The sequence below is a fragment of the Trachurus trachurus genome (genome assembly GCF_905171665.1).
Source record: "Trachurus trachurus genome assembly, chromosome: 15".
NCBI lineage: Eukaryota > Metazoa > Chordata > Actinopteri > Carangiformes > Carangidae > Trachurus > Trachurus trachurus.
This window is the reverse complement of record NC_139906.1, coordinates 23,832,789-23,904,877: the sequence shown is the minus strand read 5'-3', so window position 1 is coordinate 23,904,877 and position 72,089 is coordinate 23,832,789. Positions and strand designations below refer to the sequence as shown.

At 44.0% G+C, this 72,089-nt stretch overlaps 1 protein-coding gene across 1 annotated transcript; it reads left to right on the top strand.

The window, feature by feature from the left end:
• The first annotated feature begins 43,184 nt into the window (after positions 1–43,184).
• Positions 43,185–71,455, top strand: LOC310998403 (protein jagged-1b-like). The gene is made up of 26 exons (XM_083988436.1): positions 43,185–43,507; positions 43,763–44,068; positions 50,690–50,741; positions 53,651–53,908; positions 54,334–54,394; positions 56,669–56,799; positions 56,896–57,015; positions 58,660–58,773; positions 58,872–58,985; positions 59,091–59,204; positions 59,653–59,699; positions 60,255–60,428; positions 60,899–61,049; positions 61,968–62,132; positions 62,228–62,341; positions 62,454–62,567; positions 62,726–62,839; positions 63,282–63,398; positions 64,158–64,185; positions 64,622–64,707; positions 65,315–65,428; positions 65,519–65,628; positions 67,596–67,835; positions 68,419–68,550; positions 68,832–68,973; positions 69,556–71,455. The coding sequence occupies exons 1-26, from the start codon at positions 43,451–43,453 to the stop codon at positions 70,029–70,031; spliced, it is 3,651 nt and encodes a 1,216-aa protein (XP_083844562.1). The 5' UTR covers positions 43,185–43,450; the 3' UTR covers positions 70,032–71,455.
• The last annotated feature ends 634 nt before the right edge of the window (positions 71,456–72,089 follow it).

Here is a 72,089-nt window from a genome sequence, read left to right as displayed (position 1 = left end):
GATTTACAACAATCTGCTTTGATTTCTGGAAATCTAGACCACCACCTTGTCTTGGCTTGCTGTGACTTATAAACTGGCAAGATGAGAGTCTGTGGCTTGAAGCTAATAGGCTAAAGCGCAGCCAAGCCCACCCACACCTGACAATCCAGAGAAATATCCAATAAAAAAAAATGCAGGCATTAAGTGAACAGGGATTTGCTTTTTGATTTTTACACAATCTTGAAAAGTCAGGATACCTATTTAACAACTCACCACAGAGTATGAGGGATATTTTTGTTCTAACAATAGTAAACAATATATGGCGGTCTGGCTCAAGGGGAAAGAAAAAATGCTGATCGACAGATAGTTTCCAAGAGAATAAATCCAACAAGGGCTCAGGGATGATTAATGTGGTTAAGCAAATAGAATAATCTTCTTCTTGCATAGTTTTTCTGGTGGAACAAGACCTTGAATAAACCCTCTTCGACACTGATTTTCTGTTCTGCCATGGTACAGCAGTACAATTACTTTAGTTGCTGCTTAGTTTTTTATCTGGCACAGACTTTCCAGTAGATTCAGGCAATTTCAAATGTATATTGTTACATAATCTCCAACTAATGTTTGTCGTTTCACTTGTATTCAGAGTCGAGTATGAATCCAATCAAACCCGAGGGGTCCAGGTCAAAGTTTAAGATTAAACAACAGATGAGACTTTACCGGCACAGCGATTAACAATAAACTTCACCGCCAGCATTTTTATTTGCAAATAGTTTATCTTGTGTTAAACCAAATAGGGCTATGAAAGAGAGGAGCATGTCCTTCTCCCACTCTAAAGTCCACACATTTGCCGCTGTAGATGATAATATCTTTGTCTCTGTGGGAATATTCCTCTGTCTGAAGTGATGAGTCAAAACTCAAATGCAAACTCTCTCCAAATGTATTTTGGTTAAGCAGATAAATATTTTTAGGTCTCTCATTGTTGATGTTTTATTTTTCATTGTGATCCACACAAGAGATAATTTGATGTGCAGACCGCATCATGGGAGACTTGTAAGACTGACATATTATTATTGAAACATGTTTTAACAAAGACAAATGTAAATTCAAATTGAAATGCTTACTAATGTCTGAAATCCCTTTGGAGCCTGATCTGTGCGCTATAAAAGAGAATCATTGTGTAACTATCTCTTACAACACGACTTGAGAAATAACCAGTACTGAAAGCCATATGACAACCATTGACGGGAAGCGCATTAAAGCTTTGCATCATGGGATGTGTCATCAGTTGAGCAGTTGGCATGGCACTGTGTTGATGTAATATGGCTGCCATTATCTTCCACAGTCCCTGCCAAAAGAGGAATACCCCTCAAATGTCAAGTCAGATCAGCTCTGTGGAAAACCGCACTGACTACGAGACCCAATTTGTCACATTTGTAGCGCGTGGCACCACACCAGCTCCAGTAAGAATCATTATTGCCCTGATTGGCCCTCATTAGTAGAGCAATAACATAAACTGATTTCCTACAATTCCACCAATCATACAGATATTGCATTTTCTTTTCACTGTCAGATTCGATTGTTGGCCGGAGGATTCATTCCATTTTTGGACCACGCTACAATGACTTCCACTTTCTGAATAAAGGAGCAAAGGGGCTTTAATTGCCAAGACAAATAAATGTACAGGAATTTGTCTTGGCTCTATTAGTGCAGAGGCAGATGGACAATATACAGAGTTTAACAGAACATACTGACAGACATAACAGTAGAACAAGGACAACAGGACCTCACATAGTGTGCAGGGACATGGACAACTAACCATTCAGTACCATTCAGTACAGTATATATACAGTTCAGTGCTTTAAAAAATAATATTACAGAGAATAAACGGCCTCCACCAAAGTTTTCTTTTAGTTTGTAGCTTCCTTTGAATGCAAACGGCGTGACCTCCTTCCATGTGTGCAGCTTTCAACCCCCCTGTAAGGCAAATCATTCTGTACATTGTTTTCTTTAGCACAAAGACAGCATCCATGTACCATATGGATACTTTGCAAACCCTTTCTGCTCTCATTTCAAGTGCAAAGAGTTGATAACTGTGTGTGTGCGTGTGTTCTGGCACAGGGTGCTGATGATTATGCTGTGCCACACTGAGCAACGCTATTTATTGCATAGGCATGTGAGAATATAGTTAGTCCTCTATATCCAGAGGGCAGGGATGGGATCACTCTAAGAAGCATCCGGAACATACCTCTCTGTTGTGATTGGGCTGAGATTAAACTACTGAGGCTACAAACACAAATGTGGACCACATATGAATTAATGCAAACTACAACCATATGACGCTGATGGCAGACGAATGAAAGAGAGAGCGCATAGACAATGACTGCAAGGTCTATTGTAATTAGAAGCAGTGGACTCGCTGGAAATACCCCACTGAATTGATGAGATTGATTTTGTCTCCGTCTGCACACACACACACACACGCACACACTTATGCATGTGCACAGATACATGCACGCATTTGTATGTGCATGCACACGGCATTGGAGGATTTACTTTTCCTGGCACGAGCGCCCTACTAATACTTTCATACACTGAAGTGAAAAAAGAGCTTGTAGTCGGACTCCTTTGCCAATAGCTGTTGCAATACTTCTCTCATGCAGAGTGAAAATTTGGGGTTGGGAATATGAATCCACAGTGTTACAGATATACACTAAGGAGGCAAGCCAGAAACTTTTCTGCAAAACCACCTCTGCATTTCTGCTCCTATTTAACTCACTGAACAGCTTTAAGTGTTAATACATGCTCTGTGGAAAAGTAGAACACAGTTGGAGCATTTCTAAAACAAGGGGCCAAGCTGTTTGGATTAATTGACATTTCAATTCATTTATGTCACTCCTGTGAATACTTTGAAAGCAGCCTGGGTTAGGTTTCATGCAGTCAGAGCAAACTTGCTGTGATCCATTTTGTAGGATACATATCACAACATTTCTTTTCCCAGATAAGAAAAGTGGCAGCATGGGAACACAGTGCAGGGGTTCGTCAGAGAGGTATGTTTCTGAGGGAGAGCCCAGCCTGGATTTTCCCTCAAAATAATAAACCATTCCATTTTTGTGAAGGACACTCTCTTCTTGCTCAGGTTTGTACATACAGCTAAGCTTTTGGTCTGCTTTCAAAAATTGTTCCACAGCAGCTGGCCAGCTACAACACACACCTGGGTAAACACACGCTCTTGTCCTGTTCGCTCTCTGTCTCTCAGTGTAACCAGTGAAGATCACTGTGCTGTTGCAGGGGCCTGTATTTGTCTTCATTCTCCATTCTGCTCACTGTCAGGCTCGCAGGGCTCAGCTCCAACCGCAGATCAATCTGACTTCACCAGCACTGTCCATCTAGACAGCAGAGGGGAGCCACAACGAAAGGCCCACCCAAAATCCCTCCAAATCCTCCTCGTGCAGAGCAAGCAGGACTCTACAGCGCTGTGTATTACCTCAGGAGGCTGACATAGCCCAGCCCCTCCGCTCTGGACTGGAGGGCTCGTTTACAACCAGAACTTTGATTGTATCAGCTCTGGTGATGTCAGCCCGCTCTGGTGCTAACAGCTTTCTGCCACTTTCTCCCAATTCTTCCCTCTCGCTTTGAATGGAAGCCCCTGCCAGCAGATTAATCCATGGCTCCCCACCACACACTCATCACTTTCCCAACAACAGGCGCAAACTCGCACTGCCAAGAGCAGGATATAGCCTATTAATGTCACACCTGACGGAAATTTACATTGTGTAAGCTGCCCTCGCTCACTCCAACCTTACCCTTTGATTCCAGCAATTTATTTCACAGTATTGAAAAAGCCTGCTCCTGCGTTGACCTTCCCTCAATTGCAGCATGGGCCTCCAGATGCTGGTGACTTAACCCCTCGCCTGTAAAACAAGAGTAAGAAAAACACCCTGGTTATGATGACTATATTGGTGGCCTGGTTCTCCCGGGGAGCAGAGGCTTGGCTGAGGCTCTGTGCGACTGCAGAGGGCCAGTGGGTATTAGTGGTTAGTATAAAGTTTTTTTTGAGGCTCATTTAGTTTGGTATTAGACCAGCGTGCCTCCACTGACCCTTCCTTCTCTCTTGTACCCCTTGCGTTCCCCCCTTGCTAGTCCCCCTCAGAGTGGGAAACTCCATGTTAGGGGTTTGTAGATCTCACCGTTATTTATTTATGAGTGTTTAAATGCCACAGCACCCTGGCAAGGACTTTAATGGAGGTGAGACACTCCCATGTCGCACTACTCCCCTCAGTAAAGTTTTACAGCGTCCCACCACACTCTCCAGAGAGGCCAGGGGAAAGTGACGCCATAGCCTAGGAAAATACTCTGTACTCATGCCTGGGCTGACACTCTGGTGTGGTAGAGTCGGGGGGCTGTGAGGTATCTCGGAGCTGTGAAAGTGTGGTTTTCGATGTCGCTTTTCCTTTCATTCAACTCCAAATGTAACTGTTTTCAAATGTCACACCTTAAAAGCTGCTAAAATCCAGTCAAAAACAAATGGCCGTGACCCCCTCGATCAGAATAACCGCAACATAACGTCCCTCATGTAATGCCACCCTCTTGACTTACTAATCAACCCACAAGCCAGTTGTATCTGTCAGGCCTCACCACCACTGCGGCTAATGGATCCGCACTTTATCACATTGATTCCCCTTGTAAAGCCAGCCCCCCTGTCAACCCACCCACCTTTCTCCCTTCCCTCATATGGCCTTGATGAGATCCAGACCCTGTGTGGAAGCATATTAAAGTGGCCCAACAGTGTCAGCAGGAGAGCTAAATGGAAGGTAGTGAAATCTTTTGAACCTCTGCTACATTATAACAGTTCTAAACACATCCAGCTGGGTCCAAAGTTCATGGAAGACATAAAAGCACCGTTGCATGTTACCTTGGAGGATGATAATAGCCGAGCGCCACTAAAACTACTAAGACAGTCCACAATCAAAGGGCCCAGAGGAAGGACTCCCCGCACTTCTTACTGGCTGCTAATGGCCTGTGTGTGTCAGATACAACCAATCTGACAGTCGTTATATCTCCTGTAACACACACTACATACACTGTAAAGAGAGGGTACTTTTTTCGGTGTTAGTGATTAAACTCCATTAACTTTGGGTTAATTAAAACACAAAAGACTTAGAAGGGCAGTAATTACCCTGTACCAGCCGGGTAGGTCACCCTTTAAGAGAGTTCCAGCGCACTGATCTTGATGGGAGACTGCTCATATCGTGACTTCATGGCTGCCAGACGTCTTTGCAGGCTTGTTTTACAGGGGCTGGACTGCTGACACTGACAATATTGCTGATTCTGTCTACAATATGTTATAGAGGAGAGGAGCTGGACAGACATTGCAGAGCGAGGCCAGACAGTATACGGCATGTGTGTGTGAGTGTGTGTGTGTGTGTGTGTTCCTTGAGCTATGTGTTGGCTGTGGGCTCCTCTGTGGTGTTTCAACCACACACGATAAATATGAGCTTGTGGTGAGGCCGTGGTGCCCCAGGAATGCTCACATGTGGTGGAGCGGCTCTCACCACCATTGACAAGAGAGTTAGATGGCTTTTGGTCATCAAGATTCCTGGTGGGGAGAGCTACATAGGAGGCCGTTCGACTTGAAGAACTGAGGCCGTGGTTGCTGATGCCAGTTTCCTTTATGGCTCAAGTCTCTTACTAAAGCGTGTTATTTGTTTACTCCAAACTCTGACGAAGCAACCAATTACACTATTGTTTACTGGCTGACTGATCTCGGTTGGGGCCAAAAATGCACTTAATCACCAGTTACCAGCATCTGAAACAAACATGGAATGACATGGCTGACAGCAACATTTTCCAGATCAAGTGTAATTCTATGAATGTCTTTCCATATTTATTTATACAACTCAGAAATGCTCTCAGAGCCTCCATGAGGCCGGGGTTAACTCAGACGTAACTGTCTTTGCCTGAAGTGTAGGATTTGGCCAAAAAATGAACAAGTAAGGAAGTTCAGGGATCAGACTGGAGATCCAACTAAAACACGAGCCACGATGATATCAGTCTTAGCTGTAAAGACATTAATCAATAAGACATTTAAACCCAGAACCAGCTACACCCATACACACACACACAAGCTCACCAGCTATCTGCACACAGTCCTCAGTGGTCTCCTCTCCTCTTCTCATACTTTGATGTGAGTGGACAGGACGTGACCTGTCCTTCCTAAGCCATAACAGACTTAAACATGTCCAAACTCATCCACTCCATCAAGCAAGTTAGACAATATCTGCAATATCTATGATGTGTTAATTGATGCATAGCAGAACAGTTTTATAGCAGCCACTCTACCAAAAAGAAAAACATTCATCCTGACTGTAGTGTAGTGATGGGGCCGTGTGTTATTTTAATATCAATAGACTACAGAGATATGGAGCCAAGATAATTTGTTATCCTCGACAATTGCCAAAATGACTATATTGATCTGTCATTCAAAGTGAAAGCGAACATTTTCAAATTCCTTAAACAGCTATTTGAAACAGAGCTCATTAAACACTGACGTACACAATACACAAGCTGGAATGTAAAAAATGTTTCACAAGCAACAACAAGAAAAGAATTTATCAGAGTTATTCAACTGGGTCAAATATTCTGTGGTCAAACTGTTGAATCACGTTTCCATCAAACATCAATAATTTTCAGAGCAAGTCTACGTAAATCACGGGACTGTGAAATGCCCTCTCCTTCCACACATCCGTCATCAGAGACCAATCTGTTGTCTCCCATAACTTCATGGCTGACAAGGGTCATTCGCCTGAGGCCCCGACGGAGACTATATCCCCTCTCTGGACAGATGCAGTGGCATAAGGGGGGCCCGGATGCGCCCCTCTCCTCCTGCTGACCTCTCTCTCTCTTCCAGACTCTGAGAAAGGGTTCCGAGGTTGAGAAGGTCCTGGGGACTGGACACATTGCGGCATTAATTACACACTCAGTTACCATTGAGCCTAATGTTTGGCCTCCCCCCCCCCCCCATGGGGTTAACTCCTTCCTGACAAGCAGGGAAAGTAATGGGGCCTCTGTGGCTCGTTTGCCAGCAGTCAGCCAAGACAGCTCCTCTATGTCCTCTTCCACAGCCCTGTTCTCGCTGACTGACAGCAGCTAAATGCTTCAGCCCGCTGCGTCGCTGTGCACGGGGATCACACGCAGGGAGGAGGAGACGGAGATAATGGGAGGTGTGAGGCGGTGGGTGACAGGCGGGGCACTTCATCCCATCAAAGGCTTTTTTGCGCCGGTCGCCTTGTGCAAACAAAGAGGCTTTTTCGGAGCGTTATCTATCAGAGGCTTCTCCTGCTGACATCCTCGGTGCACCCGTGACTGTGATTGGCTGAGGAGACAGAGAAAGAAGAAAGACAGTGTGCACCGACAGGATATCCCCTGTGGTTAACAGCAAAGTAAACACAGTGGAAATAGAGAGAAAGGAAGTCTACCTCTGTCACACAGACTCGAGGTGAGGTGCTCGCAGATGTCCCACAATGTATAAAAGATTAGTTCCTGAACTTTGGCAGGGCTGGTGTTCTCCTCCATGTCGCTGCTGGCTACAACTACAATCACAAGTGTCTCTGCCTATTGCTGAAGTAATCCGATTTCTGTTGACAGGGGCTGTAGTTGGTAATCTGATAGGAGAGTACTTACAATATCAAGGCTAGTGTTTCGTTTGATTAATTCATAGCCTACAGGGTCTGTGAGATAGAGGGAGAGCGCAGCATGAGATCATGACCCTGGAATTCTAAACAATAACCATCTGTGGTGAACCGTGTTGAGCTTGATCTGACTCTGGCTTTTCCTCTCTCACTTCCTTTTTCTCGTCCTCCTTTCTCCTCCCCTGCACGACAACACGTTTAAAACACAGACACACCTGCAACAGCCGTTCTGCATGTAAAACCAACCAGCCTCGTACCGCAAATATGTCACAACATGCATGCTGCTGAAAATAAAATACTTGTTGGCCCGAGGCACATATCAACACAACACCTGAGCAGAAACAGAGCCTCTGTGAAACTCCTGTGAACACCCACATACAGAAACGCGGAAACACACACACACCCTGATTGAAATAGCTTACAAGCCAAGTCCAGCACTAAAATGTTCCTGATTCACTTTCCCTCTTAGAGTATCATGTAATTTAACAGTTACTTAAATATAATCGTCTTGGCAGCGGTGCTTTATCCTAAAAGCTGTCAGTGTTAACAGCAAAGAAGAATTATCCTGGCTTCATGTTGGATGTAATGATTAAGTCCACGGCACTGCACTGCACCGAGAAAATGCTTCTGTGTCTGACATTTTAAAAGAGGAATGGTCTGAATTAAATTAAATTTCTTTTGCTTTTCCTCCACAAAAAAGAAAACAACATCTCAGTAAATGCCACAGCTCTTGCAGCATCTACTTCATTGTTGAGAAAAAGTGACGGTTTGTTCTCTTTCAGCTGGTTGCCACAGGGCTGAGAATGATAGATGAAGTGTTACTTTGCGGACTATTTTTAACTTTTCCAAACCGATGTTCAGACATCCCATCTGGACAGGGTTAGGGGCAAAGGCAGAGTGAGTTCTTTGCCATTAGTTACAGTAACAGACACCGAGAGCTCTCCTCAGAGGTCAGAAAACAAACATTATACTTGTTTATGTGCCATGGCACAACGAGTACTTCTCAGTTAACAATTTTCAAGAGGTGATGCGTGACTGTTTAATAAGCTGGGACAAAGTTGTACTAAGTGTATGGGATGGTTTGAAAAGCTACAAACAGCCCTTTCTGCTCATAAAAATACTGCCGAGCTTCCAAAAAGCAAGATAGTCTATTAGATTATCTAGTGAGAATTCACTGCCTTGCATTGTTTTGTTTGGAAATACAATATAATACTGTCGACTGAGCATGGGTCTGTTTAAACATTTTATAGTAGAGCCAAAGAAGTCCTTTATAAACTAAAAGTATACACCAATTTGTCTGAAAGACTGTGATACCTGTCACATCTAACAAGCTCGGTGGCAGGTGGAGGTTTTGGCCTCTTGATAAGAGTTTCACCCACTGTTTACAAGGCAACAGGTTGTGAGACGCCCTCAGAACAGCACCATGTCTCCAGGGCAGACTGGACCGGCCTAGCTGGTTATTGTGCTGGTGGAAAATTAAGGAGTAAACACTGATGTCTTTCCACCTGAGTAAAGGAATGAAGTGTGATGCTGAAAAGAAGGATTAGTGACAGTCTGTATTTACACTGTTAGGGGATTCACAAGAAACGTTCAACTGTTACACATCTGCTGATCAGCCCATGTGCTCTTCAGCGGCTGCAGAACATTGACAGGTCAATGATGTGTCATCACAGCACAGGTGACATTATTTAACATTGTATAGAGCTGTGGCAGACTGCTATGCGTGCCTGGAGGGCACACTCTGGGTGGCCTCATGGCGACAAAACACTGAGTGACTGTGCCTTTAAGTCAGTGTCAGTCAGATTACTAGATCCTAATACCTATTTAGATTGTATTTTATCATATAATGAATTTATAGACTTTACAAAAGCAAGATTTTCTATGCATCATTCCATCTCTAAATTTCCAGTTGAATCTACTGTATATACATAGATGTGTGACAAGAACACAGTTTTTTCATATTTATATTGTTATTTGCATATATATTGTATATAGGTCAGTAATTACTGTATATAAAATGTCATTTTTGATAATATTCCATAGGGTTAGGGTGCCTCACAAAAATAAAATCACTGGTGTTCAGACACTGAAAGAGAGATTGTACTTGCTCAAAAGTTGCTGTGTGTGTGTGTGATCTATTGTACAGGTAGAGTAGCAAATAATATTCACACAAAAGAAAGGATTAAATGAGTTAATAAGTGCCTTTTGTCTGCCAGCCACCTCGCATAGACATTTCTAAAATTACATGACCTACAAGCGGCCTCCAAAGGCTTAGCGGTGACCTTTGACTGAACAGGATGAACGAACTGTGAAGGATGGCCGTTCCTGAGAAGGACTGTCTAGCTATCAGCCAGGAATCTCCTAATGTTTATGCTTTAAGGGGTGTGTCAGGATGAGAGTGTTCGCCTGAGATTCTTTGAGAGAAAGGGAGGTACACCCTGCCTCGCGGCTAGAGTTGAATGTCAAGTGTAGATACGCTGCAGAACAATGCAGCAACAACACCGTCTCTAATGAAAAATGTCCTCCTGTCTGCAGCTGGGGCACAAGCGGCCCCACAGAGCTGCTGCAATACACTATAGGTTTCCATTCCTTTTTGTTATGTTTTTACCAACTAACCACAAGGTCCACAAATAACTCTATATTCCATGTAATGCATGTTTTACCAGCAGAGGACTCTCACTTTATTCCACTATTTTTGACTTTATAGTGAGAAAGGGTGTTCCCGTGATTATGGTTATACAGCGAACAATAACTGGAGTTAAGTTTCCCTCTGTGCCCTGTGAGTCTCAAATAGCGTGTCCACCACAGAGAGAGCCTTAGGTTTTCAATTACACTCTCAAAGTGGTCCCCGGTCACTCCCCCTTGTCACAGGTGGTGGGATGTATGTGGAGGGGCAAAACCTGGTGTTCCATTTAAGAAATATGTGGGAAAAACTTACTCTGAGCCCTATTTGTTTGGAATGTTTTATGGTTATGATGTGACTACTACTGCACCAGCGTCACTCCGAACAATGTCTCTGCTCTTCCAACCACTAATTACAGCAGTAGTGGGACTAATTAAAACATAACATAACCAAAGTAGTAATAAAGTTGGCTTCTATTACTGCACTTCACACATTACAGTGTATTATAAATATAGAGCTTTGTTAGTTATGTTATGACGAGCTTTGCAAATTTAAATATATATAGTATATTAAAAATATTCTTGAATAATAAACAGGTTTGACTTCTTCTGGAGCTTAAACACTGTTAGTTTCTGTCACCTTGCGGTTGGTATTTTCCCGGGTGGCCCCATATTGCTTTGGGGGGTCTAGGGTACGTACATTAATATTGTACAATCCCACCCACTTTCTCTCTCTTTCCACACTCATCTGTATTGCATGTGTTATTCGGTGAGGGGGTGCAACAAGCCACCAAAGTAGAATTCGAACTTCCCTCTCAAGAAGCTTTGTGTTCAGAACAAGAGAAAAAACAAGTATGAGACAGAGAGAGAGAGCATTGTGTCTCCTAAACTCTTAAACCAGAGAACCACGGTGCTCCACCAGAGGACTCTGAAAGGGGAAGCCCACACAGCAGGAATAACAGCACAGTACAGCGTGATGGGAAAACATCCACGGATTGATTTTCATCAGTTATAACAGAAACCCAGGGAGAAAAAAAGGAAAGCACTGACATGCATATCATGCTTAAATCTGGCTGGCTTCCTTTACGATATGTCATGTGTAAAGCTATATCCTGTGGTTGTGCATGGTGGTCAGGCAGAGTGTCTGCGGGGGCCTGAGTCCCTCACGAAGACTTGGAGACAAACTGCAAGCTTTACCTTGGACAAGCAAAGGTCAGCGGACAGAGAGGAGATCGTTCCTTTGGCTGAGATATCGTTTCCACTCTGCTGCTTGATCTACTTTTAACCACATGAGGGAATGTGTGAAGAGATATGAATGTGGCATGAAAGATCATGCACTCAGCAGTGACAATCTACTGTATCATATGCATGCCGGCCAAAACAAAAATGCTAAATTATCTTACATGTTCTTGACTCTTGTGTCTGGGAAAATGATGTAAAGACATGAGATTGGTATCGTCTGGCTCATCTCACTTGACTGTAACAAACAAGCCCAAAGGTTGACTATGTTTTGTTGCTAGGTGTCATCTAGGGCTGCAGTAGAAAAGGGAGGAGTCTGAGGATGCAGCAGCATAAAGCAACAAGCTCTGGGTTAGGTTTTGTGGGTGACTCGATTGATTGATGTCACAACAAAACAGGAATTTCACACAGAAGCCCAGCGTTCGATTCCCGTGTGAATTCAGTTTCTTTTTCCTCTCTCATGCATGACTATTCCACAAACATAACCACATTGTTATTACTGTACTGTAACTAGAACAACAAAAAATGTCAACAGAACAAATGCTCAAGAAGTAACTCAAAGATCCTCTTCACATGCACATTCACCACGCTATGAAATAATAATGGGAGGTAAATTAATCCAAAACCGCTGATTTGCGTTCCTGTCAGGGGAAGTTTTTCAGCAAGCAGTCTTTGCAGTTGCCTCGCAAACAACTCGTTCTCGTAACGTTCCGCTATTATCTCATAGTGTGGTGAATGTGTAGGTCACAGCTTGTCCACAAAAGCGTTTTGGAGTTGTTTGATTGTGTATTTGATGAGTTTGATGAGGGAAACCAAGAAATCCCATGTGCCTCCATAGCATAGCTCTGAGCAGCTTGCCGCTCTGCTTCGCTGTTCTAAAAATAGCTTGCAGCGACAATTAAATTAAATTAAACGAACCTACTCTTAATACTATAGGTATTATTTGCCAAAATGTTGAACTATCCCTTTAACCTAGAACTGTGTGAGTCAAAACCCAACCAATCCATGACCATGTGTCACTGTAACCTATCAGACAAAGGTCTGCTAAGTCACTGTAGGTACACTCTGCATGTTTATCATTGTAACCATGACCACCAAGGTCCAGCCACTGTGTTTCAGGAGACATAGGCTACGTATGGGTCTGTATGTGGTAGTTCAGGTTGGAGGACTTGCTGGTATTAATAAAGAAACCTTGAACCTTGACTTGTTGCTTGAGAGAAAAGCGAACAATCAATCCAAAAATTTGGAATTATTCTTTTTTTTGAGTACATTGTTTAGGATGCAGTGAGTTACGATTCACCTCCAACGTTCTGGTCAAATGCTTCTTTTTACACATCATTTAAATAGTCTCCCCCACTTGCAGTCATGAATTAAATCCAGAGATATATGTGCTCAGGAATAACCCCACAAATCAAACCTCAGTATTTTACCAGATGAACAGTAGAGAGTACGAAATCAGAGAAAGCACTGTCTCTGAAACTGACCCTTTAGAGGCAGCGGTGCCCTTTGACCCCTTCCATCCCTACTCACAGGAACACACGTTGAGACACGCACAGAGCACACACTCCTTACACTCATTAGCAATTAGGATTAATTTGAACATGTAAATTAGATTATTGGTTTCAGTGTGTCATCGGGTGGCATTTCCTCTGTGAGAAAGCCAACCACACAGGCGGTATGGTTTCTAACGCCTGTTAGCAACGAGGAGTTTGAAATGGAAATGCTGTTGTGGCTGACCTCCACACCCTTCTATCATTTGTCTTAACCAAACCCGCCCAGAAATAAAAATTACTCAAATGCAAAGGGGATTTTCAATTATTTTTGTTCCTCCTCTCTGTCTTACACTCGCACTTCTTTTTTTTGCAAGTGGAAAAGCAGCACGCTTTGCGGAATTCAGTCGCCCACGCACTCTGTCAGGACACTTGATTCCAATTAGATATTTTTCTTTGCTTTCTTGTTCTAGCCTGTCTGGGCCTCCTGCTTTTATCCCTCCCTCTGCCTTCCCCACTAACTCCCTCACTGTTGAACTCTCCCCTCCTCTCTCCCGTTTCCTCGATCGTGTCCTCATTCTCTCAATCTCTATCACAATATGTAGTTTTGTCAACCACAGTGCCCAACTTTGTTTTCATGTATTCTCCAAATAGGCAGATTTCTCACAGCCTGACATTCTGTGACCGATTTTAAACTCTGACACTGTCATACAACACATCAGTGCTGTGGCAAAATTATGACAGCAGACAAAGCCAAACAGTTTCCATAATAATAAAGCAGGGATTCAGTGGTATACTATTATATGGTTGCGAACTGCCTTTTTCTTTGCTCCCAGGCAGTGAATATTTATTAACCTATGGATTCATTTGATTACAGTATGAGGTCAGCTCCATGCTCAGAAGCTTCTCCCACGCATTCACTAATGATAGCCTTGTCATGGAGTGAATACAGTACATTTCACCCAGAGCACAGTAGCCGCATGAAATTCCTCATCCAAATAACTGTAATTAAAACATTCTACAATCCTTATGTTATGTTTTCCCTTCATGAGCTGTTGTTTCTTGTCTCTGACCTTTTGTAATTCATCCGCGGGTATTAGTCCCATCATACTGTAGATGGGAACTGCATTCAGTGTTTGGCAATCCCGACACCGTCTAGTGACATGAATAATTATATTGACTCAGAGACTACACACAGCCCCATGCATGACACATAAAGTCTGAATTCGGGGAATAAAGAAATCTCTCTGCGTCACTATTAGCTTAAGAAAGAAAGTCAGTAACATTAACAGCAGAGATGAGAGAGTTAGTTCACTGAAAGGCTGCCGCTGCTACAGTAAGCCCATGCATTCTGCCTTTGTTGCAGGCCACAGACAGATGACTTGGAGTGCATCTCTTTAGCCTAAATTGCTTCCAAGCAGGGGGTTCCTCTGCAGCGTCCAGCCCATCGCCTCACAACTGAGGCATCAAGTTTCTGCTCCATGCTGCAAGTTTCCAAGATCCAAGCTATTGTATGTGTCAGCCACATTTATCTTGTAGTTATACAACCCTGGAAAATTCTGTGTTACAGTTAGCAATTTCATGCCTAACCATAATAATAGAATAAAAAGAATATCTAGTATATTTGATATTTCCAGAGTTGTATCATTAGTGTTTTGAGATAGGAAGCTTGCAATTCAATTTGTTACTGAACTGGAAAGGTTGTGTTTCTCATTATGCAATTGCCTTAATGGTGTCCTAAATTAATTTGTATTGGAGAAGCTCAGCTTCAGATTCACCTCTGGTCACCCAACTTCAATTAGCCCTGATCCTGGATGGGATTATTTTACTCATTTGCCACCTGAGGCAGTGGACTGATGGGAGAGATCAGTACTGATAAAGCACGGGGGCAGGGGGGGTGTATATGCATGTTTGTATCCGTGTGCGTGCGTATCCTTCACCTTCAGATGACAGGCTAGAATAGCTGGTGTTTGGCAATAACAGCTACACTGGGCTCTGCTGTATGTACCGTGCATCTCCTTTGGTAATGACAAGAACTTACAGCACACTTGAGGCCAGACCACTCATCACACAGAAAAGAGGGACGGATGAAAACATACCCCCTGGTCAAGGAGAGAATACATTCAATAAGTCAAAAAATCATCAGATTGCCTCCAAAACCAAAAACACATCCACCTCATCCGGAAGATAGTATCTAATGTCGTGCATGGGATGGATGTAGATAGCAGATGGACCTACAGATGGACTTCTATTATGTACTTTCCAGATGACAAGACTTACCCACAGATTCAAAACTTTCAATTGCACAGCGAAGCAACCCATGTTTAGTAAAATTACATTTGGGAGATGGCAGGCTGAATTATATAAAACATATCTATTCATGCCAGTGGCTGAAAACCTAACCTGCATGACAAATATGTGCAGGGGAAGCTGAAATCAAATCAAATCAAATTACAGTAATTTATGCAATATATAAACCATTTTGCTTTCCTTTCAGCTTGCTAAAAGAAAATGAAATACAACACAAACCAAAACTAGGGATAAGTAACTGTTTACTATTTAACATAAATGTCCTCCTGCAGCCCTGTAAGTAACTGAAACTAAAAAGGAAATAAAATTGTTTCCAAAGCGGTCGGAGAAGTCTTTGAGGATTTCGGAAGTGCCAGAAGGTGAGAGTCTGACTATCACTGAATATCATCTGATCTAAACGAGGAACATGCTCTTTTATCCAGCCATTAGGTTAAATAGTTTTCAAATTTTGCCCCCAGAGCCGTGTCTAGATGAACTTGAAGGAACTTACAGATTAAGGTTGCATCGACAGGCTTGTCATCAGGGAAGGGTTAGACCACACAGAATAATCCTTCATGGCTCTTCAAGGCCAGAGCCATGCATGCATAAAAGATCTACAACTGGAAGAGAAGGCTAGCCTTGCTCCCGGTCTTTTAAAAAGCACTCGTTCTCCTTGAGTGTCTCCAGAGTGGGACAGATGCAACAAGGCAAGGCGACCTCTTGAAAGGGTCAAGGAAAAACACAGGGACGGTTTGGGGGCGGGGGAGTGTTGACTTTACTGGAGGTATCTATCATTCACTGAAGATGTTGGCACTTCACCAGACACACACAAACATAGTATATATACAGATGCCCCGAACACGCACAAAGAAATAACCCACACACACACACTTGTCTATCCTCTTTTCATGACAGGAGGTCTCTAATGAATGTGACTCTCAGAAGACCCTTGAGAGGAAGCAAGGCCACTCTCACTCCTACCACTGACTCTGCAGGGCACAGAGAGGCCCTCGCACGTCTGCGTTTCACTAGATAACCAGATTGAAAAGCTGTCCCCAGACAAGTGCGCTCTGTCAAGGGCTGAGGGCCGTTTTTATGTCTCCCTGATGCTGTCTCACGGAGACGTGGAAGGTCGGCTCTGAAGGAGTGCTTGTTCATGGCTATTACAGTCGCTGGTACAGTGATGAGGCCCTCCGACTTGACAATACCCACATTATCCGTCTTTCTCCGTCTCTGCCTCCACTGATGTGCACCAGGCACTCCGTCTTGATATCCAACACACACTGTCAGCATGTTATGGCCCCACTCAAGTAACTGTATAAATTCAGATTATGGAAGAATTATTCTGGTCTGTCTGGCAATTAAATACACTCATGTGTGGCTTTCCAGGGCAGCCAGCCAAGCTCTCATCGGCACCAGTCCCAGTCCGATCTAATGCTACCAAGCACCTCCCTTTGTCTGTGGTAATACATTTTTTATCAGACGGGAATGTGTCTCATAGGATTGAAATATCCCTTTCTACTCACGCTTCCTAAAACCTTCAGTGCAACAGCAAAGGCATCAAGGATTTCTTTTTGGTCTGCGGCTCCACTGGTAAATTCAAACAAGATGAGACTGTCTCACTGTCATTTGAAGTTTGTGTGACAAAAAGGGATGTCTGACTCATTTAATTGTTATTTAATACTCATGGTGGCTTATTCCCCTGAGTGATAAAACATGAAGTTCTTCATCTTGACTCCTCTGTTGCAGTACACTGTCTGGAGAGTGTAATGAGCAGTTGGCGGTAGATAAAGCACAGTAAAAATATATTAAAGGGCCATGTGGATATTTTGAGACGTGGTGCAGGTTACCCGTGGTCTCTGGGTGTACAGAAGATACTCTACATGTTTATTTCGGAGTTGAGTGACAGTGAACGCTGTAAAAGGGCCCCGACTTCTGAGACAGGAGACATCACGTCAGAGCGCTCCTCACCACAATGGGAGCCACTAACGAATGGTCGGCCCTCAGCAACATGCTCGTAATGCGCCCACACTCTCACACCATCACCTTCAGAGGGGACCCACCAGCAGAGTCGCAGAGTCTGACTCTTTGCCAGTCAAGATGGAAGAGAGGGGGAGGGTTAAGTGTGGAGCCTCGCCTCGCCTCATCCAAAACCCATAGACCACTTAAAACACATTCCTTCAGATATTTAACACAGCGGCTCAACACAGCTCAACAGCTGAGGTCTTCCAAACTGCAAGTTGAACCAGTAGGGGTCGGGGTGCAGGGGCCTGACACAGTGCGGAGGACGGTGGGATTAAGCTATTACCTTAACCACAGGAAGTAGATGAAATATGAAACCTTGTAATTTCTCCAAGCCTTCTGTTCTGTTCCATAGATACTCTGGAAAACTCTTTAAATTTAAGTTCTATAGACACCATTAGTTATCACCTTCAGCTCCTTACAAATGCTTGAAAAAAAAAAAAACATTGTGTGGGGAAAATTCAGTGGTGCAGTGACTTGACAGTGATTGAAGCTATATATGATTACCAGAAGCTGCCCCTCTACATAGTTTCTTCTTCTTTAAAATTGCAGAGGTAGGCAGTAATTTTTGACTGGTGGCATAAAAGTTCTTATGACTATAACAAGTAGAAACTTGTCACATCTGAAAGCATGTCTACTCATCTTGCAGCTATGCACAGTATACCGACACACCTATAGAAAACACATTTTGATTCACTCTTTTGTGTTTGATCTTTTTTTAGAGCCTAACGTCCTGAACGCCACAGACAAACAGGTGCCTAGTAAGGCTTTATAACCCCAACCTCAACCCTTCTTATAATAGTGACAGAGACAGGAAAGTCAGGAAAAGGTGAAAAGGTATCAATGTTACCATCCTCACCATGTCACGTTAAAGGCTTAATCCCATTTCCCATTCATACCCTCCACCTACCCCTTGCCTCTTGAAACAGAGTAGCAAAGAATAGGGGTAGAAATGTTCCCCTATGAAATGAGACACCACCACCGTGGCTTAATACATGATAATGCATTGATATCAGACAAGCAGTATAAATTACCTTGCTGCTGGGATTCAGGTTAATTGTGGACATCACATGCTGCATCAGATGCCAAATATGTGCAAATGCAGAAGTTTGTCAGCAAAAAACAAAGAAAAAAAAACACTGCATACCCCTGCTTTTATGTATTGTCCTGAAAAAGTAGAGGTAGGGCAACAGGGTAGAAATGGGATTGGCCCATTTTCTAATTGTCACTAACCACAAGTACAACTGAGGCTGATGATATTACGTTATTACAGTTCATCCTCAATCGCATGCCAGTCTGTCTAATTTATGGCGGTGACTTATAGCTGTGACAAAAGAAAAAAAAATCTGACCTCATGGTGGTGAGGAAATGTCTGGGATTGTTATGATTTATCCTCTGGAGACCAGATTGTCTCAAGATCTCATGACAGTCCATCAAAAAGATAAGCAGACCAATACAGAGCTCAGCTGTGCCACTAACATGGGTTCTCAAACATAAGACTTAAAATATCTGCAATGAGATGGTGCTTCGCTTTTAGATTCATGGCTTTTGCTGTGATGATGATGTATGTCTGGAGACAGGACAATTTTAGGTTCAACACTTAAAGAGCTATTACTTTTGGCCAGTTTTCCTTGAAGACTAAATCATTCTCCTGCACTGTTTATGCAGAAAAGACACCAATACTTCATTTCTCTCAGGAACACTTTGGATAAAACTCTGCATTATTCACGGCTTGATGGACTCGAGAAATGTTTTTATTCCTCTACAGATGCATGTAGACTTCAGAGTAAAGGATTCCAACGTACACACAGTTACAGCAAGTTTAGACCGCAAATGATTCTAAATGAAAGTGTACAACACTCATGAAAACTCATGTGAAAAACATTCCAGTGAAACACCTCAACAGGCACTGTTATTGTACTTCCTTATAAAACATCTGGTCTCACTTTGCAGTTGATTATTATAGAGCCTTACTTGCACTGTCATATCACATTAAGTCACATGTGGACACACAGAGAGGACATCTTGTAAGGGAACCAATCTAGTGATCTGGCATTTCCACAGGGTATTAATAGTCTTGATGGATTCTGATGTAAGTTCAAAGTACTCTGAGTGTGTGAAAGAATCTTTTAAAAGGAAGCATTAGAAGCAAAGAAAAAAAGGAAAAAAGAAAAGAAAAAAAGGAGTAACTAAGGTCACTAGAGGAAAAAAGGAGAGAAAGTCCCTCTGGTTAATCTGACAGAGGTGGTAGTTATTACGTGGAGGGCAGATAACACATGAGAGCATGTGGAAAGAATCACAATCACAGACTCAAACACGCAAATGCAGGCACACAAACTTCCTGTCACAAACACTTCTTCCACACAACCAGCGCAATACATACAACATGAAATTCAAACCACCCAAACATAACCATATACACCAGCAAATCTGTTCTACCACACAACTCGCCTCCTTAACAAGTCATGTCAAGTCTTTTTTTGTGTGTGTGTAGAGTGATGAATTGAAACTGACATAAACTTTTTATATAGAGCAGGCATTCTGAACTCTTTGCAGTGTTGTTTACCAAAACCCTTCGTTCCCCCATGAGCAAGCACTTGGTGACAGTAGCAAGAAAAAACTTCCTTTCAATTGGAAGAAACCTCGAGCAGAACTGGGCTCGGGCCGGGGTGGTTGGTCTGAGAGAGAGAGCGAGAGTGGAGGAAAGAAAACATTGCACAATCCAAGTTCCATGTAGAAATGTGTAGAAATAATCATCAGAATAATAATTTTAGCTGTGGGTGTGGCCACAGGTGGCCTGCAGTCACAGATCAAGATGCTACGTCCCCAGAGACAGAAATACCTGCAGAGCGTGACAAAAAAGGACAAAAGCATACCATTACAGACAGAAGAAACCACGTTTGTAAAATGTATCATTGGGGTATGAATGTGTAGAGACAGAGGAGGGAGGGACTAGGAAGTCAGCCGACAGTCTAAATAAAACTATAGCAGCATAACTAAGTGATGTTTCAAGGCAGGCATTAGCCAGCCCTAATGATAAGCTTTATCAAAAATGCTAGACTTTAAACCCAATCTAAGACGATAGCCTACTTATTTGACTCTGTGAACCTCAGGTCAGCCTGCATCTGGAGCACATTGTAATAGTGGCGTCATACTGTAGCTGATATGATGATGTCCAGCCATTAAAGGCTTTGTGAGTGAGGTGAGGAACTTTGAATTCAGGGAACAGGGAAGCTAACATGGGAGAAAGATTATATCTTTTTCTGTTTCCTTTGGGTACACGTGTAGTGGCATTCTGGATCAGCTGGAGAGTCCTGAGAGACTTGATACGGCAACCTGACGGTAATTAATTACAATAATCCATTCTAGAAGTAACAAATGCTTTTGTTTTCTGTATTTTGGGACGGGATGTTCCTAATTATCACAGCATTACGGTGAAAAACAGCAGTCTAATTTGGAATTTGTGCTGGAGTCCAAGCCATGTTAAGAAATTACATCGTAAATACTTTTGCGGGTGCTCTAGGCGGCAGGTGACCCTGACGTTTGGGAAGGCTATCTGCCGGGGGGGGGGGGGGGTTGGCAATTCAGTGAGTTCACTTTTGCATTGGTTTGATAATTGTGAATTGTGGGTAATCCAGGTCTTTATTTCTAGGCTACTTGAAGTCAAGTTAACTGATTGGTTTCATCTTAATTCACCATAATCTGCATAAGAATAGTATCTTACAACATGCTGAAAGGAAGCATGTATAAGGTTAATGGGACTGGTTCATGTACAGAACCCTGCAGAACTCTGTTACTTACTTTTGTGTGTATGGTGGATTCACAGTTTATGTGTACAAACTGAAAACGATCTGATAAATAGGATTTTAAGTATCTTAGGGGAGTTCCTTTAATGCCAATTAAATGTCCCAGTCTCTGTAATAGGATGTGATGGCCACTGGTATCAAATGCAGCACTAAGGTGCAAGAAGACAAGTCAAGACAAGTTGTTTGTCTGGTGCAATTAGGGAGTGATTTGTAACTTTCACTGCCTCTGTGCTCTGATAGATCCTAAATCCCAACTAGCCTAATTGTTCTGTAGAAAGTCACACATCTGATTGGACTGTTTTCTCAGGGATCTTGGAGAGAAAGGGAAGGATAGATATAGGTCTATAGTTGGCTTAATCACCTGGATCAATAGGCTTATTGATCAACAGGTCTAATTACTGGTAGTTCAAAGGACTGTTGTCCACAGCTTGTTAATAAAGACAGATTGATCAGTCTCATAAAGAAGTGCTAACTAAAGGTAAATCCTCCTAAAGCAGCCTCGTTAGGATGGGCTCAAAGAGACAGGTTTAGGGTTTAAATTAGGAAATCGTTCACGTCAGTGGAAGAAAAACATCCAACTATACATCTGGTGTTCTCGCTGTTCTGAAGTTTCCCATATTTGAGGATAAAACGGTGTCAATTCAGGACAGCAGATGATGAATTTTGTGCGTAATAGAATTTCTTCATTTAAGAACTTCATTAAGTTATTACTACGCACAACTTTTTTCAGCTGGGCCGGTGCTGATAAGAAACGAGGACAATTTATATTTTTCGCTATTGAAGATGAGAAAACGCCTCCTCCAACATTACAGAGGGGCTTCTTGTAAGACCATCTTGCCGCCTTAAGTGAGATTCTTTCACAATTAGGTTTTGATTTAACTCTCCCTATAAGATGACTTTTTACAGTCTACGGTCATTTGCACACATATTTTAGATGCAATGGCCACTTTTTGCCCGACTGCATTGGACCATGCACGGACCCAAGCTCACTTTTCAAGAGGGGATGCTTTGAGTTCCAGAGGGGTTCACATGAAAGAGCAGCAGAATATAAAGGAGTGCCCAAGGATACACTGCAGTGCTCAATGTGAGGACAATTTAGCCCTGATGGAAAACCTGGATCAAAGGCCTGGCCTCCATAATTGCACATTCCCCAACAAACACTGTGCCATTTGAAGAGTGGGCCAGACCTCCGGACTCCTGAGACCTGTTCCTGTGCACAGACACAAGCAGCCCCATTCCTTTCACCTTGCTATGTTCTCTATCTCAATGTCTTGCTAAAAGATTAGAGAAATGCTTTCATTCCAAAAGTGCTCACGATTTCTCTTTGAATGTCAAGATATGGGCTGAGGCTGCTGTTCAAGGTCACAAAGTCATGGTTATCGCCGTGGTGATTCAAAATTCCAAGACTCAAATGCACAGACTCATCAAATGTAATTTATTTGTTGTTGCTATAATCTCTTTTCTCGTTTGTACAGTGAACTTCAGGTTGGAGTGTGCCAGCATCACCAGAGGGCAACTAAGTGTTTACATTACATAAGAAGCTCATAAATCAATGACTACAGCCTCTGCTGAGACTCCGAAATAAGTCCCTCCTTTCTGGACTAATTCTAATGATATTAGGATGATCTGTTTAAACTCTGAGAGGATCTATTGTGAGGAGGATACAGCTCTTCATACCCTTACCTGTAGGAGATGATAGGACAGGAAATATTTTCAAACTGAAGGTTTCTCTCTCCCTTGAGCTCTGCCTGCAGGTTTATCTTCTTCTGCATGAAGCTTCAGCCATGAAAATGCAGTTTCAGAGCTTGTAAATCTAACTTGGACATCTTCACTGTGCTGCAGGTGGGAGACCTCTGGATATTGTGGAATGTCTTGGCTCTGCAGTGAAGGAAGCCATCAGTAAAAAGCTATGCATTAAGCGTTGTAAATAGCACAAGTCGATGTGGGTAATCTTCAAGAAAAGTTGTTTTATGCCTTTAAAGCAACAGAAAACCAGCGTGGTTTAGCAGACACTGACAGCCCTGTCCACGAGCGCCTGTGAGTGCTTACTCCAAGACTTCTGATGGTTTTATGTTGCGTCTAGACTTTAATAAGTGGTTGTGTTTTCCTGTAAGCACACCCCAAATCTCCCCTTAAAGTCCTATGGCGATGCTTTAGTAATAAAATACTACATGTATGTGTTGTTGAGCTGAACTCAAATAAACATGCTCCTAATACAGCTGAATGTGGGAAGCCTAGTGCCTTGTCATCAGAAATATCACTCAGTGTGTGTGTTTTTCTGTGGTCCTTCATCCTTGTGCATACCTCGACAAGGTTTCTCATGAAGCAGACATCACATATGGAAATACTGCAATGCAGACAACATAAAAAACATGACTTCTTTCTTCAGAGATGTGTGTTTTTAACTTTTGAAGTCACTCTGGTTGCATGGGGCTGCATAAACAAACCTGTAATTAATAATGAGCCACTGAAATCAGACCATAGCAGCTCTCATCTATTGTTTCTCAGCTTTTGAGCAAAACCATGTAAAATTTGAAAGAGGAAACAAAATAGTCCTCCTCTTACAGATGAAAGTTAAATTCATAAGGAATAAAAAGCACCTTTGATCAAGTTTATGAACTCAAGGCTGCATCTACAGCCTTACTCATTCTGGTATGACTGCTAGCTATTGGTAGCTACAAACTGGAGACAGATATTGCAGTGTAACTGCTCTTCATTTGTGCCACCATAGGTTTTAGCATTTAACATCATTGTGTAATTGTCATTTTCTATTTAGCAAAAGTTACATTCTTGCTTAAAACCCACTGTGGTGCAGCTTTTTAAGACAGTTACACAGATTTTTTGTTGACTGGGCAAGGGTTAGGTTTTATTACATTTTTCCTTTCTGAGACTACACCACAGATAACAGAGAGACAGAAATCACCACCAGACAAATCAAATTTCCATTTTGGTTTGTTTGAAAGAGTTGAATGAATTCTATATTTAAAGACTTTAAATCTGTTAAATGTGTTTTCATTTAAAATTGGCTGGAAACCTTCAATTTTAAATAATGTATTGTCTGTGTGTGAGAGAAAAGTTAATAAAGGAGTAAGTTAAGAACTGTAAGCCACCTGTTTCAGTGAAATACAAATCTACAGAACTCCAACAGCAGTTTATGAATCACTGGGACCATTAAGATCTAGACACATTGATACACATGAATATACCATCTGCGGCTCACCTGTGACCCAGTCCTATTATACCTGCTAACCAGATGAACCATCAGATAGCCCCTCTCTCGAGACTCTGTAAATGTATATGTCTAAGTCCTCCATTCAGTGCTGACCTATCATTAACCTGGGAGGATTTTCTTCAGTCGTCAGTGAAAAGCATTTGAGTGGATCCGATTGAATTTCTCCCTTTCTGACACTTAAGTTCAAAGCAATCATGTGGAGTAGGTAGAAAAGTCCAGAGAAATAACTGAATTTAAGAGCTGGTTTGAATGTTTTTCAAAAGAACCGCAATGGGGTTTTGATGAAGCATGATGATCATTTCCTTGCCGTCGTGAGCTTTGAGGAGAACTAGGGGGAAGAAAACACAGACGACTGAGCACGTCTAAGTTTTATTCCTTCTTGGCTTTGGTAAAACCTGTTGAGGTGCTAATAACAAGATGCAGACTGTCCACAGACTCGGTTTTGACAAGTCCGCAGTCTCCATTTCACTCAGAGGGTAGATCATTGTAGAGATGAAAGCGGGGAGGGGAAATGGAGAGGCCTTTGGTGTTAATCAGGTGCTGATTGGCAGCTTGGGAGCCTTTAAGAGGTCTGAAAACCTGTAGAGAAAAGGGTCATTATCCCAGAACACCACTGCATTTCTTCCTCATTGTGGTCAGTGTTGGCACTAAGATCGGTTTAAAGATTAGTATCATCCTTATCTCCTTGTTCAGCAGCACCTGGAGGGAAAATGCATCTGTCATTTACTACTTTATGTTTCTTAAAATCAGACTGGAATTAACAGTTCGGTAACGCTTTACTTGACGCCTATCTCTATAACACATTATAACCATATAATGAGTTATAATGTAGTTATAGCACTGTATAACTATAATTATAAACACTCACAAATTATCATAATGCTTTATAACAATAAGCATACCGCACTATAAAGCCTTTTATCATGACTTATAAGGTCAGGTATTATAATAGGTTATAATGATAGTTATACACGTTTATAAGCCAATTATAGCACATTATAACTATATTTATAATGCATTATAAATGTGGGCATTGTCAGCGAGTTACTAACAATTATAACGTATTATAATACCTGACCTTATAAGTCAAGATAAAATGCTTTATAGTGTGTTATGATTATTGTTATAAAGCATTATGATCATTTATGAGTGTTTATAACTATAGTTATACAGTGTTATAACTGCATTATAACTCATTATAAGTATGGTTATAATGTGTTACAGAGACAAGCGTCAAGTAAAGTGTTGCCAAAAGTTCTTTCTCTAAGAAATCAGCACATAGGGCTATATTCTTGGTGCATACCTAAGCCAATACTTCAACATGTATCACAGTTTCTGTGAATATTTGGTATTGACTGAAAATCTTAGTACAGTAATGTCCTTGGTGTAACATCTTGGCACCAATGCTTCACCACACAGGCAGTTCAACCAGTGAACCATCTATTTCCCTACGTGCTGCCTAAACCCACTTTTCATTTCCACATTCACATTCCCAAAAAGCATCCATGACTCCACATGTACTCAGTGCTGCATTTCAAATCATTATGTAGTTTACATGGTGCTGAAGCTACAGGATGACTTGTTGCTGTGAGTTTTGACAGTTTGGCCATGTATGACCATTATCTGAACCTGGGAACAAGATCTCCCAGAAAGCTGAATCTAGGTCAGCTGGAGTTGGTTCTGAAGAAGCCTCTTGGATGAGAGGTGAAATGTCTTCAAGAGTCTACGACCAAGCCCAGTTGACCTAGATTCAACTTTCTCAGAAAACTGTGACCTAGACAACTGAAAACTTTAACAATTAGCTAGACGCCATTCTTTCTACAACACAGGACAAATGCAACAGTGAATGTGCAGGATCTTCTAATGACTCAGTAGATGTTGAAATAACATGAACAAAAAGTAATAACTAGTGGTAAATCAGCCTAGTGGGCTTGTTTCCACTTTGCTGTGACATCACTTCAATGCTGGAAACATGGCAGCTGCTGATAGCAGCATTTACTGAACAACTTCATTATATCAGTTACAGCAGGTTAGCTTACCTTATCATGGCCACTGTAGCTAGTCACTAATGGAAACACACATCTAACACTGTGTACACTGTGTAGGCTTTGAGTTTCTTACATATAATGAAGGAGAAAAGGCAGTTATGATTGATGAAGTTGGAGACCGTTGCTGCTAGACCAACACTGGCTCTAGAGAGGGACTGGGAAAGGAATTCAGCTTATCCACTGATTTATCTGCTCGGACTGGTTGCACAAGTAACACTGATGAAAGGCACTAAAGTCGGTAAAAACTCTATGATGGTTTTGGAAATCTACAGGATGATAGAGATTTTTAGCAGCAGTTCCTCTGACCAATCTGCCTGTGCTATGGTTTTATCTGCTGCGTGGGCTTAATGTTGTAAAAGCCCATAGGTTTTAAATGGTTATTAAAAGATTTATAGCCAATGTTATGTGTGTTTATTGGTAAAACATCATGAATAATCGTTCACATAGAAGATATTAAGACATAGTCCAGTTATAACATCAGGAAAGAGGACAGTGTCTCCTAGCAACAACGGCCAAAAGTGAAGCACAAATCATAGTGCTGTTTACAGTATATATGTAAAACAGGGTTATACTGTTTTGATGAATAATTAAAAATATGTTTAAATATTGGAGATGACAATTTAAATCTTAGTTAAACATTTTATTCCTTTTTAACCATGCCTGAAGCAGACCCCTCTTTATGACCCCAAACCTGAAGATTGAAACCTAAACCCTACACCACCCTTAACTATCTTAACACCATGACTAAACCTGAGTGGGGACCATGGGGACAGGAAGCTCTCACTCTTTCATGCCCAAATAGAGCTCTGCTCCAATAAATATGTTCACAAAATCCTTTAGGAAATGGGACACAAGTTGGTTAATTTGAGGGGTGGCAGGGGTTAAACACTTTCCTCAGCGTTTCAATCTGTCACTCTACACTGCTGCATGCTGGGACTGGAGCCTGGACCTGAATGTGAGAGTCCAGCTGAGCCTTTCCAAGGACACTAGATCGTAGGCACCCCAGAGAGGCTGCCGCTGTTGCCTTAGGAAACACACAAACCAGCTGTGTGCCACACACACCCAATCCATCACCTGAGTCTACACTGCTCTAAAATCTCAAATAACAATGTGATTTCTTAATCCAAACACATCTCAAACCTCCAACCTCACAAACTGTAGCAAACACATTTTCTCAATAATTTTTGCGCTATGTCCGTCTAAACTAATGTCATTCACGAAGGACTGGCAGCAGTGAGTTTTCCTCTGTATCTTGATGGGGCCTCCCAATGACTGAAGTCTCCTGCATGTAGCTTAAATCTGCCTGTTTAACTTGAGGCCCTTGCAGGATATGGCATGTATTACACGCACACACCGCTCAGCTTAGATTGTAATCTTTTGATAATATACAGCCAATTTCCACCCAGTTACATACAACTGATTGGTGCAGAGTTAGTGGGGTAGTTCATGCCTCTTTTAGTGTCGACCTGCTTCATAAAAAAATGCAGCATGTGACAAGCCCAAATAAGCTTTTATCACAATGCTATGCATAGTTTTGTTCTCACCACTTCTTTGTCTCAGAATAATCACAGTGTGTTGTCAACACAATTGGCATTTGTAAATTGCAACTTGATTAGTTTTCTCATTGAGATGTTGCAAGATAGCAATGAGGATGGGAGGGAACTGTCACATATTTGCTGCTAACTTTCAACACTAAGTGAAGGGTGTTTTCTGTCTTTGGTGGTTTGTTAAACCACGTATATGATTGGATCGCTCATTAATTCTCATGCTGTCACATCCAAGCATTAATCATTTTTTAAGTGTGCTTTTAAACTGCCACCCTCAACATCTGTCTAATGATTTAATGTTGACATATTACACAGTGACTTGTTTTTCTGCCACTGATATATTCAGATGCTTTGATGCAATGAAGCGTTGTAATTCATTTTAACCAAATTAGTGCTCCATGTCGTATTAGATTTGATATGGTGAAGCTTGGGCACATTCTGTGTGAGTGTGTCTTGAAAGTCAGCGCACTTAAATATGTATGGTTCTTTACTGCAGTCATAGTAATGAATAGGTTGGATTTATACTAGCATTTACCAAAACATGTAATGTAAGTCATAAATGTGTAAATGTAAGTTTTTGGTAGCAAAATTACTTAACATTCATAAGCCAGACTGTGTACTAAGATATAACAATGTTCAAACTTCCACTGTCCATCAGTAAGATCTTTATCATTATTATCCCTGGCTCTCCTCCTCCTCCTTCCCACTCCAACACCCCACTTATCTTGATGAGCTGTCAACCTTGAATTAGCATCAGGCCTCACTTTAAAGAAATGCAGTCTTTAGTATGTGTGTGTGTGTGTGTGTGTGTGTGTGTGTGTGTGTGTGTGTGTGTGTGTGTGTGTGTGTGTGTGTGTGTGTGTGTGTGTGTTTTCATTGCACACTGCTCTATGCATGTGTTACTGCGCTATGAGTTCCCAACATTGTGGCCACTAGCCTCAACAGCCACAACCCATCTATCTGCTGGTCACCACACCTATAGGAAATCCAGCCACAGGAGATGGTTTATACCTCAGAATGTTAAAGCATTTTTCACATACATGTCTTGGACAAACAAATATTTCACTGCCCCCAAAAAATCCCTTGACTTCCGATTAACATTCAGAGGCTCTTTCAACAAAGTAGTGCTTTTGTGTAGTATGCAAATTTCAACTCAACTGGCATTTCCATTTAACTTCTGTCTCACAAAATTTGAAATGCCCATAAAACAGGTGGAAACCTGCTCCTGAGAAGGCCATGTTGTGTTTGACAGGGGAATTTGAAATGCACACAGAGTCACAGGAAGACAAGTTATTAATGTCAAGTCTCCTAAAATTTTTGCCCAGAACCATCTCATTTGTATTGACATTTTGTTCTGACAACTCTACAATTACATATTTTGCTGTCACTCTGAATTCTCAATGGGAAATTAATGTTACCTCTTCCTGCATTAGGACAAAACATAGCCAGTGATCATAAATCACATGGCAAGTGCATGTTTTCTTATACACATTTGGCATGGGCTGATAATGTATACTAAATCCTGTTTGTTGTTCATTTATAGCTTCTTTACACTAAAAGATTGTGCATGTTCCAGCTTTAACACCAGTGTATGAATGGTTTCACACAGTGGAAGGACCCAGGCCAGCTGTGGTTCTGATCCAGCCGTTCACTAGTGTGGGTCCAGACAGATCAGTGTGAGGGAGGGTTTGCTGCTGTGAGGCTGCTCCACCTAATCCCAGGCTGCATTACTCAACCAGTCCAGTCAAACAGCACACAGACGCGGGGACTTCCCCTTCCCTCCAAAGACGTAGAGGAATACTGTATTGCCTCATGCACCACTGAGGTAATACCATTACTTCAACCACATGCTCCAGAACCTAACCTGAATATCATGTTAAGTGTGCAAACCACATTGTGTGAGAGTAAATTCAAAGACCAATTTGTCCTGTGAAATTTTAAAGCAATAACATTCCCACAATTCCTTATCGTTGCATCTAAGTACATCTCAAGGTGCTATGTAACAACATTTTCTCTGGTTGTAACATTAGTCTGCTGAGAGTCCTCCAGCAGAGAGCTTTACCTTAACTCCTGCCAAGAGCACTGAACAATGCTTTTAGTCATTTTCATGTTTGCTCCTCTAATAGATACCAATCAAATCGTCTTTAAGGGGAAATCCATCAGATGGGTGTGCAGCAGCTCCACAAGGTATTGTCTTTTGCACGCAATTCTTAAATTACTACGTTCCACTGTTACTGGCACTCTTTCAATACCTTCGGGATGTTGAGGGGTGTCATTTTTATTAAGCTCAGAACAATGATCATATCTTTGAAACATGGCTCTTAAAATCCACCACCTCTAATCACATGTAGTTCACAGGGAGATAACAGTGTGTAATTGAGATGTTTTGGCTCTGTTCTCAGCGCAAATAATGAGAAGAAAGAGGTTTGAACAGGATGTGATATGTAAGCCTTTCCATGAGGGAGAATGGCACTGAGCAAAACCTTTGTATGTGAAGAAGACACATGCAGGTTTGTTCTTCTTTAGTAGCAGAATGAGGAGAGGAGGACGTGTAAAGAGTGCAAACTGGATCTGCACTGACATATTTCCCTCGATAGATAAATATAAACTTGAAGCAAAGCATTGGGTCTATCTCTGAAAACAAACAGGGCCATATATTTCACTTGGAATAACAGAGATCAGCTGTATCAACACTGATCCTCCTACTGCAGCCAGCCACCTCAAGTGAGAAACTATCGAGTCTGCAAACCGTCCCCTGAGTGCATTCGAGCAGACATTCGGCAAAGCCATTGTCATTCAGCTGAGTGGGATATTGAACTAATCAGGGTTTGTTACTTAGGTCTACAATCTGGTTAATGACCAAGACCAATCCAGTACAACTGTCAACTTTTGAAAAATAGAGAGAAAGAGTTAAAAAAAAAAAAGAGGCAACTCTACGTACAGACACAGCTGGAGAGCACTTTATGGCTGCTATGATTTGATGGCAGTATTATGTTAGCGCGGCCTGCCTAACTTTTCTCTCGCAAATAATCTGACTGTTGTTTGCACTGGCACAGCTGTTTGCATTGCCTTTGTTCAGCTGTCTGTGCTCTCCCTCCCTTTTCCCAGTTTGATAACATAATACTCTTGAGTATGTTTCTAAAGGGTTGTAAAAAGAGAAGGAGCCGCTATCTGCTCTTTAACCGAGACGCGGATTTACACACAGCCCATGAACCTGGAGCTTTTTGCCGTCCGGTATTTTTTCTCTCTCTCGTACTTCCTGGAGATGTGAAGCGTGCAGGGTTGAAAGACTCATTCTCTTGTTTTCCCTTTCACTATCAAAGAGATTCAGATTGTCTGAACCTTTGATGTTGAACATTATTCACTGAATAACTGCGTTTATACTGTAATGTCAAAGAGACACTGAAATTCAGATCGGTGTAGCCTGTGAGAAAAATTGTGTTGATAACATTTGTTTTAACAGCGATCATGCTGCCCAGATGTTTTCTTTCATTCACGTACAAGGGAGCATTTTAACATTAAATACACCTGCAAACTCCCTACATTAAAGTTTCAACCAACTGACTAACAACAGTCAACCTTTGTCAAGTCTTAAGATCGATCACAGTCTGTTTCTAACTTTAAGTTTTGCAATTGCTACATAGCCAACGGCATTAACAGCTGTTTATTACCAGTTGTGAGGCAGCTGTTTCCTGCAGCAACGCCACTGTCTATCACATATTTTCTTCTGCTGAAGTTAGCATGCAAACTAGTTAGCCATAGCTGTCATTTTCCAATAGCGACTCACTGCAGCCTCCTATCTGACCTGCCCTGCTCGGTGAGCGCATTATAACTTCTCATATAGTCTTCTAGACAACAAAAGCTCTTGTCAAGCAACCATCACCACCCCCGACTTCTGGCGTTAGACAACATTTGACAGCAGGAATAAACAAAGCTCACCTTATCTTAAATGTGATCATAAAATGGTCATAAAATAATTATGGTAATAATCAGGTGCGTTCTGGAGGTCATTCTATGAGGAAGTCGGTCCATGTAAGTATGAATATGTTACTACAGCTACACTAACACACTGCTATGTTGTGTATTGTGTTGTGTCTTTTTTTCCTTAAACAACCAAAAACTGTTCAAAAACACAGATAGCTTGTGTTTTTATTGTGTCGGGAACACAATCATTTTTGAGACTGGCCAACATTAGGAGTATTCAACTTTCCATTGAGTCAGCAAGATCCTTATCTCTGTTCCCATTAGCCCCCCCCCACCCCTCTCACTCCTCACACCTATCTTGATAAGCTGTCAACTCTGACACAACATGCAGCATGGGGCTGAAGAAAACACATGTGACACTGCTTTCTTTCTTGGTACTTCTTTTTTTTTAAATTGTGTTGTGATTTCCCAACATTGCGGCCACTGGCCTCCACAGCCACAACCAGCTGACTGCTGGTCGCCACACCTATAGGAAACACACCCACAGGACATGGTTTATGCCTCAAAATATTGCAAACATTATTCACATCCATGTGTTTGGTAAACAAATATTTCCTTAGCCAGAAAAATGCAGCAAATATACAGTTAAAAATTCAGAGGGAGGTGCAGTAAAATTGCAAAAGAGCATTACAAGTTTTTCTGTAACTGTGACAATCTGTTGCCGCTTCTCCCTTGTTTCTGTGTGACTCCCACAAAATAACAGCGATAAAGGAAACTTTTTTGTTCTCATTAAGCTTCAAATTGTGTTTCATTATTTTCCCTCAGTAAGGTTTTAATGATCAAGTTGAGGCACTTGGTTACAGTTTGAGAAAGATCATGGCCTTGGTTAAATAGAAAGAAAGCCAACACTGATTTGACGCATGACTAACCTTTTTAGCTTAAACTAAACTTAACAGCATGTGGCAACACACCACACCAACCCCAGTCATGGCAGTCATGACACCCGGACCTCACACTGCCTGGACTGGAGAGGGGACATGAATGGGGATGATGGAGCTGATCCACAAAAACAGCATTTTATTTCATCGAAGGTCACAGAATTGTGACCCAGCAGATTCACCTTTGGCCTCACAAAATCACTGTCATTGTCAAGACTGTCTGGTCTTCCCCTTGTCCCTCCCCGTCAATGAGGCAACGGCAGCTCATGTTGATTGATGACAGTGGAGACTATGCATTAAAGTTTTGTTTCTACTTTTCTAGCTTCCATGTACACACATCTAGACTAAACACACAATAAGAAAAGGTGCACTTACAGTATATTCAAAGTCTGGGGGCTGCTACCCTCATGCAAGCATGACGGCGTGCTTAGTCAGAGCCCTGCAGGCCAGGCTATAGTCTGGGGGGACTCTGTGTTTTGTTTCAATCATCAAAGCTATTGGGTTTAGGGTCTCCTCTCTCCGCCTATCACTCAGCAACACTCATGGCCACTTGGACTCTGAAATTTTACTCCAGGCTGCTGAGAGGAGCGGGTGGTGGGGCTGAAGAAACGTCTTCCTGGCCCTGCTCTGCTCTGCCGGGGGTCACTTTGCCATTCTTCTGTTACACAAAAGACTTCTTCAAGTGCCTGTCTGACAATGGCCTTTAGATCACTGGAGCGTAATGATTGCTGGTTAACGTGAATGCACTCTGTATTAATTGAGCCAGAATTAATATGAAGTTTTTGGAATTTTTCTTCTTTCTTTTTTCAAAATATAAGTTGGCAAGCAAACTTGCTAGTAAGCATCTAGCACCTAAATGCGGATGTTGTCCTGAATTATCATTTTCTCCACAGCAGACATTATTGTGAAGGGTTAGTCTCAGGACTGGTCCCAGAGCGGGACTCGTTCTGAGCCTGCTAATGAGCACAACCTCTCACTTTCAACCCTAAGAGCTAACATCATGTCACTCACAAGCCCCTCATAATGAACGTGCACAAACCACATGTCCACAATAGCGGTGAAGCATGATTTCACAAGACAAGCCTTTAACTTAGCACAAAGGAGTGTCAGATGTGCTGACACAAAAGATCTCCCTTCTTTTCCTGCTTGATTTACATAGAGTATAATGCACTGAGGGAGATTTGCACACCACATTAAAATGTATTCAGGGATTCTGATTGGGTCACAATGAAAAACATTATCAAATAAAAATAATTAAAACAAGATTTGGAGTTTATGGTTTCCAGACTGTTTTTGTTTAGCCATCATCATAAACACAGTTAGCTGTGTCTGTCAGTGAATCAAGAAAACACTGGGCCCCTTCTGCTGCGCTGACCTTGATTCACAGATCCAGTGAGACTTGCCAGCGGTTCGCTCTCTTTCAGCACAAGTCGACTCAGCCAGTGACAGACAGGCACCCTCATGTCAAAACACTGTCTGCCTCTGCCAGCCTATAGCCAGGCCCGGACTGCCTACAGCGAGCCACGGTTACACTGTCACACATGACATTGCTCACATATGTCTATGAAAACATATGCTATATATTAAAAGAGCAATATGTAAGGCAACGCAGCAGCCAAGCCTTTTCAGTTAAATAGTTTGTGAAGCTCCTCCATGCACTGTCCTTTATGTGACGTACAGCCGCCACCTTTTAGCTTCCCTGCCTAAAACTTTCACTTTTTAAGTGTTAATGTGCGGAACTTGAAACCTGGAGTCGTTCTATTAGCAGGTGCTGGCTTGTCAGACTTTGAATTCGCTGAAGTTATCTTTGCTTATCAGTTGTTTAATATGATTCTTTTGGTTGCTAATGGGAACGCTTCGCTTTGTTGTTTTGGACCATTTAATGTGGAGTAACGACGAGAGGACAGAACCAGGCAGAGATGCCAGTTTGTTGCAAACCGACACCTCTTCAAAGGGCTGCAGGTCTGCCAACCATGCAGAGGTATCCTCTTTCTGACCTGAGTTCAAAAGGCAAGACTTGTTCTCACACTTTAAGCTGATCGGATGTTTAGTTTGACAGTGCTATAAATAAAGAGAAACATGTTTAATGCTTTTTAACATGTTCAAGCATCTATATTTGGCTTTATTCAAGCGAGCAGGACAGCAGCAATTGTTTTTGTAACATTATCATCATCATTATCATCTTGTACCTGTGTAAGCAGCCAAACCTGTGCAACTTCTTTTCTGGATGTCTATTTTAATCCCACCCATAACCACAGGAATGCCCTGAGGTTGAAGACGAAGGAAATTGTGAGCCTGAACATTCCCATTTCTCACTTTTCATGATTTCTTGGAGGCAGTACTGTTGAGCACAGAATTTCCCTGCCTTCACGTGATGTAGGAAATAAAATCATGTAGCCAACCTGTTCAGCTGCAGACAACATGGACGATTTCAAAACAGCAAGAACTAAACTAAGCAGCATGTGTTTGTTTTTTTCTTTCATCATTGTGCTGATTCTTTTTTTTTTTTTTTACCAAACATGTTCTGTTTGCTAGGTTGTATTAATGAACTCTCTGAGCACATGTCTTTTGATCTCAGCTTTGAATCACTAAAACCTTTGAATATGTAGTTTTAGCTCAGAAAAACAAGAGCAAGAAGACAACTGCAAAACACTGTAGTGATGAAATACTCCATACAGATAATTTGTTTATTTGTTACTCTCTCCATTTCTGCACCAAAAACACAAGCAGCTCTCAGTGTTCAATCCTCTGAGCCAAACTGATAATTAGAAAAAGTATTACGCATTACACCATGTTGTCTGTATGACACCCACACATACATTGCCTACATACTATTTGTCATCATGCTGTGTGGAAAATATTTCTCCCACTGACAGCTTTATGATTACTTCACACAGCATATTGAGAGTCACGGCCAAGAAAAAAAAAAAAGATGGCAGTAAAACACTCCTGCTGCCTATTAAAGCATAGTGAAATATAACCATACTGAGGTTCACCATTGATCATGTGTCTCTGCTTCTTCTGTACTTTCTGAATACATGTGCAACATTTTCTTACTTTCCTCACAAACTGTCTGAAAAATATGTAATTTGTCTACAATGCAGGATAAAGTTGAAGCATGTCAGGTCAAGCCAAAAAAAATTAACAGTCAGGCGTTAGTATTGCAGCTTCCAAAACTTGGCCGAGGCTGCATATTATTCAGCTGCAAGTTTGTTTAATAGCTCACTCCTGTGTGAGGGCGGACACAAAATAGACTGAAAAAAAAAGTTAGCTCTGTTTGTGTGTAATGTGATTTACATTGTGTGTCTAGCAGCACATTCACATAAGAAATGAAAGTAGACTCATTAGTTTAACATTAACAGGTAGTTGACATGCTCCAGTGAAGTGGACCCGTCCAATATTGAGCTTTGCCGTGTGTCTTGTAAGTGAGCTGTTCCCACATGTTTCCATGCTCTTTGTGCCTGCCCCACTTCTCCTGCAGCGCAGTCACACACACGTCTATAAACAAACTGAAGATTGTCCTTCCCTTGTTAGTTGACACTGTATAATCTAATTGTCAGTATATTGACTCACTAAATGTTGGCATTGGGTCCAAGCCCAGCGCTAAATATGACAAGAAATAAGTTTGTTGTCATATGAAATTAACAGAGAACACTTGGACTATACTTTAATTTATTGCCGTGAGGAAAAGTGGAAAGTAAACATTCTGACAGGCCTCTTCTATTGAATTCAAACCCCATATTGTTCCTTTTTTTGAACTTCCTACCACCACATACTAGTTTTTACTGTCATATCATGGACTTACTTCCAGTTTCCTTAAATAACACTGTGGCCCACAATCTGCAAACTTACAAAAACCACATCAATTCAAACTGCCTCATTCAAGAGTGAGAAGATTGAACATGAAAACATATATCAGCGAGCAAAATGCCTGTTCTATCTCAAGACTCATTCCTGGTGTGTGATCACACACTCTGTATGTATGTGTGTGTGTGTGTGTGTGTGGGAGAGCTGGTGGATTTTGTTTACTTTTGAGGAAAGCGAAATGCAGGGTCGCCTATATTAAAACTGACAGGCCCATTTGGAAGCAATCATCAAATGTGTCATGGAAAAAACGCTACGTCATGGTGCAAGGGACGTCAAGACTTTGCCAGCATCAATATTTTCCTTCAAGGCTGGCAATGGACATCATTTTGACTGGGCTTATGGACTTGTTCTAGTTCCTCTCGACATGTCTACGGGTCATTTTTCTGCAATAAGAGGAATAATCGTCTCTCGTCATCATTCTTTCCTCTGACACAAGCCTGCGTGATCTGGTCTATGTATTCGTGATGGAGTGGACTGTGATCAACAAACAGAGACAAAAGAAGAGGAAGAGTTTTATCAGTGTCACCTCCTCCACATAGGAAGTTCAGGTAATTAGCCACACTCACCTCAAGTGAGGGCCAATATCCTCTGTGAAGAGGGCACTGTTCTAACTCACTGATCCCGGGGGCCTCCCAGCTTTGGGAGACCACCTCGTATGCTGTGATGGGCAAAGGATCTAATCTTCCTGCCTGAGTAGTTAGCATCCTCCCACCTGAGAGATTGTCTTAGTGATCAATGATTTAAGCTAGTAGACATTCCTCGCCACTCCACTTCATTCTCAGACTGCCTTGTCCATTGCGAGGACAAATCTAATCAAACGCAGATCTGACTTTCCTGCGCTATGACATATTGTGCACTTACACATAAATCACTTAATCACATGATCACAGGGGTCAGCTCAGCAGTATGAGACCTGGTATTGTTAGCCAGGTGGAAATGCTACGCTGATGAGTAGTAGGCTCCTAGCCTAAGCAGGGATAATCTGATTTGTTTCACTGACTGCAGCCCTCGGGCCTCCCCTCCCCTCAGAGGATCAAACACCTCCCTCGCCATTAAGGATGTGTGAGGACACACACAGACTGATGATCCATTCACAGCTTCTTAACCTGACACATGTGCGCTTTCTCAGAGTGCCGATCCAGTCGGTTCTTATGATCCTGTTGACGTGAAAAGTAACCGTGTACAAATCCCTGTAGCTCCTCAGCGTTACTGACATACACTTTGGGAAGAAAAAAAAAAAACAGGAAGACAGACAACTAGAATAAACATGACATAAATGAGTCACCCACAGCATCACCACAGCAATTAAGCACAGTTTGAACCAATGAAAATCAAAACCCATACTCTCGACCTAACCCTCTATAATCCAATTTTTACTTAACCTCCACATAGCAGCTGGACTCCCTGTGCACTAACCGCATTGAGGTACTTTCCACATGCTCGCTCAGACATCGAAAAAGCATCACCTCACAGTACAGGCTTTGGAATAAATGTTGAAAATAACAAAACGGCCACCTTTAACAGCGGAAAATAATATTTATCCGAGTGACGATTGCTGATACCATCTGTGACACGTTCTGTAAAAGCAGCTCCCATAAACACACCATGTAAACATTGTGATACTCTTAAATGGGCTGGTTACGGTACTATAGACAAGTCCTTCTCCATGTTCTGCTCTGTGGTGGCTCGGACCCTCACCTCCTCCTCACATGTGCTTTTACATCTCACACACAGACAGAAAAAACTTTACTGGGGTAAATTCATTACCTCACTATTTTTCTTTATGCTTACACATAGCCACCATCATAGATAAGTTGAACAGTACGGGGCCAAGTGCAATCAGTGTAAACCTTTACATTCTTTCATTCACATTGTGATTAAGAGAGGTACATGTGGTGAGGACAGAGCTTTTACTGGAAATGGCAGTGCAGAGGAAGTACTCAGATCCTATTCAGCTTTTGGAGAATGCCTGCTCCTGATATGCTGCAATCATTTACATACTCATTACTATTACCAGTACAATTGTAAGTTTTGCTCTTAGTTGGTGGAGCCATGTGCATTTGTTTTCAACAAAGCCGAGGTGGGTAACGTTAACAAGAGAGTACGGGTGTGTTTGTGTCGTAGTGCCATAAAGCAGTCCATGTTTCTCGCAAGACAAGATCTGGGACACCGGGTCGGGGCTCTGATCTTGCAAGGTTGGTTTTCGGCCAAGAGACACTAGGCGGAGGGCAGAGAGCCTCCATTCTCCCCATAACATGTCATTCAAATATCACTATTACTCTGAAGCTGTTTTATTAACGTAGAAATCTTGCATAGTTCCTCTTAAATGGGAGATGAAAGTGGACAAAACAAATGTAAACTGTTGGCAGCCTAGCCCATTATGGAAATAATGTAAAAAACAAAAAACAAACAAAGAAAAAGTAGAGATTTAACTTTACACGTATGTAGTTACTTTCCACCACTGCATACTGCAAAAGTCTGAGTGTTTTGAAGATCTCTAGACATGATATATGACATATAAAAATACTCTGGTTTGGTAATAATAATAAAAAATGACCTTATTTTCTTAAAATTACATCTAATCCTTCTTCCTCATTGAAAGATCCAGAATCCATGAATATAAAAATGTTTTTGCTTCAAAAGTTTAACCGCTGGATACAATATATCTCCTCCACTGAAATGTCCCCCTCAGTTTATGTGCATAGCAGGCTTTAAGTTTTAAGTTGCATATTGGACAATGTCTGGCTTCTAAACCATAGATGGATTAGTTGTTAAATTAGAGGAGCTGTATCTGTAAATTCTTCTGTATTACAAACCTTTCATTTACTAGTCTTTCAAAGAGCTTCAGCCATCATTGGGTTTACAGCAGGTTATAATGGGCCCTCAGGGCAATGCTACTTCTTCAGGCCAGACTGGACACTGTAATTGAAAAGTGACGAGACAGACAGACTGGGCTGGAGCTAGCTGTTTAGCGTGCTAAATCCAGTAGAAGAAAAGAAGTGAGAGAAACAGAAGCAAAACAAGATCATTGCTTCCACATTTCCTGGTAAATAAAGGAATGAAGTTTGATACTAGAAAGTTCTTGTCAAGTGGTGAGTAAACAGCTGTTGGCTATTTGGCACCAGAAAAAATTACAAATAGCTCCTTTACGGTGCAGATATAAAAATGAGAACAACCTTCTTGTATCAGAGAATGGAAGCAGACTTTTTATTTCTCCACATTGTCCTTACTTTAACCAACCTGTACCAGAAGCAGAAACCAGTAGGAAGATACTCAAGTGGCTCCAACTGACAGATCACAACCCCTGTGGTTTGTGAGGGTCGGTTTTTGGAAAGGTGTGGCAGCTGCTGTGTACGTCTATTTCACCTTGTCCTGAAGCATGAGAGTAATAAATCCATCTTTACTCTGTCACACGGTGTTTTCTAGTTTCTCACTGTTGACTGTCCACAATAGCAGTCCTTGTTGAAACTACGTAACCACGTCACTTTTGGCCATACAAGAATGCAGGGGGAAATTGTTCTGTTCTGTCTTTGGGAACCAGACAGTAATGACATTTAAACAAATGGGATCAAATTCAAAATAGATGGTTGGTTGTTCTAAATCTTTTTAGGGGAGAGTGTGCCACAGAGTTTAGTAAATGTAGGGGGGAAGGGAATGCTCACTAAGCACCTAATCCACCACATTCTTGTTAGGGGTCCGAGTCTGAATTCAGGCAGGCTTCAATGCCATGCACTGCGATAGCAGGGGTTGCAAAAGGCTGAGGTAATTGGATTGGAATACGGCATTGGGTGTCAGACAACAAAAGATATCCATCTCTCTCATGGCCGCTCAGCTCTTTTGTTGGCGGCTGGAATTTATTTGGTCATTCACTCCACTCTTCCAAGCCCAGCGAGGACAGAAGAACAGGAGCAGGCCACCAGGACTGGCTCAGTCTGGTGGTCTCGCATGCAGGCCAGTGGAGTCACAGTGCCTGTGCAGCCTGTGTGTGAGAATGTGTGAACCATGGATCCCCCAAAGCCCAGGGGTCATTTGTGTGATCATTACCATAATCACATTAAGGCTGCAGGAGATTAGCACCATGGCCTCAGAGGAGAAACCCTGTCTGTGCTCCATGACGACTATAGGTCATGCTTAAAGGGAACAGTGATCATGCTGCTTAGATACCTATTAGCTGTACGATACACAGGGAGAGTGGAATCAAGTGGAAGAGCTGCATAAAGCAAGGAGGCATCCTTCCTTAGCCTGTCCTAGGCAACATGGTGTCTGCAAATGCAAGATAATGTTTTGTCAAATATGTAGACAGAGGTTATCTGTGTTTAAACTTTTTGTGTGTGCACAGCATCCACATTTTGTATGAATATATGAATATGAACAAGATGAGTTGCACACAATTTGATGTTTGATAAACTGCCATATTGTCAGTAAAACATGACGTCAAAATGATTTGTTCTGTCAATCAGAACAATCTAATTGTCTCATATATCTTTTGGTTTTGTCTGTGCTGTCCTGCTCTCCCCCCACCTCAGTACCTCAGTAATCATCTCAACACAAGCATCACTTCTGGGCAGGTCATGGGGGCACGCCAGACAGGATCCTGTCACATCCCCCCACCCCAGACCATCCACTCTCTATACTCAAATGTAGCTTTTGCCATCAACGTAAAAAAAAAAAAAAAAAAAAAGGTCCCTTGGGTAAAAAAATTCTCCAATTAACCCTAATTACCCAGAGAGAGCATTTCAGTGAGGCCTGTAACCTGAGATGCCTATCAACTCAGCGACTGAGGCGAGCAGGGAGGAAGCTATACCTTTCATCTTGAAGTTCAACCACAGGAAACGTGACGTCTGAATTTTGACAGCAGTGATTTAAGATGGTGGAAATAACACTCAGTAACTTCCCTCTTACAATACACACCTTACTCCAATACTACTACTACAACTACTAAACAAGGTGCCTCAAGGTAAAAATGCTTTTGAATGTTTAGGCATCCCTGCAGAGTCTACAGTTACATCTTATTTCACTGTCACATCTAAACTAAAGATAAGATAAGCTTTGCCGCTTGAGTGAAGAAAATGAACTAGCCCTCAGCTGCTTGTACGGTTTCTGACAAAAATAAAGGTAAAAAATGTCTGACCTTGCTTATCAGATACAAATGCATACAAGTGGGACATGTGACACTGACACTCTCATAAACAGCTATAAAGTGTGATGGTGAAACATTCGATAGTTACTGATTGATACACTCCTCTTTTTTACAGTGCCGCAGTTCCCAACTGTGCTTCCTTGATTGTGACCCATTGAATGACCTGTGTAATTGGTCCACACAAATCACTAACCACAAGGGCTGAGTGGGGGGAGGGGGGGTTTCTCATCCTCTCCTATGGATGTGTGTGTGTGTGCAGTTACTGGTCCACTTCACAGGTTACCTTCTTGCAGAGATACACCTGGTTGCAATTGCCCTTTGACACCATAAGAATACTGGGGGAAATAATATCTTTCAGCAGTCTGTCAATGTATTTCTGTGGCTGCATCAATAAAATAATCTGGTCTGTGATTGTTTCACTCACACCAGTGTCCATCCTGCCTGTGCATTATGTTTAACCGTAAACCAGAGGTTGATTGCTGGAAGCAGCAGTAGATTGCAAGTCATTTAAAATGTGTGACATTCCTCAAGCATCAGGCATAAAAGCTGCACACAACAGTGCCACTCTGGGGCACTGTTGTGTGCACTCCCATCACCATCATGTTGTCTGCTTTCACATTTAGAGTGAGGTCAGGCTTCAAATATTGAAATAAATCAAAAGAAAATAAAATAGTAAAAGTTTTTTTTAAATTTGAAAATATGCAGAATATGTGTAGATATATTGAATATTCCTGACTCTGGAATGTAATGCTCTTTCTCCAAGGCCCGCACTACATGAAGAAAGATATCTAACATACCATGCATATAACAAAATGCCCTTGGCTCTGCTACTGGCCTTGATGCTAGCTCATTTTCTAATCTAGATGATTTAGTGTGTTACCCAATGGCACAAATGTAGAGGAGAATAAACCCCGTTACACTTGGTCTATCAACCTTTTAAGCCGCCATAAATCTTTATGAGGTAAAATAATAGTATAAATTGTGGTCAGTATAGTATGCAACTAATGCAGGATGCAGGAAGATGGGATCTCTTAAAGGAGGGGAGAGGTATAAATTGATGCTTGTCCTAAAATATAATTCATTTATGTTTGGGTTTGTGGTTGTGATGACTTATGATTATCAATATGACTGCAGGCCATAGTTTATTTCCACTGTTATTTTCCAACACATGAGTGCCAAAGAGTCTTTAGGAGCAATCTTGAGACTATGATGATTATCCTCATATTGTGCGAGGGGGGCGGGCTCTCTGCGCCCTGCTCATGAATATGGAGGCACATGGCTCCGCAGACACTCCCCTCTCTCTGTTGAACTTGTGTAGCCAGCTCCTGCTCGGACCAACAGTCAGTCAGTCAGTCAAGTCAGTCAGTTAGCAGTGGGCTCCGCTGCCGCATGGCTACTGTGTAAACTTTTCTCCAGCAACAAGTTGGAAACTGTCGGATAAGGAAGAAGAGTAGACGGGACATAACGAGAAAGAAGCGGTCTCCTATGAATCGGGAACCTGTGCTCCGCTGATCCCAGTGTTGTTCCCCACTCGTGCATGTTTAAACCAGAGGAGAGCTCTGGTGCCGTGTGTCGGCCAGACGACTAGTACAAACGAGTGGCAACAGCAGTCCGGAGGCATGGTGTGGAGACGGGGCTCAGTCGTCGCTGCCTTTTTACTCTGCTTTCTCGCCAAGGTACGTGGACTGTCCCGGAGGAGGAGGAAGGAGGACTGTGGGGGGAATGTGGATGTACTCTGATACTCTGATTACATGTGTCCCGCGTCGTATACGCGCACGGCTATGCTAACATTACATGTCCTCATGCAAAAAAGTTGTGTTCACGGTCAGCCTGCTGCAAGTGCAGATATCACAGGCCGTAGTGTTCAACTGTTTCTCTACATAAAGTGTTTTTGAAGTTGTTCTTTGCATTCACTGTCGTGTCTCCAACAGGTGTCAGAGGGATCTGGACAATTCGAGCTGCAAATCTTATCGATGCACAATGTGAACGGAGAGTTGCTGAACGGCGTGTGTTGTGACGGCACGCGGAACACGGCGGATAGAAAATGCACACGGGACGAGTGCGATACGTTTTTTAAAGTTTGCCTGAAGGAATACCAGTCGAGGGTTTCTGCTGCAGGGCCCTGCAGCTTCGGTATGGGATCTACGTCTGTCCTCGGAGGGAATACCTTTTCTTTCAAGACCTCTGACAGGAATGACAAATCCAGGATAGTTTTGCCCTTCAGTTTTGCCTGGCCGGTGAGTTGGAGAGTTAACACAAAAAAAAGAAAAAAAAGAAAAATCTGTTCTTCTCCTCCAAATGGGAAAAAAAGAGAGAAAATGTGTGTTTGCAGGGCAATTCTGTGCAATTACTGTCCGTCAGTCACTCTCGCCCCCCAAAACGCGGATAGAAAGCACAACAAAGAAAGAATGAGTTTCTCTTTTGGTTGTTAGCTCTCTGTGAATTATCCTTTTGAGGAAAGACCCCCTGGTCTCCTTATTATCTGCGCCAATTAAGCAGCTGCAGGTATTTTTCTCCATCAGACCCAGAGCTGTCTGTTCTGTCTAAATAATGTGCTGAGACTACACTGCCTGCATGTTTGGCCATCATAAAACCTCTATTTTCAGAAGCAGGCTTGTATAATGAGGCAAAGGGAACTTAAAAAAAGTGAATAAATTAGGAGTTGCAGTTAATTTAAACCACCAGAAACTCATCAGTGTCAATAGAATTAAATATTTCAAGAACAACATGCAGTTTAGTTTGTTCCCCTTGAAAAACTCCAGTTCTGTGTGACTCTGTTGGATACTGCTTCACACAAAGCTTTCTCGAAATGTTCCTCCATAAATATTTTCCCTCTTGCCTGGCACGATTCGACAGATAAAAAGTTGGACGGGTCATGTTCTCACTGATTTCTCCTCCTCTGCCTCCCTGGCAGCTGCTCATGTTGCACAGGACAGTAAGTCCAAAGTGAAAGCCCACTTTCTGGTTTCCTCAAGTGTCAGCTCTTCTTCATAGAGTAAATAAATTGGGCCGACAGGCCTGTGGGAGTGTTGTAGCTCGGCAAGAGATATGATTTGTCATGCTGGAGCACATTTCGATGGAGTGAAAAAAGTAGGACTGTGCACAGACTGACTGGCCCCACAGCTTGGCCCGCAAACTCCTCCACTGTGCCTGATGGGTGAAAGGCACAGTCCACTGGTATGTGTGTGTCCAATTACATCAAGGCTATTTTTACCTCAATCTTGATGGAAGTTTTTTTACTGCAGTGGTGGCATCAAACAGCCAGAATAAGTGAAAGAACTGGAAGATCATAGTTGGTTTCCTCTCACGTTGTACATTTGTGTGTGTGTGTTACCTGTGGGGCAGAGCAGATCGTTTGGATGTGTGGTTTCCCTATGATCTGATAGCCAGTAAAACAATGTTCTCAGCAGGGTAGCATGCAATTTGATATGGTCTGTATTTTTTATTTACTCTGCACTTAGACACTGGCGCCTCACACCTTTTTAAAAGACAAAGGTTTCTGTTTATGTTCACACTATGGCAACACTAAGTTGGCATGGACACTCGCAAGCAGATTAGTTTAATCTTACACGGTTGAAAATCATTCCTGCATGAAAACAGCACTTGTTGACATTGAAATGAAAACTGGTGCCATTTCAAGTTTGAGGTCTCTAACTGAACTCAAATTTCTTTTTTTTTGACATGCTGATAATTTGGGAACTTCTTTCCAAAAATGACCTTTTAAACAATGTTATTGTCCTCAGCAGAGGCATTGAAAGATCAGGATTAGCTAGAAAAACATGGAGTTAATTAAATAAAAGCGTTAAATGATAATATTTGTTGACTGTATAGTGGCTCAGCTAAAATATCTTGGGTTTAGAGACTAACTCATTGTAATCCAAGTGTAGGACCCAGGCTGAGATCTGATGAAGGACAGAGCGGCTCGTTAAATTCTCTCATCCTTCACTCTAAGTGCTTTACTTCAGTGCACATTAACAATCGTCAGGTTAGGTATGATATCACTCTTTGTCCTTTTCATAAGTTGATTGGCTGTTGTGGACAGATGGCAGTGTGGTGCAACTGGGTTGTTGGGTACTCCGAGTTCATGGAGCCCCCCCCCCACCCCCCACACCCCTCTCCCCTCCCTCCCCACCATCCTCTCTTGTGAGCTGCATGAAGTTGGCCTCTTGTCCAGGCCAAGGGCTTTGTTTAAGTCACGCTCGGTTGGACCCCAGGCATTTCATCGCTTTAACCTTGCCACCCACAGTAACTGCTGCACTTAATGAGGCTACACACATGTGCTTAGATCAGGTAGGGCGAGAGAGCCAGGCGTCCAGCTGAATGCCGTCGGCTGGGCATCTTTTACACGAGCACATCTGTGTTTTAGAGCGCTGCCTGTGTGGATTCAGCCCATGTCTGCTGGTGGTGGCTTTTTATATTCCACAGAGAAGTGAGGTTCCCGGCTACCCAGGCCCTCGCAGTGTATCAAGCTGGGACAATGGTGTGCCCTCAGTGACTACAGTGAGGATTACAGAACATAATGGAGGCAGTGCAGCTGTAATGCCAGTGCAGGGCAAGCAACAGGAAGCAGTTGTAGTAGACTCAGCAGTGATGAAGTTGGCTCCCAGGCAAGCTGTGACCTAGCCTCTGTGGCCACCTCAGCACATTTGCCCATGTTACACCAAGAACAAGAAAATACCTTTTTTTTTTAATTGGATTGGGTCAATTTATCTTGGCACTTATCTGCTCAATGCTCTGCTTGCTTCAACTTCCTCTCTTTTCATCTCAACCCTTAACTCCATTGGCCTTACTCCCAAGTTTGATTTCACTATGTCTAATATTTTATAGCATAATTTCCCTTTACACAATGCTGGCATTGGCACGTCCTCCCTGACCTCGGATCTGTTGGCATAATTGATTTGTTGACAAGTCGTCGCCGTCTGAGAACTGGGATCAGGTGAGTCGCAGAACAATAGCTCAGCTCAGCCTTGGCGCTAAGCAATGCCGGCAGCTGCGGGAGTAATGACATGTTTGTTTTATATAGTCTGCTCTGATGTGGCCGTTAAGTGCAAATCACTCCAGTGAAAGAGGAGGAAAAGAAATGCGCTCTGTTTAACGAGGACTTTCTCGTTGTACTCGTAGTGTCAGTGTGACGTTACATAATGTTCCCAGGCTTTGCAGCTTATCGGAGTCGTTTCATGCTGCATGGAGTCGTGACATGCATCGAAAATACATTTAATTGGGATCACCTGTGTCTTGTTTTTGTTTCCCTTAATGGCCAGTGACCCTTGCAAAGCGCAGATGAGGGGGACTGCTTGTTTAGTTAAATGCTTGATATGGCTTTCATTCCTGGTCCCGGGTTCATGTTTTGATCTTGTTTGCCTTGTGAGAGATCCAAAATCTGTTTGCTTTGTCTTTTGTTTTAGTTGGCAAAAGGTGAGATTCTTTCTTGGGGCTGAGGTTCTGTTATATAGCAGGCCGATGTGCCTCTTACAGGATATTTAATAAGCCGTTGATTGTACAACAGTCTTCCTCCCAACACTTTGTTGTGATGAAAATCTCTTGGCAAACACTGCATTGCTTCCTTCCAGTCGGTCGGCGCATTAAGTGGTTTTCAAGGTGATTGTGCGAGTCGTCTTTTCATGACCGAGCCTTTGGTTTTATGGCAAACAGGGTGTGTTGCTTAGCTGTCCCAATCATTGGATAGATGTGAGCTTGATACCATTGAAGTGATTGACTCAGGAAAACTGATACAGAAGGTCAACATCCCTTTGACCAGACTGTTTACATTTCCTCTGTGCTGAGTGGAGGCCGAGACCAGTCGAATCTGTTCTGTTGTGCCTTTATTTAGACCTTTTGGCTTTTGCCTGTTATTCTGCGGGACATAGCTCCTTTTTATTTTGTTAGATTTTCTTGTAATGATACATCAGATGGCTCCGTTTTCAGCCGAGGGCAAGCTGAGTGAGGGCTGTGTGTGTGTGTGTATTGGGGAAAATTCCCCTACTGAGAAGATTCAGTAGTGTTCTTTGGCAAGTCATTGTGATTCGAACTGGAATGATCTTTATCGCTTATGTTGCTTGTCTGTTGGACAGTGTCTACTTGGCCAAGAAAGATAAGAAGACATATGGCCACACTTATTGCACTTGGACGTGTGTGTGTTTGTGTGCGTGCGTGTGTGTGTGTGTGTGAGACGGAGAGAGAGAGAGAGGGAGAAAGAGAGCGAGAGAGAGAGAGAATGTGCTCTGTAGTTCAAAGAGAAGTTGTGAGTCAGCTGGGAGCCTGGGAAAAGTGAACCTGGCAGTGGCAGACGGTTCCAAGTTGATAACTGCAGAGGAGTTATGGAGTGTTAGTGAATGAGGAGTCAGGCAGTATCTCACTCTCTGGGAGCAGTTATTTGGTCTGGAACTAAACATCCCAATAATGGCGTGGCTACTTGTTAGATCAAGCCATTATGACATTTTAGTCATAATGTGCTATAATACAGGAACATTATGAGAGTGCCAAAATACCAAGTCTCTTTTTTTTTCCCCACATGTCCTTTGGTGTGGTCCTACTTAATCATGAGAATGTAGGACAAATGCATCATTAGTCAGTGGCGATGATGATCACTTTGCTGCAATAGCTTCCATGTTGAGGCAAGTCCAAATCATGCAAGATATGGGTGTGTTGTTGTGTTTTTGTGGGCTGAAGTATTAATCGGCCAATAAGTCGTTAAAGTTTATTTTTCCTGACAACAATCCACCATCAGCTGATTTATTGGTGTTTTTTTCCCATCGGTTCTGGACACAGTGTGAAGTCTTTCCATGTAACAGGTGGACCAGAGGAGTTGTTGTTGTTTCACTCATTGAAACCACCTGTCACCTGATAATATCCTATTCAGAAATGTTCAGATTGTTCCAGAGGTCATTGAAGCATGATTTAAGTTGAGTAGAGAATACATTGTAACACTTTTTTCTGGGGGGGGGGGGGGGGGGGGTATTTATGGCTTCTCGTGTTAGTCACAACCACATCTAGTTAATGTTGTGTTGATGACTAATTTCAGAAAGAGACAGATAATCCACTGGGATCATGTGAGCTCAGTGATGTTGCGTTCGAGTTCCTGTTTTAAGGATCGGCTCATGTTCGGTGACGTATCCTGTATGTGGGAGTTTGTTTTGGGTGGCCCAAATACTGCTGTGTTAATAGTGTTAATGTAAGTAGCGGTGGGTTGGGTCGTAGTAATAGATGATCAGGTATCACATTACCACTGACTCGCTTACTGGGGTTCTGTGTGAACTGATTGCAGCCATTTGTAAGTCAGAATGTATTGTCCTGCCCGTGCTGCTGATGAGGGCTGCATCTGAAATAATAGCTGCCCCTGATTGCAGTGAAATACTGGCACAGGATGAGACAAATAGCTCCTGGAGAGATGGAAAGTTGAATGGCTGACAAAACAAGGTAAAGCCATGAAAAAAAAGAAGCTTGAGGAGTGAGTCATACCCTCCTCATTCTTTCTGCTGAAAGTGAACAGGGGTTTTCCTTTGGAGCAGATTTGTTTACCATGAAGTCATTGGCAGCGAAGAGGGGGCATCGCGGCAACGCAGAATGTCTGAAATGCCTCTCCAGCAGAGCTGCTGGCTGTTTTTCTAGTGTATACTCGGACACTGTAAGTGGATTACACTTTCTCACAATCGCATACTTTCTCCCTGAGTCTGTCGTTCGCTCTCGCAGACACATTGTTTGCTCCCTCATGACCGTGGCACAGGGCACTGTGAATGTGTAAGCTGATATTGGTGTGAGCGCTACCGGCCCTGAATCGGACAAAGTGTTTTCAGGAGTGCTGAAATCAAGACAGGCCCTCCAGAGTGTAGCGCTCCTTCAGTGTCTCACTGTCTCTGCTTTCCTGCAAACTTTTATTCTGTCTTCTTACCATCTACAACATAACGGTTCTTTGTTGTTGTTGTTTTTTTTTCTAGCCCCATCTCGATTTGCCTAAAAGGCCTCTTCTTCTCAGCCGCCTGGACGGTTCACAGCTTTCATAGCTCTCTGTTAGAAGTTTATAAATTAGCATGAAATTGAAAATCCCATATACATTGCAAAACAAAACCAACTATGCGCTTTCGCAGAACGTTGGAAATCATCCACCAGCTTCACTCGCCACATTTTCTAAACATGTGGAAAAACTGTATTTGGGAGGGGGGGGGGCTGTTTCTAAAGAGCGCAAGGTTACCGTGGCTGAGCTGAAGACACATTTTTGGCACCGTGCGACGAGAGTATCTTTTTCTGTGCACCATTCTTTATTTTGACTCTATTGTAGCTCTTTTTACCCAACAGCCTGTCCGGTGCAGGCCGGCTCTGTTTGGCTCCTTCTTCTCCTGCGCATCAGACGCCCTCCTGCTGGGTGGGTGTCCAGCTAGACCTCACCACTGCCCATGTGTCTGTCATCCTAATCGCTGCGATGCTGAGACCTCTGCCCCACTGCAAGCTTATCCTCCCTTAATCAGATCAACAGGACCATTGTTATAGGTTAACAGTTAGCAGCTCCTGTGCTAGGCCTCTTTGTAAGCTAACTCCATGAGGGGGACATGACACTGAAAAAGGGGGAGGATTTAGTTTTTTTTTTTTTTTTTTTTTTAATATGCTCTTCTATTGTCTCAGCAACATCAGAACTGACTGTTGATACGGTGATTCATGTTTGTGTTTCAAGGGGAACATGTGGGAACCCCCTACAAGTTGATGTGGATGGTTTCTGACAAACAATGAGCTGTCAGTTCTTGTGCAGAACAGAATATTTATCACCCAATCACTGTCTGTTAATGTTTATAGTTCTGTTTTCTGATGCACTAATTACATCACGATGGTCCTGCTCTTAGCTAACGCCTGTGTCTTGTCTTCCTCAGAGGTCCTACACTTTGATAGTGGAAGCCTTGGACTTCAACAATGAAACCAGTGGTGAGTATCGAGTCTCCATCATACTGTACCTTCCACCTCTCTTTTCTGTCCCTCCCTCGCTTTTCCTCACAGCAGCGTATGGGAGGTGTCCCGTCGAGGGGTCGGAGAAGGAAGTCTATTCTTCCTGAACCCCCTGCCCTCTTCCACACGGTCCGCTGGGGGCGTGTGTCTGTGTTAAGAAAGCGTGTTGACAGGTGCCTGTGAGGCGGGAGAGCCGGACAGGGAAGCGGAGGGGAGGAAAAAGCAGCCGAAGTGGGGACAGGGAAGACGCAAGAGAGGGGGAGAGAAGGAAGTGTGGCGAGGTAGAGGACTATGAAAATGTTTTCATTTGGCCGATGACTGATGGCAGGTGCTGCCAGCCGGGGTCGGGGTCGCACCGTCTCACTGTCACTGAGGCGTGAAACACAGAGTTCATCCGGCCGCCCAGTCACAACGCAGGGCGCTGCGGCCTCCGAGGTACGCCGTCGTCCTATAGGTTAAAGTTGCCTCTGACACTAGGGATGTCACGATTACTTGTTTTCACAATTAATTGTGGTATTAAACACCACAATTAATTAATTGTAAAGATTCCTAAATACCGTCACTTCCCAAAAAATATTATGTCAGAACGATATCGGCAGTTGTGCGCCAAAATAAAGGAGAATGCACAGATTCTGGTCCATTTACGTAAGGAATTTAAATGTTAGCGTGTCAAAAAAAAAACAAATAAAACCAAACGATGAAAATAAACGTAAGCATTTGGTATAGATGACAATTTGTGACCTGAATATTTCAAACACTTCCCCTGGGGGATTAATAATTGGTCATATATTAATAGATAGTTGAAATATTTTGTGTAAACAATGAGTAATGTAATTATATTTTGACTATATTTGATTTTACACATTCATAGTGTTGTGAAATTAGTTAATGCATAATAATTGTGATAATCGTAACACCATGATTATTTCTCTGACAATAATCGTACCAAGAAAATGTGTAATGGTGACATCCCTATCTGACACAGGTGGTCTGCAGTCTGAGCTCTGCGCTGGACGACATTTTAGCGTTCTGTTTGAAGACTGTGGGGGGGGGGGGACATGGTGGTACTGTGCTGAATCTAAATTCTGGTTGCCAGGTTTAGTTTCTACTCTTAACTATGCCGGGGTTCAACTTCCCGCTGGCCGGCGCTCGGATTGGCGACAGCGTGATGATTCCAGCTGAGGGGAGGGTCTTATCCTCATGCTTGTTTATGCAGGTCTGTCCGAGGTCAGCAAGGTTTCGGCCTTTTCTGCTGTATTTGCCGCTCCCCAGAGAGCTATTAGGGCATTGGTGTGAAAAGCCCCCTGAATGTACACAGTCAATGCTGGTTAAGCCCCTCTGAGCTCCACCAGGCTAGCTCGCAGCTCCGCCACCTTTACATGCTGGGACCATCCTGGCTGATATTTGATTTACTCCGACTCTAAATTAAAGTAAAAAAAAACAAAAAAAACAACAGTTTTAGGTCTATTTGGTTGTAAATTTGCCAGCACTAACATTTCTGCAGCTTTGCTCTGGAGACTTTTATCAGTGTACATCAAAGTGTTTGAGAAACACAGTCTCCTTCTTCTATCAGAGCTTGAAAGTCTGGATTTTCTCTGTCTAAAATGAATTTGTTGCTTGAAGATGACCTCTCTAATCTTCATAAAGCTCGTCTGATTTATGGCGAGCCGCGCTCGGCAGCAGGTAGTAAGGATGTGCTACTCCTGACACAGCAGGCCAGCAGTTGGTAGAGAAATGCCACACAGTTCAGCTCTGGATTCCAGACCGATGCGAAATGTTACCAGGCACTGTGATTTCAGCGCGGCCCCCCCGCCCCACAGCACAGTAAATAAATGACAGTGGGTCCATCCCCCTCACTGCATTGCATTGCATCATACTACACAGAGGGGCGATTCACCCGGCGGTCAGCCACCTCTGCTCGTGTGAGCACAGTAAATAACGGCTGTGACACATTTTTCATTCTCTCCGAGGTGGAAGATTTAGACATCAAGTAGCGAGTGCTGCATAAGCGGCGTTAATGCGCATGACTTGTATGTATATATGTACAGTGTAGTGTCTGGAGACTGGGCTGAGCCTGTTTGCTCACTTGGAGTGTGTTTTGCTCTGTGTGCGAAGCTCATTACAGGCCTCGGCTCTCTGTTTGACAGAGCCGTGACCTCCTCGTGTTTGACATGAAAATATGTCAGTTTCTGGGTCTAAGTCTGTGTGTTTGTAAGCCCACACACCCCCCCTCTCTCCTGTTGCAGCATCAGCCGGGGGCCCTTTGCTCCCTATCTGGAGTATAGATAGATACTTTTAAGTGTGTGGCAAAGAGTTGACTCTTAGTTAGTACGAGGACGTATGTGAGAAAGGCAGCCTGAGAGAAAGTGCTGATGGCACACTGGCAGGCTTCCCAGCCGTGACTGTGGCATCGGTGTCCTCAGCACTGTAATTTATGGTGGCTGCGGTTCTGTCCTCGCCTGAGCAGATGCGAAAAGGCAGCATCTGAGACCAGTAATGTCCTCAAGCTGTAAACCTGAGAAACAGAAAGCATCCAGGGAGAGCTGGAGAGGGAGCGTGAGAAAAAAAGCAGTTAAGAGTGCTCATTACAGGCAGCCTTTTTTTCTGCATTTCCTCCTTGTACTTTTCTTCCTCTCTTGCACACAAAGTTGATTTTAATTATATACAATGTGCTATCTCAGAGATCTTCTGCAATTTGTGTAAGCATTTTTGGTTTTCCACTGTATCATCATCATCTTTAACTCCCAAATGTGCAAACGCAGGATGCTGCATCACTGTTCTCTACTCAGCTGAAACATTTAATGAAGAGGAAAAAAAAAAAAAAGTGTCTAATTTCTGACAAGAATGTTTCAGTGGAGGTTGATTTGTGTCAAACCCTGATGTTTCAGGTGCAGATGGGAAGTTGATAGAGAAAGCCTCTCATTCTGGCATGATCAACCCCAGCCCACACTGGCAGAAGCTGACCCACAACGGCCTCGTGGCCCAGTTCGAGTACCAGATCCGAGTCACCTGTGACGAGCACTACTACGGCTTTGGCTGCAACAAGTTTTGCCGACCCAGGGATGAGTTCTTCGGGCATTACACGTGCGACTACAATGGAAACAAGACATGTCTGGAAGGCTGGTCCGGACCCGACTGCAACACAGGTAAAAGCCCAGCTGGAATCACACAACAGGCCGAGACAGTCTGAGTATTTACGAGTGCGAGTGACTCCTCTAGCCAGACTGTAATCTCTGATTCATGCTGATACACCGTCTGTGTGTCTTGCATTGAATGGATCACTTTGTTCCTGAACTCTCAAGTTTTCCTCTTCCCATTCAAATAAATCTAATTGTCAGTGTGACCAGGAAGAAACCTTTTACCCACAGGGACCTGCACTATTTCTTCTTCAATATTTTACTGTCACACAGCTTCTTTGTTTATCACCAAGTCGTATTTATCCTCACAGGCTGAAATGTCATTGAGGCTAGTAATTATATCATTAACTGCTATAATTAAAATGTGCTTAAAAAATGGAGCTAAGTTTGAATCTAGTTACCAGGCAGTAAAATTCCTCTTCCTCCTCTTCTAGCTATATGTCGACAAGGCTGCAGCACTGAGCACGGTTCGTGTAAGGAGCCAGGTGAATGCAAGTAAGTGAAACTACTCTTTATGATTTATTAGTCTGTTATCAGTGATTTTATGGTATTTTCACCCCGTGAAATGTCAAACACGGTTTTGTTCAAGTGCCTTTACTTACTACGGAGGCCGGTGCCAGAAGCCTGTGGTGTGGATCATTCAGATATGTGGGGTTTGTGTCCAAGCAGCGTTTCTGTCATGGCACAGATCTTTTCCCTCTACGTGCTTGGTTTTCTGGCCAAGAGACTATCAGTATGTGGGCTTTAGCGGAGATGCAGGCTGAGCTGCTTGTAAATCTCTCACGGGGCTTTTGACTGGAGCTGCCAGTCTGGAGAAAGGAGAGGCTCAACTGCCAAGACTCCATGTTGGAAATGTAGCCGACGTGTTTCCCTTTAACGAGGCGAGTGTTATCAGTCAAATCGTGTGTAACGTACGGATGAGTCTTAAAGCGTATTGTTTGTGTAGCTAATGGCTTCCTAATGCTGTTTATGCACACAGCCAGAGGAAAAGCCGAGCGCAGATGGATATCAGAGTCGGGGCATTGTGTGCAGTCACAGTTGTATCTCATCCTCATCCTGGAGCAGGTCCTGCACTGCCCGACTCTTCCCACAGCTCAGGCTTTGGTTGCTTTCTTAGTTGTCTGATTTGGCCATAAATCAAGCACAGGGACGATCAGGTTTGTTCGTTTTGTGCACCAGCTTTGTTGTTTTTCCCAAGCCTTTGACATCATCAGGTTTCTTGTAAGTGCTTGTGTGGCCACTGGCAGAACAAGAGGTTGAGTTGCTTTAGTCTCTGCACAGGTGTGGCTATATTTAAAGCTCTGGGTTTAACTGTTTATGTGTCGTCTGCCAACAAACTCTCCAAGCAAGCTCTACTACTGCTGCAGTCAGTGAGTTAGTTTCCCATCATTGGGCCGCTGTAGTGTTTCAAACAACAGCAGTACATGGCAACGCTGGCTGCAGCCTAGGGCAGCCGTGGCTGGCCCGCGCTGACTTTATGGCAGCAGAACCACAGCTAATGATGCTCCATGGGATTTCCTTTTCTAACCCGAGTTTTTAATGTCAGCCACAGCTTTCATTTTTACTAATAGAGTAATAACAGTGCACCTGTGGGCCGAGATGGCCACAGCAGAGAGCTGCATTGAACGGCATTAACTGCACAGCCACAACATACAGATTCTTAAAAGTGGCTTATTTGCATGTAGAGGGTTAAAATCTACATGTGCATCATTGCTGTTGCACAATGAAATGTCACATTCCCCAGTAATTTGGCTGTGTAATAACTGTAAATGATTTGGGATCCTGCTGGGGAATCCTGCTCTGCTTCTCATGGAGGGGATTAGCACACTTTTAAGAATAGCCTCTTTAATCACAGACTGAGGTTTACTTAACCACCGCGTTTATTTTTACAGTCCATCCGTTTCTTGGGGCTAATCAGCCCGCTGCTCCCCCAGAGGGACACGATGTTTCCTGTCGCTCGGCTCCACCGCAGCAACTGTATCGCCACTTCACCACCTTTTAAAGAGCACACTTATCAGTGGGGCTGGATTGCTGTCCTAATTATGGAGCCCAGGAAGAAAAAGGGCAGCATTATCAGTGTAATTATGGACCTGGACATTTCAGTGGTCAGCGGGCTGCGTCCCCCTCCTCGGCCTTGGGGCACAAGCCTGAGTTTTGACTCATGGGAACCAGGATGAGCAGCAGCGTAACAGCCCAGAGGAGGGCTGAACACTCCTCTCTCTCTGCTGAGCTCCTCGCTCCTGCCAAGCCACAGGCAGAGTGTTGTTAAAGGGAGCGTCTGGCCGCATGCTAATGTTAGCCGTGCTAAAAGTCCCATTGGAACTGTAATTTAGTGTTTTGTTTTGTTTTTTTTTCTGTTTGGTAAAATGCTAACTACTCCTCTGTTTCCCTGTCTCCGAGTATTGTTAAATGCTGTTGCATAAACACCCTGCTACTTAAGATTCATTTGTGGTCTTTTAAGATGCAGCCCGGTTGTGAGAAGCAAGAATACTGCCCCTTTGTTTGTGTCATTTGTGCAGCACCATGCCGTATACACCGATGTGTGCTTCATTAAGTTGAGATTATGGCTGTACTGCCTGTGAAGGAATTTGAAATAAACAGCAGATTAAGATATTAGCATTTTCACAGACCACAGGGATTATAAAACCTCACTCTTATTGTTGCACATTAACCTGAATGTTGTGCACGTGTCTCCGTGGAGTGTGTTTGTGTATTTTGGCTCATTTCCTCCCAGGCTGAAGGCTGATGTCTTCTCTCTGTGTCCTGCAGGTGTCTCTACGGCTGGCAGGGCCAGTACTGTGACAAGTGCATCCCCCACCCGGGCTGCGTGCACGGCACCTGCGGCGAGCCGTGGCAGTGCCTGTGCGACACCAACTGGGGCGGCCACCTCTGTGATAAAGGTTCATTCTCTTCTCTTATTTCAGTTGCAGGCGCAGTGGGAGTGGCCCGTAGTGGTGTCAAAACAAACTAAACCTGTGTGAAACTTTTTTTCCCAGATCTGAACTACTGCGGAACTCACCAGCCTTGCCTGAGCGGCGGAACATGTATCAACACAGGACCTGACAAATACCAATGTACCTGCGCCGAAGGTTACTCCGGTGCCAACTGTGAGAGAGGTGAGCGGCAGAGATGCTCAGCATGACAAGTCACAGCTTTCTGTTTCGGCGTAGTTTAATGATTTTCAGCTTCAGGGCCTTCAGTTGTGCAGATGTTCAGATTTCTCATCATGAGGGTTTTGACTCGGCATGTTGTGTATTGTCTCGCCCCGATGATGTCATCTAGGCTGGCTTGATTGATCTTGATTTATCATGAACAGCAGTTTGAAAGAAAGATGATTGCTGTAACCGGGTGTGGAGGGCCAGTACAAGATGCCATCACGTTGCATTATGGGAAGTGTAGGCTCCAAAGAGGTTCACTCATAAAGCTGGTTAATAGTCAGGATATCCTGGCCAATGCTGCTTCTCATTAAAACATTTTTGTTTTAACTGTGCTGTGCAAGGCCTCAGTTTTTTTTGGAAGTGCAGCTTTTCTCATTTAAGGCCACTTGAATTTTTAGGTGAGGGACTGAATAAGTTGTTGTGGCTCTGGTTGACTCTTAGTTTGTCAAACCAAATGGTGCAAAGCAGCTCCATTTATGTTTTGCATAAAATATTTGACCTCAAAGGGTAAGAGATGGATGCTTGCAGTGAGGTTGTTGTGGGCTCACTGAGCCAGCAGACTGAAGGTCAGAGGTGCCGTCAGTTTGTAATCAGAGGAGGTGGTAACTTGGCAATAATCGGTTTCCACTCCAGCACGAGTGGGCCCCCCCCCCCACCCCAAGTCAGGTAATCCACCAATGTGATCTCCAGGGGCCGGTCATCCCTTCACTCCTCGGGCGCTCCAGACATATGGGCGTGGTGGTGCTAAGGTTCAGCTGCTGTGAACACTTACCATGGAGATGATGGTTTTTTCCTCATTAAATCTGAGCCTCGCAGGGTGCTGACAGCTTAACTGCAGAGATGTCAGGAAACCGTGCCCTCCGTAACAGGAGGTCTGCAGACCAGGGGGATACGCCGGGGCTATTGTAACACAGAGGCCCCTGGGTGCAGCGCCGCACTGCATCCCACCCCCCACCCCCTCCTCCCCACGGCATACCGAGGGCCGTCCACCCATCGCCTCCGACCGCCTACTCGTTCCCAGTCAATCATTCATTTTTGATTCATTTGGGAGCCACTCATCCTTAACTCATCCATAAAGGAGAAACTCCAGTGCCGAGCGGCCCCCGCCCTCCCTCTCCCCCCTTCTCTCCCCCTCTCGCCACTCTCTCATCTTGTGCCGCCTCTCTGAAGAAGAATGGCGGGGAGTCAGAGGGAAGTCACGGTGCGTTGGTCAGGTCAACTTAGCATGAAAGATGATTTCCTGGTGGTGTGGTCCGCCGGGCGGGTAATGTGAGTGAGACTGGGGGGATTTTGAGCGGGCTTTTTTTTTTGGGGGGGGGGGGGGGGGGGGGGTAGGTGATGGGTGAGGGAAGGAGTTGACCTCTTGGTGTCTTCTGCCGACAGAGAAAGCAGAGAGGTTTCCCAGAGATGAGTCAGAAGCTGAACTGTGTTTTAACATCAGATTTGTTTTCCTGTGAAGAAAACACAAGATTAATCTTCCAGATAACATTTCATCAGAAGAAAACTGACGAGGCATCAAAGAATGGATTTTTCCTCCTTAAAATGACTCAGATGGGTGTGTGTGCGTGAGACCTGTATGTAAAAGAGCCTTTCTCTTTCTAGCGGAACATGCCTGTCTGTCCAACCCGTGCTCTAATGGAGGGAGCTGCTCAGAAACCAGTCAAGGCTACGAATGTCAGTGCGCACTGGGGTGGAGCGGCCCGTCCTGCACCATCAGTAAGAACCCACTCCACCAGCATCCAGTACACGTCAGCAGCAGCACTCTTACAGACAAATATTGTGCAGAATAACCAGAACTGACATGTCTCGCACAGATGTTGACGACTGCTCTCCCAACCCCTGTAACCACGGCGGCACCTGCCAGGATCTGGTCAACGGCTACAGGTGTCTCTGTCCCTCGCAGTGGACGGGGAAGACGTGCTTGATAGGTGAGTCGGGCCGACCTCTCCCCACCACTTCACGGCTGTCAGCTGCACATGCAACAGCCACTAACCCCCCCTCCTCTCCCTCCTCTCCCTCCTCTCCCTCTCTAGATGCCAACGAATGCGACAGCAAGCCCTGCGTCAATGCCAACTCCTGCCGCAACCTGATTGGCGGATACTTCTGCGAGTGCATCCCTGGTTGGACGGGGCAGAACTGTGACACCAGTGAGTTGAAGGCCATCAGCTGCAGCTGTGGAGCCGGGACACCTGTCCTGCTCTGCTTTTTTTTTTTGTTTTTTTTCTTCACTTCTTTCTCCCCCTGTCCCTTCAGCGCAGCCTGAATTAAAGCTGTAACATGACGACTTGAAGCGAACCGTCGGGCAAATCTGCTGTATCATTATTAGCCCCGTGTGTGGCCAAGGCTGCAGTGATTAGAGGCGGCTCAAAACAATCCCAGCGCTAGTTTCACTTGGCAGCAGACGGGATTGCTCAATATTCTGTGCTGCACTGATTCCGCAGCCGCGTTATCCAACTCTCGCCGAGCACTCTGTAGCTCTGACAATGTTTTTAAAGGCCCCTAGCATGGGAAACATAAAGCAAAGACTTGTTTTCAAAGACAGACTATTTAGTCAAGCTGTTCAGAATTAATCCTCAGATTTGTTTTCCTGTGCAGATATAAACGACTGCAAGGACCAGTGCCAGAATGGGGGAACTTGCAAGGTACGTGTCGGGTCAGAAACCAAACGGGCTTTATCTGCTATCACTGCTTGTTTGTTTGCTTTGTTGTGTTCTTGTGTTTTTCTTGTTGTTGTTTTTGTTGTTGCAGTCTGAGACTTTTACAGTGGTTGTATAAATAGCTGCAGTAAACCGTTCTCTCTGAACTGACTGAGGAATTGTTGTGGAATTCCTCTCTGAAATCAAATCTGAGGGGAGTGGGTTCAGAGGGGTTTCTGAGGGAGGGACACACAAGTTCCTTGACCACACTAGATTAAATTACCATAAACATTATTGTGTTGAGCCCGTGCCAGGAAAATGTGTTGAAATAAATGCAGAGCTGTGATAACTTGTAGTGCCCTCCCACCCCACCAACCCCCCTCCACTCTCCCCATCTCAGCCTCGCTCTTCGTTCTGTCCTTCTGTTCCCTGGTTTGACAGTTATTGTTTGGACCCCACCCTGTCAAAACCGTTAATTAAATCTGTGGCCGCATGAGGTTAACCCTGCCCCCCCCCCCTCCCCTCTCTCTCTCTGTCTCTCTTCTCTTTCTTCTCTCTCAGGACTTGGTAAATGGCTACCGGTGCGTGTGCCCCCCTGGTTTCTCCGGCGAGCACTGCGAGCGAGACATCGACGAGTGCGCGAGCTCGCCGTGTCTGAACGGCGGCCGCTGCCAGGACGAGGTGAACGGCTTCCAGTGCCTGTGTCTGGCCGGCTTCTCAGGCAACCTCTGCCAGGTGAGACACGTCTTCCACCCCTCCACCCCCACCCCGACCGTCCTCCCACACATAATTAAGGCCACATTCATGCTATCGTTGAGCATCTTAAGCCCTTGCCCCCGCCCACCGCCAGCGCCAGCTCCCCCTGTCTGCCAGCATTGCTGTATCTTCGGGTTCGTTGTAAAGTTTCCCTGCCCCACCCTCTTAAATCGCTGTTGTTCCACAGTCCTCCTTCTTAAAAGGGAGTGCTTTGTTGAAGCTGCTCCTGGCTACAGCGGGATACATTCCTCAGTGCTGAAGCCCAGACTCAGAGGACGGCTCCTATGTCTCTGCCTTGTTTTTCCCCTTTCCTCCGAGCGCTGTGCGTGTGTTATTTCCTGGCACAGCCTGTAGGGAGGATGCTGTGGGTTCTGCTCTGTTTAGTGTAGCTGAAACTATGTCAGCTATCAGGTTCACCACTCTCTATTCAATACCTTTTTCTGCCCTAGCTGGATATCGATTACTGCTCCCCCAACCCGTGTCAGAACGGCGCTCCCTGCTTCAACCTGGCCACCGACTACTTCTGCGCTTGCCCAGAGGACTACGAGGGCAAGAACTGCTCTCACCTTAAAGACCACTGTCGCACCACCACATGTAAAGGTACGTCCTCCTGCAAGGCAACAACCACAAGCTTTTCACTCTTTGACTTTTTCCAGAACATTTCTGAAAGGTGATCTGAGCTGCGTGCTGTAGTAAAACGCTGACTAAGGCCACGTCTTCACCATTTGCCTGAACATTTTGCCCACACTTCTCCCCTGAGAGCAATACCTATATTTTAGTTTTGTGCACTGAAGTTTCTTGGCCCAAAGTGAACAGTTTTTTTTTTTTTTTTTTTGTAGTATAGCTCCCTCGATGAACCCCCCACTCCCCCACCCTCCCCTACTCCATCTCCTCAGCAAAGCTTTTCCAGTGATTCTCTCCTCCTCTGAGTTGACTGAAAATCTGGCAAAAGGCTGATAGCACTGTGTGTGTTCCTTGGTAATGACTTGGTGGGCTACCTCTTCTTTTTCCCCCTCAATGAGTACGCACATTTTTCTGTGTGTGTGCAAGTGTGTGTGTGTAATTGAGTGAGTGGACCAACCACGGAGTCAGATACCAGACGGTGAGATCCTCTCTGCTCTTGGCAAGAATCAAGTGATTACAGGGGAGAAAATTCACCCAGCGCTGTTAACCTGATCAGACAGGGGGAAAGGAAGGGATTTCAGTGCAGAGTGAAAAAGATCGCTCTGAATTGCTTATGAAAGCATAACAGCATATCGCTGTTTATCCTATTGAGTGTTTTTTTTCTTCTTTTTCACATTCTTAACACTGATACCCGTTGGCATTATTATGTTTACGGGCCTGTAACTGTGTAGATCTTAGTTCTCATGCTCCATATCCAGTGATGACAAGTAGATGGTTGCATAACTCCCAGCGCAAACACAATGAGTTACATCCTTTTTCACACTCAATCACCTGGAAGACGCAGCGTACAAACAGGCTTCACCAGTTGTTTCTAACTGTCTCTCATCTCCGCAGTGATTGACAGCTGCACAGTGGCAGTGGCGTCCAACAGCACGCCGGGAGGAGAGCGCTACATTTCGTCGAACGTGTGTGGACCTCACGGCCGCTGCCGGAGCCAGGCCGGGGGCCAGTTCAGCTGCGAGTGCCAGGAGGGCTTCAGAGGCACCTACTGTCACGAGAGTAAGATTTGGCACCCAGCACCGAATACAAGGCGCAACCCCGTCACAAATGTATCAGGACACATTCTCATTTTTTTTTCTTTTCTTCTCACAAAGACATCAACGACTGCGAGAGTAACCCATGCCACAACGGAGGCACCTGCATCGACAAAGTCAGCGTGTACCAGTGCATTTGCGGTGACGGCTGGGAGGGCGACCACTGCGAAATCAGTACGTACAACCGCTTCTCGGATCTGTTCAATCTTGTTGTAGTTTCAGCATAAACACTCATTATAAATATTAAATATGCCACATGCAAATCACACATCTGATGTCTCCCCAGATATCGATGACTGCAGCACCAACCCCTGTCATAATGGAGGGACGTGTCGAGACCTGGTGACTGATTTCTTCTGCGAGTGCAAGAATGGCTGGAAGGGGAAGACGTGCCACTCCCGTAAGAGAACTCTTTCTTTTTTTTTTTCTTTAGTTTTTCACGTGTGTAATCCTTTCAGTGCAGGCTGATGGTATGTGCTGTATATAATTACCCCATACAGTGTGTGCGAACACTCACGCAACATTTGAGGCAACTTAAGGATTTCAATTTCCCTCCAGGTGAAAGTCAATGTGACGAAGCCACATGCAACAACGGAGGCACCTGCCACGACGAAGGCGACACATTCCAGTGCACATGTTCACCAGGGTGGGAGGGCACCACGTGCAACATAGGTGAGTCACACCGTTGATCTGTTTTTGGTTCAATGTTTCTTATTTACACACAGAAGGTGACTCCGTGGGAGATCCCCCCCCCCCCCCCCCCCCCCCCCACGTCTCGTCTCGGATATTAATCAGATCTGTCAGTTCCACGAGGTCCACAAACAGTTTTTATCCCCTCACCCTGTCAGCGCTCCCTCCTCGCCCGTTTCTCCCTCTCCTGTGAGCGCTGACAGATATCCGCTTAAAATTACTGATTGCACTGACAATGCACTGGAAGGTCGCGGAATGTGGATTCCCTCAGAGAAAAACCGACCGAAAAAAGCCAAACCAACAGCCGTCTCCTGCGGCTGTTTTAAGGTTTATTATTGCTCTGATAATCCTCTGCAGTGCTGGAGAAAGCTCACTGACCAAAGCTATACTGTTTCTTTTTCTCTCTTCTCTCTCCCTCTCTCAGCCAAAAACTCCAGCTGTCTGCCAAACCCATGCGAGAACGGCGGCACCTGCGTGGTGTTCGGGGAGTCCTTCACCTGCGTGTGCAAGGAAGGCTGGGAAGGTCCCACATGCACCCAGAGTAAGTGCTCTCACTCTTCTGCTCTAAGGGAGACTGATGGAGAGGATAAGAGTGGACAGTTATTACTATTAAATGATGATAAAGCTCCTGCTACCTAAAGCAGAGGTGAAGTCCTGCATTTGATTAAATCTGACTTTCTCTCTCATCCTCTCTTGAATCTGCACCTTTTTATTTTTTTCCCCCTTTGCTTTCCCTGCCGGCCATGAGGAGAGGAGGAGGAGGAGGAGGAGGAGGAGGGAGAAGGGGGCTGAGGAAAGTGGAGACAGATGTTTCTCCCCCTCCTCCTCCTCCTCCTTCTCCTCCTCTTCATCCAACACACACCCCTCTCTCCCCTTCTCGTCGTCACATTCCTGTCCAAACAGTGACATGTCGGCTCGTTCTGCAGCCCTCCTCCATTTCCCTGGGATTCCTGCCCTGAACGCATGTTCTCCAAAACATGAATTCCCCCGACTTTTCTAAGGGAGAAACAACCGACGCTGGGAATGTGGGTGTGGAGGTGGGATGATGGCTGTTGTTGAGGAGCTGGAACCCCCCGCCCCCCCCTTTTCTTTTTTAAAGTGTGCGAGTCGGCTCAGTTGTTTGGTCTGCGTGGTTAATAAGAGAGTAATCAGCCCAGGCCCGAGCGGCCCAACACGCCTCTGCACACGCAAGCTCAGACGTGCTCTCTGCTGTCACCTGCACTAAACACTCAGACATGAGACAGGGAAAAAGACACACACTGACTGATACTCTTCCTCTCCATTTTTTGTTCTCTTCCAGATACCAATGACTGCAGTCCCCACCCTTGGTAAGTGGATGCTTAACATTTCCTGTCGATTTAGTGGGAGAGATGTAAACAGGCTTCTCCTCCTGCGCGGTGGTTTCTCACCTGCAGGCTCTCTCTGTCTCTTCTCGACGTCTCTCTCTCTACTCAGAGCCAAGCACACACCCTTCCATGTCATTCCTGGGATGCAATCAGCTAACCTTCTTTAGTGAACTCCCAGGCTTCACTCTTATTTAACCACACACCACTGGAGCTCCCTCCCAACCCCACACACACTTGTCCATTAAAAAGAACAAGTCTGATTGCCTTAATTGCCTTTGAGAATGGTTGTTATATGTTGACTGGTGAGAAAATTCCAGCCTGCAATGGCTTGACATTAAGAAAGAAACCAACGTGGATAGATGCCAGTGTGTTAGATACAAACTGAGGTCCTGCTCTCTCTTTCTCTTTTGTTCTGCAGCTACAACAGCGGAACATGCGTGGACGGGGATAACTGGTACCGCTGCGAGTGCGCCCCGGGCTTCGCGGGTCCAGACTGCCGGATCAGTGAGTATTAACCCTGCCTCCCGCTCCTCCCTGATCCCTGTTTGAGCCGTCGGTTAGAGCGGGCCCGGTCGGCCGGCGGGACCGTCCCAGTGGCTCTAAATGGAAGGTCTAGTCGGCCAATTATCTGTGCGTTGGGCTGCGGGCCAGGCCGAGCCATTTCGGTGTCACCTCACTGGGCCCTGCTGCTGTCCCCGGGGAAAACCGGCTTAGCAGGCCAACAGCTAATCAGCCATGCTCTCTGACACTGATTACACAGATTGTTTTCCCTCTTAAAGGCTTTCAGATGGCCACATTCTTTCCCATTGCAAACCCTTTGTTCTGCTAAGTCCAGCCTTTAGCTCCTGCATACCTGCTAATGATGCTGCTTTTAATAAAGCTGCATGGGGGCAAGACCGTCCCGGGCTGATTTAAAGCATGTTTGCTTGTTTTTTATTAACTGGCGTGTATGTGTACGTACTGTTCAAATGACACATGACCTCGGTGAATTTAGCCCAGGAATTAGATTTGTGTGCTGACTGCTTAACCCAATATTTGTGTGCTGTCTGGCTGTGCTCTCCATTTCATGAAGGAGCCATTTCTTACCTCTCGCGCTCTCTCCCCCTGACAGATATTAATGAGTGCCAGTCCTCTCCATGTGCCTTTGGCTCCACTTGTGTGGATGAGATCAACGCGTATCGCTGCTTGTGTCCACCAGACAGGATGGGGCCCCACTGTCAAGAAGGTACAAGTCCTCACAAGGCGTTAAAAGACACCCACATAACAAAAGCCACTCTTTCTGGTGTACATCTAACACTGTGGTTGTATTATACAGTGACGAGGAGACCTTGTTCCATTAACGGACAAGTCACAATGGATGGAGCCAAATGGGATGAAGACTGCAACACTTGCCACTGCTATAATGGAAAAGTTGTGTGCACAAAGGTATGTCTCAATCATTTCATTTCATTTCTTGGATCTCCATTAGCACCAGCACATTAGCATAGCTATTCTTCCTGGAGTCCAAACATTAAAATTGTCTATTCAAATTCTTCCAAGTCCATCAAGGAAAAAGCAGAACAATAGAGCTATAGAGTGACTAATAGAGTCACAACACACAGATACAATCATACAGTAGATGCAGACATACGTATAACACAAGATACAATACACCACCTGTACAATATAATTAAGAATCAGTAAATGTATACATACAAGGGGAAAGCAATATAGCAAAACATACAAAAACCAAAATAATAATCTCACAGGGCAGGGAAGAGAACAGGCACTACATCATATAGCATATACCAACTCCCTCATGTGCACCTGCACAATTCAACTACTGCAGCTGCAACATTAGAAGAAACTGTTAGAGCAGGAATTTATACCTCTCTTTAGAATCCATTAACACAATATAAAGTGGCAATGAATTCCACTCTAGCATGGCTCTGAACAAAACAGATTTCTTCATCACGTTAGTGTTCACTTAGGCAAAGTAAACCTCCCTTCAATAGCATGTCTCCACTGATGTGAGAACAAACAATACAAAATAATCAAGCTTCATGTAGTGTTTATGATGGCTGTGTACAGCTGTGAAGCACATGATGTCATTGTTTAGCAATGGGTGAAGGGTGGTGTAGAATAACTGTAACAAACAGAAACGGCCTCAAAAGGCTGCGTGGGCGGCCGCGTACTAGACTGGTTGATCTTCCGAGCGCTCAGGTAGGGCCATGTCAGGCCACAACAACGCTCCGTCACAGGGTGGAGCTGGCTCGGGAGTGTCAGATTCTGAACCGAGATGATGCCATTTGTTTCGAAAAGAAACACAATAGCACTGTTTGAATCAGGTGTCAGATGCCAACCACAGAGTCTCCCAAAGTCGCTCGGAGTGAAGATGAGTTGCAGCAGAGGCCTGAAGTAGTGCTATCATTATCATGCTTGTTTAACCCAGCACATGAACGGTGGTGCCTCACTGATACGGCTCCCCCCCCCGGGAAGACAACGCTACATGGGGGTGAAAGTGATCCGGGCCTGTAAGGTGTAGGCTAAACATAGTCTGATGTGGGAATACGTACATATGTGTTTCATGCAGATTATAGAAGCATGTCCCGTGACGTGCAGCAGAGAAAAATGAATCTTTACACAGCTACTAATATCCTTGACTGGGAAAAAACCGGTGTCACTGATTCCATTCCAGTCTGCAGTCCTGTTTAGGGCTGGGTATTGGATCTCTGGCGCTCAGTGCTGCAGACACGTTGCCAGCAGCAAAATCTGGCTTCAAATCTCTGGACAAATGAGTGTGTTTGAGTGTCGAAGGTTTTAAAATGTGTTTGGCCGCAGATCTTGATGGATTTACACATAATAATCAAGACACAAGAGCTATTAAATGAACCATTTTGGGGAGAGTTATACATCTTTTTTTTCTCCTTAGATATTTAATTAGGATCAAAATCCTGCCAATTTTAGACTTAAGGCTTTGTAGAAAATATGTAATGTTTGAAGTTGTTGCTTAGTTCTATTCTGTTTTTTTTTAAGTGTTTTACAGAGAGGACCTGTAGTATTTGTCAGTAGGACTGACAGAATGTGATAAGACACAGTGGTGCTTTGAGCTAACTGCTCACAGTGACACTGACATTGTTAACCTGTTGATGTTAGTGGGTTTGTTTAGCATTTTAGCATATCATGTCTGGAGGTAAGAATAGAGCAAATAAAACCCCAACAGTGGTCTAGACGTTTCACTAAAAGAGGAGGAGGAGGAGAAATAAAGAGATCACCAGTGAATTATCCTCTGGGGACCACGAATATCTTGAAATCCATCCCTTAGCTGTTGATGTTCACTCTATTTGTATGATGCTGCTGAAAGGCCAAAGGTCTGTGACATTATCTCAACAACGTCATGTGTTCCTCTCCAGATGTGGTGCGGCCCAACGTCATGCAAACTGGGCGCCAAAGGTCGAGGCGGGTGTCCCTCAGGCCAGAGCTGCATCCCCATCAAGGAGAGCCACTGCTTCGTGAAGCCCTGCCCCGACATGGGAGAGTGCTGGCGCTCCAACCCTCCCCCGACCCCCACCAAATGCCACCCGAGCTCCAGTTACCAGGACAACAGCTGCGCCAACATCACCTTCACCTTCAACAAGGAGATCATGCCTCGAGTGAGTTACCTAGGCACCAGGGAGGGGAGGAGGGGAGGGAGGGAGGGGTTGAATCGAAAGGGGTCTCGGGGATCATTTTTCACGCCTCTCCTTTAGCAGCGCCGGTGAAGGAATGAAAGCGGCAGACTCCTCCCAAACGACTCAGACATTTATTTAAATGTGCTCCCAGAACACAAAGGGGGGATATTTCTCTGTGTTTTTGCCGTCTTCATCCAAGTTCTGGTCACCCTGAAGAATCAGGCATTCACGACTTTTGCAGCCCGTGCCAACCCAGCCCCCTCTTAACCCCACCGCACTGCGAGATTAATTTGAAGATCATATGGATTTGAAGTGAACAGGACCACTGGCGACTCTGTCACCACACAGGATCACCACTCGCCAGTTGCTTAACAAGCATGACAGCAGATAGTGACAAGCATATGAGCCTGTGGTCTTTAATCTAAATGAGGTGGATCCCAAACCAGATAGCATGTTAAACCTACTGCCAAAATGTAGGCCCAGCCCCCCCCCCCCCTCTCTCCTTGATTGCTGCTCTATTTTTCCATGTGTGCTAACATTTGCCTAATTTCTCCTTCCTGTCCAGGGCCTGACTGTGGAGGAAGTGTGCAAGCAGCTGAGGCACTTGTACGTAGTGAAGAATTTCTCCTTGGAGCATTCTGTGTCCATAGCCTGTGACCCCTCATACTCAGCCAGCAACGAGATCCACGTCTGCATCGTAAGTGGCTCCTCTCTCCCCTCAGTCTGCCATATGTTTGTTTGCTTCTATTAATGCACACTCGTTTGAAAAGAGAAACTGTTGATTTATACCCTGCAGCGTGCATTCTTAGCAGCACTAAGACGCGCTCTAATGGGATGTGTGGCGGTTTTTAGGTTCGCTTGTTTTCTGTCATCAGTTTTGACAGCGTGTAAACACAAACAGCGGCAGGCAAGAAGGAACTTGAGCCTAAGCTGATTTCACATTTCAAACCTCTCTCTTTTTCTCCCTGGCACTTCCAGTCCACTGACGACCGTCGCTTGGACCGGAGCCCCATTAAAGAGATCACAGACCGGATAATCGACCTGGTTAGCAAACGCAACGGGAACAACACCATCATCTCCGCCATCGCAGAAGTGCGCGTGCCAAGCCCCAGCAAAACTGGTATGAACCACCTCCGAGCGCTGGTCGCTGCCTTTTCCAGACTTGCACACACTTGCATGAGTAGAAGTACTGTAGGTGGGAGGATTTGTTTTTTTTACCTCTTTTGAAAAGATCAGATGAGACATAGTCTGAAAATGACAGAAGAGCACCGGAGAAAAATGTGCACGTATGGAAAAAAAATTCCTAAAACCTCCCACACAACTGTGGCCGTCCAGGTCTGCCATCTCATGGCAGTTGTAATGGAGCTTAGAAAGAATCTAGGCAGGATTTCAGTGGAAAAGAGCAGAGCTGCTTGGCTACGTGGCTTCAGACTGGCTCGCACTGTGACTGGCTGGACTCTTGGTATGACTCCCGCATGTGTCCGCCATTCATCAACACGGTGACAGCAGACTGCCGCCACGGCCAAATAGAAGCAGCCTCCTCCCTTGTTCAGGGCTCAGAGGTCAGGTTGCACTGGCAAAAGCATGCTAATGACTTAGCAGGCTTGACATAGCGGTAGAATGAAACCCAGCGTGGACTGTTTAACCGTGGCCTAATTATTCGAGGCATCTAACCTGTGACTGTCGTCCTTTCTTCCACCAGACTACCTTGTGCCCCTACTCAGCTCCGTCTTTATCGTCATCTGGGTCCTCGTGCTCGTCTCCATTTTGCTGTGGTGCATGCGCCGCCGGCGGAAACAGAGCAACCACAACGGGACGTCGGCCGCCGGCTCCGAGGACAACACGACCAACAACGTGCGGGAGCAGCTCAACCAGATCAAGAACCCCATAGAGAAGCACGTGGGTCTGACGGTGGCCATCAAAGACTACGAAAACAAGAACTCCATCATTGCCAAAACAAGGACAAATCATCCCGAGGGGGATGAGGACGACAAGGAGAGGCACTTGCAGAAGGGCCGCTTTGCCAAAAAGCCAGCATACACACTGGTGGAGAGGGACGAGAAGACGCCCATCTCCAATCCCAACTCCACATCCAAACATCCTAATTGGACTAATAAACAGGACAACAGAGACTTGGAGACAGCAAACAGCATAAACAGGATGGACTACATTGTATAGCAGACAGCTGTGTTGCTGTGCAACCAAGCCTTATGCCTTCACACCCCGGTGGTGGGTGAAACAGGGGAGCTTTGGCATGTGTAGTTGGTAAACTGTCATGTCAGTCGAGACCCCACAGTATTTTCAGATATTCCCCGTGTTAATTTAAGTTTTGACAAGCTGGCTTACACTGGCAGTGACAGTTGCTTTGGTTGGCTGGAAACACAAGGCACTGGTATACATTTCACTGTAGAACTAGCTGCAAAAGTGTCTTCCTATACATTTCATTTCCCTTGTTTTTTATTTTAATTTAGTGGACACATGGAAGGGGCTCCTGGTGTAATTGTTGTACAATGACTAAAACTACCCGACGTGTTCAACACTAGAGCTAATTATTTTTAGTATGTGTTTGAATTCTTCCTAGTTCCGTTTGGAGAAAGTGCCTTTTCAGCTTTAGACTTCAGCAACTGTCAAATGAGAAAAAAAGATCAACTTTATTATTTATTTTTATTTTTTGGTTGGGCAGGGGGAGGGGGAGGGAAGGGCTCAATGTCAGCAGTTGCTGCCGATATGAAGAATTTATGTGTCGATTTAGAACATGTAGATATGTACATTTTTTTTATTAATCATTGTGTATATTTGATTTATTAACTTAATAATCAAGAGCCTTAAGATATCATTCCTTTTTATTTATGTCTAGTTTGAAGGTTTTGATAGCTGTGGAAGCCTACCATTTCTTTCAGTGACTTAATTTTTTTTTTCCAACACATTTTTATAAAAGCCAAATTTCAAAGAAGACAAAAGATAGGCACTTGGTGCCTGAAAGAAACACTTTTTTCCACACATCTGACATTTCATTACTTGTTGCCAGGACCTTGATTGAAGGCAAGTGAGGTTAGGACAACAAAAGATCACGGCTGCTGCGAGGGACGGACATGGTGGCAGACATATTGCTTGCCACTAATGGATAAATACGTAAGGGAACAAAAATCCTTCAGCAGCTTCAGTTTAACCCATTGACATTTCAAAGGCGGTCACAATCCACCAACTTGCAATGCAAGTCACTTCAATAGAGACACGCCAGAATTCCCATCTGCTTTAGTCAGCGTACTATCATAAGCTAGACCATGAGTACTTGAACAGTAGGGGGGCAATGGGAACACTGTAGAATCAGACAATATACACTGCCTTGCTCTGCAAGAGTCTGCTCTGTTTCTGTGCACATTTGTTTCTCTCTTTTTTTTTTTTTTTTAAATGAGGCTCTTAAAGACAAACATGTTTTATCTCATTTGTTAACCCTTTGAGATCATGGCAACATTTTGTCCTATTTTTGACTTTGTGTTATGAACTTGAGAATTATGTGTTGATCTGGCAATATATTTTTGAAAGTCATATTTATTAAATATTTTGTATGAAAAGAGAATTAAAGTTGTCTTTGTTCTGGAGAGCGAGTGCAGAGTCTGTCTGTGACGCATCAAGCCAAACAAGTCTGAGCATTTGAAAGGTTTCTCATGCAGCTGGCGTGGGAACTGCTGCTGGAGAGGAATCATAGATTTGAGCAAGGGCTCTGTCCAAATGTGTTTACAGCTAATTACATTGTAGCAAGCCATCCTCGTATTAAGTCAATCCAGGAGACAAAAATACCGTTCCTCCTCATGATCCCCAGACAATGTTGCCCTTGTTGGTTAGGTTTAAGGAGCAGGCTTAACTAAAACCTTTTCAAGTTAGGGGATCTTGAAGATCTTCTCATCTGCAGAACCCGTTGAAAAGAATTGGACCCAGGGGACGAGCCATCAACACCTCTTGAGACTGATTTAACCATATTAGGACTTAAAACATTGGGGTCAGTTCCAGAAACCAACCATGTTGTCTCTGCTTTGATAAGACCAGAACTGGCTTCTGCTGGTGACTCATCTCAAGTTACACAAGCCAACTGTGACAGAGAGGCTGCTCTAATTTATTAGTGACATCATCACTGTTGTTGGACAGACATTTAGTGTCATCAGCCAGTCTGGTCTGAATGAGCAAACTGATGCTCAGAGATCGACATGTTACTTCATGCTTGGCTGCTTCCAGAAA

Coding starts and splice junctions, on each gene's coding strand:
- LOC310998403 (XM_083988436.1), top strand. CDS start 43,451: ATGGTGTGGAGACGGGGCTCAGTCGTCGCTGCCTTTTTACTCTGCTTT. Junction 62,133..62,227: donor AGGCACCTACTGTCACGAGA/GTAAGATTTGGC, acceptor CTTCTCACAAAG/ACATCAACGACTGCGAGAGT. Junction 62,568..62,725: donor GGGGAAGACGTGCCACTCCC/GTAAGAGAACTC, acceptor ATTTCCCTCCAG/GTGAAAGTCAATGTGACGAA.